The sequence below is a fragment of the Wyeomyia smithii genome, chromosome 3 (assembly GCF_029784165.1).
Source record: "Wyeomyia smithii strain HCP4-BCI-WySm-NY-G18 chromosome 3, ASM2978416v1, whole genome shotgun sequence".
Lineage (NCBI taxonomy): Eukaryota > Metazoa > Arthropoda > Insecta > Diptera > Culicidae > Wyeomyia > Wyeomyia smithii.
The window spans coordinates 169,068,560-169,140,648 of NC_073696.1; the positions used below are offsets into that span (position 1 = coordinate 169,068,560).

General features: G+C 40.1%; 2 protein-coding genes across 5 annotated transcripts in view; both read left to right on the forward strand.

The window, feature by feature from the left end:
* LOC129727297 (uncharacterized) overlaps positions 1-3,367 on the forward strand; it is a 5,359-nt gene extending 1,992 nt beyond the window's left edge. The window contains exons 1-2 of one of the 2 annotated variants that reach the window (XM_055684998.1): positions 1-3,074; positions 3,126-3,367. The exon at positions 1-3,074 is cut by the window's left edge and continues 1,992 nt beyond it. In XM_055684998.1, coding sequence (XP_055540973.1) covers positions 1-2,679 — 2,679 coding nt within the window. In that variant the 3' untranslated portion in view covers positions 2,680-3,074; positions 3,126-3,367. The remainder of the gene's footprint in view (positions 3,075-3,125) is intronic. The other variant, XM_055684999.1, reaches the window with a different exon arrangement.
* Positions 3,368-7,025: 3,658 nt separating this feature from the next.
* LOC129727299 (uncharacterized) lies at positions 7,026-58,546 on the forward strand. Of its 3 annotated transcripts, XM_055685000.1 has the most exons (8): positions 7,028-7,235; positions 7,451-7,569; positions 7,833-7,874; positions 8,070-8,289; positions 8,349-8,486; positions 9,362-10,537; positions 57,803-57,943; positions 57,996-58,546. In XM_055685000.1, the coding sequence occupies exons 2-8, from the start codon at positions 7,458-7,460 to the stop codon at positions 58,111-58,113; spliced, it is 1,947 nt and encodes a 648-aa protein (XP_055540975.1). In that variant the 5' UTR covers positions 7,028-7,235; positions 7,451-7,457; the 3' UTR covers positions 58,114-58,546. The 3 variants fall into 3 exon arrangements, with proteins under 3 accessions (XP_055540977.1, XP_055540975.1, XP_055540976.1); XM_055685002.1 differs by lacking the exons at positions 57,803-57,943; positions 57,996-58,546 and adding an exon at positions 10,607-10,787 and having other exon boundaries at positions 7,026-7,235; XM_055685001.1 differs by lacking the exon at positions 7,833-7,874 and having other exon boundaries at positions 7,029-7,235.
* Positions 58,547-72,089: the final 13,543 nt, after the last annotated feature.

A 72,089-nucleotide genomic window follows, 5' to 3' on the forward strand; every position in this document is an offset into this window, starting at 1 on the left:
CAGTATGTTAAGAACTACAATGCGCAGCGTTTCCAAGACCAATTCCCGAGGGCAGCAGAGGCGATAATGAAGGAGCATTATGTCGACGACATGCTCTCAAGCGTAGAGACGAAAGAGGAAGCGATACAGTTGGCGAAAGATGTGCGACACGTTCATTCGGAAGCAGGTTTCGAGATCCGGAACTGGCTGTCGAATTCGAGTCGAGTGCTGCTGGAGTTGAAGGCGAGTCCCGGTGAGAAAAGTTTGAACCTTTCGAGCGAGATGGCGACGGAGAAAGTTCTCGGCTTAAGGTGGTGTACAGCGACCGATACGTTCACCTTCAAGTTATCGCCGAGGATCAACGGTGAACTGCTGCGAGGTGACATCGTCCCAACGAAAAGGCAGATCCTCAGCACGCTTATGACGATCTACGATCCCCTGGGATTAATGGCGCATTTCCTAATGTTCCTGAAGATACTGCTGCAGGAAATTTGGCGGAGTGGTGTAGGCTGGGACGAGTCTGTCAAGAGCGAACAGCTAGTGAAATGGCAGACATGGTTACGGATACTCCCGCAAGTGGAATCGGTCAGTGTGCCAAGGTGTTACCGACTGAAGATGAGCACGGGAGAGCGGAATACGATTCAGCTGCACGTGTTCGTGGATGCGTCGGAGAACGGCTTCGCTGCAGTCGCCTATCTGCGGTTCGAAGAAAATGGAAAAGTGGAATGCGCACTCGTCCGTGCAAAGACAAGAGTAGCCCCGTTGCGTTTTGTGTCGATTCCCAGACTAGAACTACAAGCCGCAGTCATTGGAGCCCGCCTAGCGAACGACGTTATGGAGACTCACAAGATGAGGCCCACGCAAAGGGTTTTCTGGACGGATTCACGCAACGTTCTCTGTTGGTTGAACTCCGATCACCGAAAGTACCATCAGTTCGTAGCGGTGCGGATCAGCGAGATGCTAGAGTTGACGGAGACGACGGAGTGGAACTGGGTTCCGACGAAGCTGAACGTCGCTGACGACGCCACGAAATGGCAGACGCTGCCGGATCTATCTCCTACCAGCCGCTGGTTCCGTGGCCCTGAGTTCCTGTGGGGACCGAAAGAAGGATGGCCTGTCGTTGTGTCTAAGTTCGAACACACTGCAGAGGAGGAACGGTCACATGTACTGCATCACTTCGTCGAACGCGCTCTATTCCGCTGGGAAAACTTCTCTAGATGGCAGCGACTCCTGCGGCTAGCAGCCTTTGTCCGTCGATTTCCGTCGAATGTACGCCGGAAGCGGTCGAAAAATCCCCTCGTCATCGGACCCCTAACGCAAGAAGAACCAAAAAACGCGGAGTTATTAATCCTAAAGTCTGTGCAAGATGCTGAGTTCGCCGAAGAGAAAGCTTTGTTGCAGAAGCCGATGCCGGTACCGTGGAGGAACGCTTTACCGAAGCGTAGTCCGCTGTACAAGCTCAGTCCGTTCTTAGCGGAAGATGGACTGCTACGAATGCAAGGTCGCATAGATGAATGCGCTCATGTCGAGGAATGTACGAAGCATCCGATACTACTTCCCAAGCGACATTCAGTCACGGATCTCATCATAGCAAGTGTCCACGAAAAGTTCTGCCACATAAATCACCAGACGACGCTTAACGAAATCCGGCGTCGATTTCACGTTCCAGGATTGAGATCGGTCTACCGGCGTGTCCAAGGCCTTTGCCAGCTCTGCAAGATTCGCCGAGCGAAGCCAGAGCCCCCGGAGATGTCTGGTCTATCGTTCGGACGTTTACAACCCTTCTGTCGTCCTTTCTCCTATGTCGGCATCGATTATTTCGGACCAATGCACGTGGTTGTCGGCAGAAGGATCGAGAAACGATGGGGTGTACTAATAACATGTCTCACTGTCCGAGCGGTACACCTCGAAGTCGCTCACAGTCTTAACACGGACTCGTGCATCCTGGCCATTCGAAATTTCATCGCCAGAAGAGGTACCCCAGTTCAGATAGTTAGCGATCGTGGGACCAACTTCATAGGAGCAAGTCACGAGCTAAAAGAAGCCCTGCAGAAGGTGAACCAAGACAAGCTGATGGAACACTTTGTCACCGCTGATACGAAATGGACGTTCAACCCGCCCGCGTCGCCACACTTCGGCGGGGCTTGGGAACGTCTCGTTCAATCCGTGAAGAAAGCCCTGAAGCACCTCCAACTCACTCGCACACCCACTGACGAAATCCTTAGAAACACCCTGACAGAAGTCGAACTCATTGTTAACTCTCGGCCTCTGACTGAATTACCGCTAGACGATGAGCTTTCCCAAGCGCTCACCCCAAATCACTTCCTGATGGGGTCGTCAAACGGTTCTAAGCCCCCGATCGCGTACGACGATAGTAACTACGTACTGAAGCACACCTGGAAGACATCGCAGGTCTACGCCAATCGATTTTGGCGACGCTGGGTAGCCGAGTACCTGCCTACGCTCACCCGAAGGACGAAATGGTTCAGCCGAGCCAAACCGATTGCTGAAGGGGACATCGTAGACGAGACGTTGCCAAGGAACTGCTGGCCGAAAGGTCGGATAGTCCACGCGATCAGATCCAAGGACGGGCAAGTCCGTCGTGCACTGGTGCAGACGGCGACCGGAATTCTGGAGAGGCCAGCCGTGAAGATTGCGGTGTTGGATGTTGGCGCTAGCGTGAGTACTTCGGAGCAATGACCTCGAAGCACTGCGGGGGAGTGTCGCAACCGTATGTTGCGCCGCACCAACAAACCAACTACAGCGACCTTTACAACATTTACTTTGTCGATGCGAAGTACCCCCACCTGCCGTTGCGCTACGGACCGTGGCGAAACGTCAGCGAAACGGGACGGAGGAAGATCCTCTTGGCAGACGGAAAAGCGGAAACGTGTTCGCCAGTGAGCGTATATCAAGCTTATTAAACTAATTAAATAATCGAAGCTCCTGAATAAATAAATTAACTTACAAGTGCGTCAAAACTTACAACTAATAGTACGGTATTGTAAAAACTTAAATTACTAGTACGGTGCGAAAAATTGGTACGGTAAATTTAGTACGGAAAGTTAAAACATATATAGTACGGAAAAAAATAGGTTAGTAACACGTTATATATAAAACACTTATGCTATCACAGTAAAAATTAGTCCTAAAACTAAAACCATAGGTGCTGCAGACGCTATGTAGAAGAGAAACAAATTGCGCTGAACATCGAACGATTATAATAAGTTTCTACACATAAAACTCAGGGTTCCGATCCGATTTCTAAACATTTAAAGGACACTAAAACGTAAGTTGCTTAACCTATCTGCAATATATACAAAACTATATACAATTAAAATTAAATTGAAAGCAATGCAAACATTACCTTATATTATACATCTATTATACAAACACAACTTAAAATTACATTTTGTATACATCAATTTCTTCTAATAGGAATTTTTTAACGTTAAAACGTTGAACATTGAATCGTAAGTCGTAGTACGTAGTTAATAAACGTTATAAAATTGGAAATTAGTCCTTTCTTTTCGTTGCAATTCGCAACAATCAGGTTTACCTAAAAGTACCTTCCCGCACAGAAGGGCTGGTTTGCGTCAAAAATACGCATATTCACTTTTGTATTTCGATTTAAATTGGATTGTTTAGCTATTTCAGTTTTTTATATCATCTGAAAGATCTGCGTTTTCTAAGTAAAATGTGATTTAAAAAAATTCTATCGTTGTTCTTCGCTTTTAAATCACGATTTAAAACTGCTCGAAACCGCTACAATGACAGCTCGCCCATATACCAACTGTCATTGTAGCGATTTAGAGCGAATTTTCAATCTTCATTTAAAAATCGAAGGATAACGATATAAAATTTTAAAAAATCACGTTTTGCTCAGAAAAATACACCCTTTCAGATGATATATAAAAATCAAAAATCCGTGAATAGCTAAACAACCCAATTGTCAAAAAATGAGTAACATTGATTAACGAAACTGAGTAACTTTGACTCAGTTTTCATATTTTTCTGTTTTACTCACTTTTGGGTAACCTTTCATTAAATATCAGTTTGCTGTGAACAAAAGCTAGACATTATTTTCACTCATTCGCACATGGATTTGGTTTTGAAAATACTGAAACGAATAGTCACAATAAGCAAAATCAGCTCTTTGATTAAATGAATGTGTGCAGCAGTAGTGAAAGAACATAACGCGAAGAATGTGTAAGTGCATAAAAACATCGGACTGGTCGCGCTAGTTCGAATAAGCTTTGTGTTTGTTACATTCATTGATATGGAGTGGTCAGATCGTATTCTTAAATCATGGATGAGACGGTAATGCTTATTCTTCTTGTAATATCTAGATAAACATTTCAAAAGGTCCTATCTGCTTTTTTCGTTTTTCCGGAGCGTCTTTTCATTTTGGTAATAGTTTAGCTTTAGTAACTCTCCGAAGCGTGGTTTTTGTTCAGAAAGCTAGAATGGCCCCTCCGCTATCAACTTGTGCAAATAACTTGCCATAAAAAGTGTTTAATAAGTTGCTGTGATTGAAGAAAGCGATCGATCAAAACAGATAGGACACATACATAAGACATACGTAACACTGGCGTTTTTTTCTGGTACACATTGCCCCATAGTACTCCGTACCTCGTCCTGTCCAACTGCTCGACAAATAATGAACAAAATGAATTTTCTTTTTCTCGGCTTTATCGAGCCCTAAAGAAAATCCCAAAAGGAATTGTCAAGAAGTTATTTACAAAATCAATGAAGCATTTTTCGAGCAAGAACGAGACAAATGCAGGGCTGCGTAGGTATACTGCTTTCGAAAACAACTCAAACAGTGATTTTATTCAGAGTGTGGTACCATTCGAGTAGTTCATTTTGTACCAACTTTTTTGCAAAATTTCTTCCTGAGTGTTACGTATGTCTTATGTATGTGTGCATACTATGTTTTATCACGTAGCATCTACGTCAACTTGGCAACGTGAAACAGAATAAAGTATCGCGTGAACTCTCCGTGTGAAAATACACCAGTGATACCAAATGTGCAGATTTGTCTGCAGAACGCAGATTTTTGGAGTCCGTGTGCAGATATTTATTGATTTGCAGATATTTGCAGTTTTTCCACGTTTCTGCAGATTTTTGTCAGAATCTTCTTATATTTGCGCAGATTTTCTTTAAATGTGTGCAGATTTTTACAGACTTTTGCCTGCGCGAGCGAAATTCTTTCGGATCACGGATAGATTTTTTTCAGATTTCGAGCACATTTTTCTGGTTATTCGAGCAGTTGCAGACATTTTTCAAAAACATCTGGCATCTCTGAAATACACAGAAACCAAAATGGCGAAGCTGTTGTCTGATGTTGTCTTTGAACTTGAAAGGATTTCCTCGATGACTTCCCAATAAGTGAGCTTTAGAAAAAATCATAAGAATCCGGCATCGAGATTTCACACAGATTCAGTTCAAATTGCAAGGAATTTCCTGAACATAAACAGATGCAGCTAACAGTGATTATCGCCAGTGAATGTCGCAATATCATTTTTTCTTTTTATATGTCGTTCAATTCATTTACGAATACGCAACATATTTGGATAATTTCTGAAAACTATTCCTAGTCTCTCAAGAATTTGGAAAACCACAATTGAATATTATACGTTGTATAAAACGTAGAACCTATCAGACAATTAAATGCTTTTTACTTTACCGGTTGTTAAATTCTACGTGAAACTCACATGAAATGCATATGTCTACCGAATAAGATTCACAGAATAATCACCAGTTCATGATGAGCTTAAATGACAATCACGTAAATGTGCTCGTTATCGAGAATTACAGAAACATAGGATCTCTCTCATAGTTCTGGATCGTTATCCAGAACCAATTCTGATTAGTTAACGCTCCTAAATGTTAGGCTCAATTCCTAACCAAGTCCAGATAATTTTTGGGTTGGAAACGGATGGATGAGCCTTGGATCAATGTTATTGGAAATCGTTTTTTTTTTAATTTATTTTCAAATTATTGGTATTCTATTGAAGGGTTACTATGTCTGTATTAATAACCAGTCCGTTATTTATTTGTCAACTGGTTACATTGTATGACTCTATAGGCCCGAATACACACTCGGCGTGGCAACGGCTTCCTGACGAAAATTGTCAGTACCTTCTTGAAACCTTCTAATGTGCCTTCTAGCATCTGCCACCTTTCGCTCATCTACACGGAAGGCGCAATTACGCCGTCTCGAACCCCCGCCGTGAGCTAACCTTCTTGTTGTCATGCCACCCAATTCATGTTTGTTTATGTTTGTTGGAAGAAAAAATAAGGCAGCACACCTCTCGAATCACCAGCAAGCGGAAAATGATACAACACGGCGTTGCCAGCGCCTTCGCCAAAAGAAGGCGATACGAGACCGTGTGGAAGGCACAATGCGTCTACACGAAAGGCAGTCGAGTGCGCAGTAGAAAGCGACGAACGACCACCTTTTTTGCTAGAAGGTTTTGGTTGAAAGGCGTCCCAACGGAAGGCTAGATTACGCCTTCTAATTTGTATGGAAAAGGCATCATTACGCCGTGTGTGTATTCGGGCCTTATATAATATCTTACTTAGATAAATCGACCAGCTCAAACCAATGTAGGGGTATGAGGTGGGACCATCATCATTATCGATGTCGGATTCTTATAGTTTTTCTAAAGCTCACTTATTGGCAAGTTATCAAGAGATTCCTTTTTATGTTTAGAGACTGAATTACACAACAGATTCGCCATTTTGGTTTCTGTGTATTTTCGCACGGAGAGTTCACGCGGTACTTCATTCTGTTTGACGTTGCAGAATTGACGTAGATGCTACGTGATAAAACATGGTATGCATGTGATTTTCACGTAGGTGTTATGTTTGTCAAAATCATGCAAAATGACAGAAAATGAAGAAGTACAGGAAATTTCTCGTAACAATAATGTGAAAAATATTTTGAGTGTACCTCCACCTTTTTCAAAAATGGGTGATATATAACTCACTTTAGAGTAACAAAATATGAGCGTGATGTTATAGGGTCGGTCATGCATTTAAGTATCGATCAGAAAAAAATCGAAACGTCGTTTTGAGAGCATCAAATTATTTAATACTAACACAATATCGCCCAATGATAGTTTGTTTATATTGTGAGACCCCCTTTATTTTTTGGTTCGCGTAAATTTACGAAAAAAAATAAAAAACAGAAAATGATTAGAAAAATTGCCCGATGTTTCTAGTTATCTTTTTTCAAACAGTACTACACAGTAAGTCGATTGTTTGTGTATCTTAAATTGGTACAAATATTTTATTGTGGTGTTTTTGCTTCTTTTTAAAAATTCTTAATGTTTGGGTTAAATTTTGTTGGAACTAGTTATCTTCTAAATTTAGTATATTTCAGTGTATTTGATTCGGGTTAATTTTTTCGCAATTGTTTCACGCAGAGTCCAAGTTTTTGAAAGCTTCCATTGATTTTTTTTAGAATTGATATGGAACAGTTTTCACATGATTTGACACTAGCTCTTGAAGAGACTTCACGATTTGGTGACAACAGAAATAGGTGGGGATTGCGGAGGCGCACACGGTCCACTGGAAATCTTCGTAAGTAAACTTTCAAGTTTTCGAGTCATTAGTCCATATAAATAAAATTTGGTTTGTAAGAGAAAAATAACACAAATTAGTTCATTTATACCGCCGTTGGTAATGCATCGAAATTTTTCCAAAATAAAATTGAGCCTGATTTTGAATCTAACCAATATGTACTGATTTTAAATTTGGATACTCTCAATTGGTCTCAAGTTACTTTAGGTAGGTACTATGTTAGTAACTCAGACATCATGTTCAAAATTTCTTTTTATTTTTAGTTCCGAGTTCTGAGGCTTTTCAAATTTGTCTTTATAACCTAGGTGAGTTTCAAGGCCCCCTTGCCGGCTGCGGAACTGAGTTAGGAACTAGTGCGAATCAAAATTCCCGACAGTTCGTCTTTTATGCTTTTGCTAAATAAATCATTAACTTTTTCATCATCCTGTCATTCCGGCGCAAATTTGTGAAAGTACGATATCAATCTTAACATACTTTTTTATTCAAAACAAACATCACAGCATGTGCCCCGCAACCCACGGAAGACAGTTCAAGTAGTCCAGCTGATCAGCCTGAATTTAATACAAGTCAGAACTCACCACAGCTGAGTGGAACCAATAATATATTTCAGAGCGACTCCGATGATAAGCATTCGTTAGCATTTGCATTTCGCTCAAGACAAACTCCGTTGACAGGAAATTTTGAATCAGATTCGTTCAATGAAAATTTTAGTCCTGCGAGGTAAGTAATACTCAGTACCTAATAACACATAGAATGCTGATATTTGTTTACATACCTAGGCCAAACTTAAGACGAAAACGAAAGTTCAAACGAATGGCAGTAGGATATGAAGCTTCACTATCCTCATCATCCGTTGCAAACAGCTCTATCTTTCCTGCTATCCTAAAAAAGCGGGCATTCAATCATGAAAATTTGCGGTAAGCTTAACTTTTGTTAGTACCTAAGTCGCATCGAAACGAAAACTGTGTTGCAAAAAAATTATAAAAAAGTGTTTGGTAATCTTCTATTTCCATTAAATTATATTCAGCCAAATAGTTTTAACTGTGGGGCCATTCTAAGCAACAAAGGACGGCTTTTTCATTCGACCAATTTTAACTGAAACATTGTCGATCAAACAAATCGCCTCGACCCTTCAAATATTTTTCATGTTCAATAAACACTCGGCTCGGGAGATAATCCCAAAGTTTGAATCATGTCAGCACAAAGGGGTTTACTATGAACGGCTGAAACACAAAAGGCTAAAAGTTACATAAGGCTGAGAACCACCAAAAGCTGAAAATTCATAATGCTAAAAATTCACAAATTTCATTTCAATCGTTTAACACTTGCGACTCGATTGTCTGAGATGTATGCTGCCTTTACTCGCTATAGCTCTGATCTACGAGTCGGTAGACCTAAGAAAACGAACGAACCTATTGTCTCTTTATGAAGATTAGCAAATTATGTGTCCGAAGTTTTCAACGATTATGATTGAAGTTACAAAAGTTTCAGCCTTTCATCTTTAGCCCATAAGAACATCTATTGCAAAGGAACTGTGTCGAAGCCACAAAAGGTCGACATTGAGTTTTCAATGACTTAAGACTCGGAAATAGCTAATACGTCACCTGTGAAAACATAACTTCATGTTTGCATGACCAAAGTTAGCATGAGAATATTTTTTCACTATTGACGCATCAACCATGTAAACCACGTAATGGCTCCTACACACTTCCACTTAAAGAAAAAATGTCCTTTGTTGCTTGGAATTGGTCAGTGTTGTTGTTTATAATAATATATTGAAGTTATATTTTAGGGCAAATTTAATTTTCTGTGGAAAAAGGAAACGGAGCCATCGAGATCGCTATGTTGACTACGAATCATACAAACAACATTCTAATAGTGTGCCTAGACAGCGCGATTTATTTGCGCCAAAATCACTATCATATCTTGAATGCAAAGGGCGCAATAGAGCTGCATCATTTACTTCTGGAGTTTCATTTAACAAAAATATTATATCTAAAATTGAGAAAATGTCTCAAGAAAGAAATTTGAAGTTATGCTTTCAATTTTCTACACCTTTTAATAAAAAAACTGATTCACCAGATGGATCGATTGAGGAGTCCAGCAATAAGCAAGAAATGCTTCACCCTCCCATTTGCAATATTACTTGTACTAGTGAATTGCCTGCAGTGGAAGCTCATGTGCAAAATATATCTAAGCTTGAGGGAAACTCTCAAGCTAATCCGGTTTTAACTACTGATAACAGGAAATCTACCGGGTTTGAATCAACAAGCAGCTGCCTAATACGACAAGCCGGTAATAAGCATAATACGAAATCGAATAAAGTTAAACAAAGTCGTCGACAAGAACAAATGTTACTGCAATATGATGATCGAATGAGTTGTCCAAATATGAACGAATTGCTCAGTTCTAGTTCTCTGAGTTCGAGCGATTCTGAAGCAATAAACACCAACGAATCGGATCACGAAGGAGACGATGAACTTACAGATTGGCCAGGTAACGAAGGCATGATAACATTCACATCGAAAAATGACTTCAGAAAACTAAACAAAACACGAGTTATGAAACCATCCCTTCCGCAAATAAAACAGCAGGATGATGTACAGGATGACGATACCTTGATGTCCACTGATGACACTATTATTAGACCACTTAACTTCGAGATTACTGCTTTAGCAACAGCGCATAATAATCTAAATAATTCAAAATGTTCTCCAGGATCGTCCGAAGATCTACCGTTAAATAAATCACACTCGACTACCTTCTCTATCCAGCACGTGCCCGCTAGCAGTAGTACCTGCCAACCATGGCTTTTAAAAAAGGATGGTTCAGATGAAGTAGCGAGCACGTTTTTCTCGTCACCCAATATTTACACTGATATTAGAGAGATTAGAGCAGGATGCCGAAGGATAAGAGACGAGCGACCAGGGTTTTCTATCATCTCTAGTGCCAACGAGCTTCTTTCAAGGTATTTTTTTTTCATTTAATGCCATACATCTATATTTAATGCCATGTTCTATATATCACTATATACTAGTACTTACCGATTAAATATGCTGTGAAGGTGCGATTTTGCATACGATATAATTACGGGTAAAAAAGCTGAAGGATTTCGCGTCAACTTGACCAGATGTTGGCAGAACCCTCTAAGAATTCAATGGAACATTGTGGGTGTGCAATTTTTTTTTTTGAAAACTTATCTGTAGGTACTCACATTTGAAAAGGACTGAAGTTTTTTTTAAATAAATCGATATATCTGAATAATAACAAGAAACAGAGAAAAGTTGTCAAATGATGACTTCTAGAGAATTGTTTAAACTTTCATTTAAACATATCGAAAAAAATGAGTTTGGAATCAGAAACGGGAAGAAGTCATTTTAAAAACAACCAAGGCTGTCTTAATTTTTTTTCAAAATAAGTTTTTTAGATAGACAATTTAGTTGCCCAAAATTGTTTTGAACGATTGAAAGTGGGAAATCTTGAGGAAAAAACAACAAGAACAACTAGCAAATTTTTCAAGCGGCTCCATACATGGTCATTAAAAGCCGTTGGCCTTCAACCCGTTGTTGGAGTGTTAGCTCTACCCGTTGCTTAACGCCTCGTGTTATGGTCTACATCTGGAAGAGAGAAACTGATACAAAGCTGTGTGAGTGTAAAATAAACCAGGGTGAGCTATCACTATGAACCAGGCATCTTTTTAGTAATAAGTATTGTTATAAATGAAAAGTATCGCGTTGCTTAAAAATATTTAACACAAACATTTTTTGTATTCATTGTGGTTTCACAAAATATTTTGGTTTATTTTCACCCTTAAAACCCTCTCTCTACCATGGTTACTCTAGAGCACCACAGGTTTGGAAGTCTTTCGAAATATTTACCAATGCTACTCAAATTGCATAAATATATTCTTGAGCGATATACTGATTCTTCAAGAACAGATTTATGCATTTTGAGTAGCATTGGTAAATATTCCGAAAGACTTTTTGCATCCAAGCTTTAGGTGCTCTGGAGTAACCATGGTAAAGAAAGGGTTAAGATTTGGGCACCTTGGGACTCCTTGCAAACCCGCGACTTATGTTCTTCCTTGAAGAACCTGATGCAAACGTCCGGTTGCTGGGGGATACTTATGGGATATACTGACCAGACAACCTTAAGTTTGGTTTTCTCACGATATTGGTTTACATCGGCCAAAGATGGCCACTTGGGTCCCCGCTGGTCCCTTACGGAGGCGCATTGTCTCAGTGGCGTCTTCCACCTCGCACTTCTCCTTGAGGGCTTGTGCATCCCTTGGTGATTTCATCATCTCTTTTTAAGCACATCTTCCCCCAGGACTTTCTTGGCTACCATCTTGTAGGTAGCGCCCTCGTTTCTAGCATCCTTTCGGAGCTTAAGTTTCATCTAACCACTGCGAGATCGACGGATGCTCCGCACATCCGCCCCAAGTCCTTGAGCTGGGTTTTGCATCGCATTTTGTTGAAGACTTCGGAGTACCACCCTGCTCCGCAAGTTATCGACCTACTGTGGTTATTTTTTACCACCTCTAAGCGCTTACTACTTTCCGGCGCTCTTTCCCACTACGGTAACCAAAAGGTTTCCCGCCGTCGACACTTCTTCAGCGGACCTTGAAGCCGCTGGCGTGCTACCTCGCTATTTTGAAATTTTGCTTAGTGGGCAAAAATGCCGCTAGTGTCGCTATAAGGAAGCGTGTACATTCATTATCAAAAACAAAACCGTTAGTAATGCCGCTGGTGTTGATTTAAGCAAGCGTGCAACCCATTGGCAAAGACAAAAACTGAATTACGAGAATAAGTTAGTAGGTAGAGATGGTCGGGTTTGATGTTTTTCAAACCCGTACCCGACCCGAACCCGAATTTTTTTTTCGGTCGAAACCCGAGCCCGACCCGAACCCAAAATTTTTTTATTAATTCAAACCCGAACCCGACCCGAACCCGAAAATTTCATTTCTGTGAAACCCGACCCGAACCCGAGATTTCATAGATTTTATAGTCGGGTTTCGGGTTTTCATACCCAAACCCGACCTGAACCCGAACCCGAAATTTTTTTTTTTCATCAAACCCGAACCCGACCCGTACCCGACACTTTCAAACCCGAACCCGACCCGAACCCGTCGGGTGATCTTGAATCTATCAAAATCAAGTTGACAGGACCGCATTCAAGAGATTTTTAAGCGGAAATTCAGTAACCATTCACAATCAACATGAATAAAAAAAATTCAACTAAGAATCTCTTAACCATTCAAACATTGCTTAACAAATTTTCTTGGATCGTACACCCCGCGACTATTGAAACCATTTTAACCAGTAAGTTGAATTACTTAAATATTTTCGTTGGAGTTGGAATCCGAATTTCTCGACTAACGGCAATATTTTTTTCTCGTACCGTTTATTAGACCTAACATTGCGAGTAATGTATATAAGACACGCTATACACAACACTGCTTGCGACATTAGGTACTATGTAAAAAAACGATTGTCGTTAGTCAAGATATTTTGTTTTCAACTCGGGCAACAATGAAATTCCTTTTAAAAAAAATCATAAAAAACGATGCACGTATGCGGGTGCTACTGTACGATTATCATGAAAAGGCACTCTCGCTATACCAGTACCGGAGAGAACAAAGAATTTTCTGGACGAAAGTTCTCACAGTCTTTTCGCTTTTTGGTTTTGTATGAGAACAAGCGAGACAGAAATAATTCTTCACCACGAGCAGGTATGAATGGTCAGAATGGAATAAAATTTTGAGTGTAAAATGCGTTCTCTCCACCGCTAGATGTCGATACTTGAAATGACACAGAGTTTTGTCTCGTTTTTGGTTCTTTAGTTGAACAGATGTGGCCGAACGGACGGCCGAATATTAAACAGAACATGATGATTAAATGAGAAAAATTAAAAACCAAGTTACTCATGAATTAAAGTGGATCACCCTAGACAGGGTCTAGTTTAAATCATTATTCTATAATCCGAATATTGGGTAATTTTCAAAAATAACTTTTTCCCAGCTCTATTATTCGGTGCATCTCTACTCAAAATCACCAACGCAAAACCAAAACCACCAATATCAAAGAAATCTCTGCCACTTCCGCGAAATCAATTTCATCGCGCGGGTTATGAATTTTTCAACCAGTTTGATTTTCCATCCAATATTGGGTTCAAACTACCCAATGTTGAATTTTTGTCAAAACACCATCATTGAGTACAAGCATGATTTTAAATCAATTAAGTTTAAATGACTCAACTCAGTGTTCGCATTGCAAAACTACCCAACACGTAAGTTGTATAAGGTTTACATCATTTCAGGTAGTTTGTAGCCCCCGGTTGAGTAGATTTTGTTTCCCGTGTAGCCCACGCTTTCGCATTCGTTTTTCGCTGCTCTATCCCACATAGATTTTACAGTGCATCGTTAGACTAGTTCGCTGCAATAGTTTGAACATGCAACAAAAATCTATCCTTTTTTTGCTTCAATAATCAGACAAAAAGGCGATCTTAAATCTATCAAAATCAAGTTAAAGCAACAGTAATTCATCAACAATTCACAACCAACATGAATAGAAAAAAATAAACTAAAAATCTCTCAACCATTCGAACATCGCATAACAAATTTTCTTGGATCGTCCACCCCTCGACTGTTGAAACCATTATAACCAGTTAGTTCAGTTACTAAAATATTTTCGTTGGAGTTGGAAACCGAATTTCTCGTCTAACGACAATAATTTTTTTTTCGTATTGGTTATTATACCTAACATTGCGAGTAATGCATATCAGACGCGCTATACACAGCACTGCTTGCGACATTAGATACAATGTAAAAAACGATTGTCGTTTATTTTTCCTGTATGGACTTCCTCACTGCGACCAGAATTGTTGATCTATTGTGAGATATGCCCGGGTGTCTGCTGTATTCCTCACTTCTATTATTAGCAATACCGCTATTGAGAAGTGGCATGCTTATAATTTTTTTTGATCAGTGCCTTCCTTTTACACGCTTCTATATCGAGCCTCGTTCCTCTTGCCAAAAATCAAAGAATTCCCTCGACGAAAGAGTGACGAGAGGTCGCACAGTTATTTGCTTTTTGGTTTTGTATGAAAGTAAGTGAGACAGAAATAATTCTTCTCCACGAGCAGGTATGAATGGTATAAATGTAATAAAGTAGCAAATTTTCTCAGAAGATAATAATAATCTTACGCCACTGGACAACAAACAAACAAACAAATTTTGAGTGTTAAATGCGCTCTTTCCACCGCTAGATGTCGATACTTAAAAATCAAAGTTGCTGATTATCACCATCATTCATGATTCATCATCGTCGCTGCTCACTAGTGACTTAGTACTATAGCTGCAGGCTACCGCATCATCAAGTGCGAATAACAGTGCTCAATGAATTGTTTGGGTGTATTGTATTCTTTACTTCTTCTCCTGCTATTGTATCTCACTGAGTTACCACATGTGGTCACCCGAAAAAAAGTTACTCACCACACCAGCAATTCGACGAAGCAGAATGGAGCGAACGAATCTAACGAAGCGTCGGGAAAGACCAATGACGTTTACAAAGGATATTGGAAAAAACACCGTTGGTAGGCAAGCGAATTCTCTATTAATCGGATAGGGTGTTCGATACATCTGAGAAGGAATGTATTCTTGACAGATTAAATTTTGCGGGATATAGTTTAAGGAATTAGTTTAGATGTTCGCACGTATTGTTTGAGATGTTTGAAAAAGAAAAAAGTAGAAGGGTGGTATTCAAGACACGACCGCATGACGTTGGACTACGGTATTCTTTTATTCCATTAAAACAAATAGTAGAGGGAATTGCAACTTTAGTATTTGCTGCAATTTTATCTAACAGTGCATTTCTGAATGCTGAGACGTTGAAACGTTATAAATAATAATATATACTAAAAGAATGGATCTCTTTTATTTAATCGCTGTCATTTCATACATATTCGAATCAAAGTTTTGTTCGTAGCTGCACTACCAAGACAATCATTTAATTTTGCGATTTGGGTGAAATCTGAGCAAAATCAACGAAACTATCTGAAATTGGAGACCAGAACGAATCAATTTAAATTTAAAAATTTTTTGACATTAAATCGATAAAACTCATGCTAGGTTAGCTCCAGCCCAGCATATAACCTCACGCATTTAAAAAAAAACCTAAATTAATCCACCTAGCGGTCAGACCCAGCCTTTCTCATTCAAACTTTTGTTTGTAAAAATAAATTTACATAAACGCTTCAATCCAATAAATGTACATTCACTCTTTAGGTTCTAAAATATTGATGTTGTAATCTATACATATAAAAATGCAGTCCGGTCTGTCAGTCTGTCTGTCTGATCCATATAGGCTCGAAAACTACCGAACCGATCGACGTGAAAATTTGTATGTAGAGGTTTTTGGTCCCGATAAAAGTTCCTATGATAGTTTGAGACCCCTCCCTCTTCTGGAAAGGAGGGGTCCCATACAAATGAAACATAAATTTCTGCACAAATCAAGAATAAAACAAGCAAAGGAAACCGAATTTGGCATGTATATGTTTTAAGGGGTAGCAAATATGTCTTCTCTGGAAGGGAGGGGTTCCGTACAAATGCAACACAAATTTCTGCACATCTCGAGAGCTAACCAACTAAATGGAACCAAATTTGGAAGGTGAATGTTTTTAGAGGTAACATATATGTGCATAATGGTTTGACATCCCTCCCTCTTCTGCACAATATTTTGGATTGTAAGATGGCAACTTCCGGTTTCAGGAAAACAGCCAAAAATGGCCGATTTCGATCCAATATAATAATATCTAGAATGATACACAGAAGCTAAAATCGACCACAAATACCATTTTGAATTCTAAGATGGCGACTTCCGGTTTCTGAAAAACAGCTGAAAATGACCAAATTCCACCCAATATGAGTGTTTCTTCAACCAGTGTGACGTTCAAAATCCAGAAATTGTCTCCAAATGCCATTATGAAATCCAAAATGGCGACTTCCGGTTTCGGAAAAACAGCGGAAAGTATACCACCCACTATGGGTATTTCCGGAATCGTAATGATGCACTGGAGCCACAAATCGACTTCGGACAACATTTTGATTTGTAAGATGGCAACTTCCGGTTTCTGTGACTCAAAATTGGACTTTTGGTATAGACCATTTAAAACGTAGCCGTGGCCAACATTTGAATGAAATTATCTTTAAAAAGTAAATGGCATAAACCAATTTATCGGCTCAAATAAAGCTTTCATACAGTTTTGTAATTTTTATGCGTTTTTTTTTTAAAGAAAAACCAAATTCTTAAAAAAATCACCCTTTATTTTGGATATATGAAAATCTACTGTAACATATGCTCGCCGTACTCTAATATGGGTAGATTGGGACAAATGTAACCTTAAGGAGTTTATAGTACTTCAGCTTAACTTCAAGAAAAAGTATTGACATAATGATCCCACTTGCCCCTTTTTTAACCTATACGGTTTTGAAATTATCGAATAAAAAAAATAAACTAAAATATGATATAACTTTGTAAGGAAAAGTCCTGGAGATATAAAGCCTTTGGCAAAAATGTGTGTTTTGTGTGCCCTAACAATTCCTTTGAACAATACTTTCGTGTAAAATGCTACTAACAAAAGTTAAGTACAAAAAACCAACTTTTAAGTAAGTTCCATGTTATATATTTTAAAACTTTGTACCAAAAAAGATAGGGTTTTCATTTGGTCTGCAAAGTTTCATATTTTTGAATCTTCTATAACTTTGCTGAATAAACTATTCTTCTATCTCTTAACACAATAAGGTTAATTTTTTTTATTTTCAGCATAGTAAACTTTTCATACTTTTTGACAATTTGCGATTATGCGGGTCATTCATACAAACAATTGTTCCGAACTTTATTAAGCTAGGATGAAGGTAAAAGGCGCTATGGAATTAAGTTTCACTTTTTGCCATATTGGACCACTGTGCGTTGTTACTGCCAACCGCTGCCAATTATTCAGAACCGTTCTAGTGGCCTTCCACTTGTTAACTGATGCTGGTATGACTTTTTTTCAACTCAAAGCATATTTATTTAATTTTTTATATGGTTACATATGGTTTACAAAACAATTGTTTAGCCTTTTAAGGCTCTGCATCTTTGTTTTGAGGTTTGCTGCTTTTTTTTACCAATGTATGCTTGAAGGGCACTGGGTACTGAAATGCCACTACGACAGTCTTTCTGATTGTCTTTTGTGGCTGGCCCCGATTGCTGTGCACTGGTTACGGATTGCTCGTACTCATTGATGGAGTAGAACTGTTTTGTTGTAAACCTGTACCCCAATTAGGTACAACATAGTTGATGAAACTAATGACCTGCTTGGGATTAGAGCTCCATACTTGGTATGGAGTTAAAAGGTAACTTCTTATGAAGTAGTACCTAGAGGAAGCAAGAGCTCCGCAAGAGCAAAGCAAATGCTCTGAACTCTCTGGTTCAGATTTGCAGAATCGACAGGTGTCGTTCAACACTACACCGATTTGCTTTAAATGATAAAAAGCGGAACAGTGTCCGGTAAGAAGTCCCGTGATTATCCGTGGTTCATTACGATTTAGACTAAGTAACTTTCTGGCGGTTCCGGGGTTCGGATAGATTAACTTTTTAGCAGGAAAATGTTTCCCTGATACCGGGTCCGTATATACCGGATCCCGTTAGGGATCCCATTTTCGAGCCATCCATATAAAAACTGACGATGCCAGGTGGAAGATTAGGCCCTCCATTATTCCACATAGAGCGGTTTGTTTCCATCACTCTATACGGAATATCCATGTTGGTCCTAACGTCCATCCAGTCGGAGACTGCAGTTAATAGCAGAGTTAGTTTGAACTACCTAAGTATGCTAAGGTGGCCGATTTGGTCCCCTTCGAGTATAGTTATCCTCCCTTAGAGCGCCAAGCTCTGTATCCTTTTTTACATGAAGATGTAGAGGCAGTAGGCAAATCATTGCTTCCATGGCTGCAGTTCGAGTTGTTCGCATAGCACTGGTAACCGAGAGACATGCAAGTCTTTGAACTTTTTTGAGTTTGGCTTGCGCAGTCTTTTCGTTCACCTTGGGCCACCACACAAGGGCAGCATAGGTGATTCTTGGTCGGGCAATGGTCTTGTAAGACCAGAGTGCCAAGTCTGGTTTCAGTCCCCAGGTCTTACCGAACAGAGTTCTGCAGGCCCAGATCGCCGAGATCGCTTTCTTAGCGGCATGATCCAGTTGTGCAGACCAATTCAGTTTCTTATCCAGAATAATTCCGAGGTATTTGACTTCATTGCTGAAGCCCAGTCTGACTCCATTCAGTGTTGGAGGAGTGATGGAGATCTTCCTTCGTCTACTTAATGGAATTAGGACTGTTTTGAGGGGTTTATGTTTAGACCCTCCTGTAGACACCATAACGTGGTGGCATCCAGAGCCGCTTGCATTCGGCTCGACAGAGTTGCGTCATCTTTATCTTTGACGATGAGAACGATGTCATCAGCGTATCAAATGACCTCGTATCCAAGCTGTGAAAGCTTATTGAGAAGTGCGTCGACAACTAGTGACCATAACAAGGGCGAGAGGACTCCTCCTTGCGGGCATCCCTTGATCACTGACATTGTTACAGACGAATCTCCCAAGGTTGCTGTGATCACTCTGCTAGAGAGCATTACGTGTATCCAGCTCCTTGAAGTGTGATCGATTCCCTTATGAGAGAGAGCCGTATCAATTGATGCAAAGGACGTATTATCGAAGGCCCCTTCAATATCAAGAAAGTCACATAGGGCCGTCCCCTGATAACTCAGGGACTTTTCAATCAACGTCACTAAGCTGTGAAGAGCAGTTTCTGTTGACTTGCCGCCTTGATAGGCATGTTGGTTCCTATTCAGCGGGGAGTCTTTAAGAAACTCATCACGGATATATTTATGTATTATTTTCTCCATCAACTTGAAGAGTGATGAAGTCATACTTATGGGTCTGAAAGTCTTAGGTAGGGTTTTATCCTTTCTTCCAACTTTGGGGATAAACACTACCTTAACCTTCAGCCAGTTATCCGGAATATGGCTCAGGATAAAGCTGGCTCTGAAGAGTTTTATGAGTTCGGACAGGATAGCTGCGGCCGATTTTTGTAGAAAGATGGGTAGTATGCCGTCTGGACCTGGAGACTTCATAGGGTCGAGTAAGCTTAGAGCCCAATCTATTGAAGCCTCTGTGAACAGTCGGCGAGCCAGCAGGATGGACTTCCGAGACGCCATATGTCTCGAGTTGTCCCGCCGCGGCCCACCACTATTCTGTTCTTCAGTCTCTGTCGATCCGGGAAAGTGGGTGTTCATGAGAACCTCCAACGTTTCCTTGGTAGTGACAGTGAGGCATCCATCCTCTCTCCTTACTTGTCCTAAACCGTTAGTATGGTCTCTGGACATCGGCTTTTGGAGCCGCGTAGCTTCCGGCGGAGTTTGGATTCTTTCACAGAAACTAACTCTGGATTTCCGTTTAGCCTTGCGTAGCTCGGCGTTGTACTTAATGAGGGACGCTCTGTAGTCATCCCAGTTAGATGTGACTTTTGCCCTGTTGAACAACCGCCTAGTTTCCCGACGAAGGTCACTGAGTTGATCATTCCACCAGGGTACGTCATGGCATACTGACCGCTGTGTTAGTGGACAGTTTGCATTAAAAGCACCCATTATTCTGTTTTGTAGATCATTTGCTGCCGAATTCAGGTCAACTGAATTTCGAATGTTGCTGTAACTGAAGGTTCGTGAATCGATCAGGTGTTCCTTAAAGGATTCCCAATCAGTATTCTTAGGATTTCTGAGCATCTCTTTTCAGAGGGTTAGCCTCTATATATTAAAAACTATGTGTCTGTGGTCCGACAAACTAGGTTCATCGGAGACATGCCAATTTTTAATCCTTTCAGAAATAGAGGCGCTACACAGAGTGAGATCAAGGACCTTCTGTCTGATAGCGTTGATAAAGGTGGGGTTATTCTCTACATTACATACATTGACATCGTCAGAAGTAAGGTATTCAAAAGTGTAACAGCTATAAAAGGGTGCCCACAAGTAGGGGTGATATCTCCTCTGCTGTGGTCATTAATAGTTGATGATCTTCTAAAAAAATTGATGGAAGAAGGCTTTGAAGTAGTTGGATTTGCTGATGATATTGTTATTATTGTTCGTGGCAAGTATGATGATATCATCATAGACCGAATGCAAACTGCCTTAAACATTATTTCCTCGTGGTGCGATAGGGAAGGCTTAAATGTAAATCCTTCAAAAACCACTATCGTCCCATTTACACGTAGAAAAAAGACTAGGCTTAATGATATTATGCTAAAAGGTGAGCTTCTTAAACTCTCAAATAACGTCAAATACCTTGGAGTAACTCTTGACAAAAAACTTAACTGCTTACACATCTAGAGCAGGCAATAAAAAAAGCTACAAATACTCTATGGATATGTAATAAAACTTTTGGTAAACAATGGGGACTCAAACCGAAAATGATCCATTGGATATATTCGGCTATAGTGAGACCCAGAATTACCTATGCTTCACTAGTCTGGTGGACAAAAACAAGGGAGAAAGGTGCTCAAGATAAGTTGGAAAAACTTCAACGGCTAGCCGCTCTCTCAATAATGGGTGCAATGAGAAGCACACCCACCAAGGCATTGGAAGCTCTACTGTTTATGCTTCCACTGCATCAATTCATACAATTAGAAGCCAAAAAGAGTGCCTTACGGATCAAAAGATCATTAAGGCTCTTTGAGGGTGATTTAACGGGTCATCTAGGTATTCTAAAAACTATTCGTATCAATCCCCTAGTGATAAACAATGAAGACCGGATGGAGAAAAGATACAATTTTGAAAGACGATTTCGAATGTTTGAACCTGAGCGTGATGTTTGGGAACGCGGTGGTCCTGATCTCCGCCCAGGATCAATCATTTTCTACACAGATGGTTCAAAAATGAGCAATCGAGTGGGAGCAGGAGTAACTGGCCCAGGAATAGACCTGTCAGTTCCAATGGGCCAATGGCCAACTGTCTTCCAAGCTGAAGTCCAAGCAATACTAGAATGTTCTGAAATATGCCTACGCAGGAAATACAGACACTCAAACATTTGCATGATGTCCGACAGTCAAGCAGCGTTGAAGGCTTTGAAGTCTGCGACATGCACATCAAAACTAGTTTGGGAGTGTGTTCAATCACTCCAAACACTGGGTTGTAATAATCAAGTAGACTTATACTGGGTTCCTGGTCACTGTGGAATAGATGGGAACGAAAGAGCCGATGAATTGGCAAGACTTGGATCGTCTCATCAGTTCATAGGACCAGAACCCTTCTGTGGTCTATCCGCTTGTTCCCTTAGAATGGAACTAAAAGCATGGGAAACTCTGAAAGTGGAATCCAACTGGACAAACACCTTCATCGGTAGGCAGTCGAAACGGTTCATCACTCCGAACGTTTCTATGACTCGTAAAATAATGGATCTTTCAAAAAAAGATCTAAGCACGTATACTGGTTTAATAACAGGGCATTGTCCGAGCCGTTATCATTTGAAGGTTATGAAAAAACTTCAAGATGATACATGTCGAGTATGTGGCATGGAAAAAGAAGACTCGGAACATCTGTTATGCCGATGTCCGGCAATTTTTATCAAAAGATATAAGTTCTTCGAGAGAGGTCTTCTGGAACCCTCTGAAATCTGGAGAACAAATCCCAGTACGGTTGTGCGCTTCATACGAAGTATAATACCGGACTGGACTAATGCTATTGGCCAGACTATAACGACCACTTCCAATAGTGATACGTTATCCTGACTAAGCAAAATTAAAAAGGGGGAATATGTCACAAAATATCAAAATATTGGTCGCAGTGACGAAAATACCCAACACGGAAAAAAAAAGGTATTCAAGTAGGTACTCACCCCTAGTAATTTATTTATTTATTTCGTCAAGCAAATGTAGACTACAGTTATAATAATACAATGTTTTCTTATATTATATACATTATTTCCAGTAGTTAGTTGTTTTTTAATTTGATTTCTGCCCATGGTGATGTCGATATTTTCGCAGTGCTGATTATAGTGACGCATCATGCGATTTATTGGGCCATTTTTTGAGTAGTTTGTTCTGTGAGAATTTTCCGAAAATATTTTACGATTTCTAAATTGACGACTGGGTGCATAAAAATTTAGTAATGATAATAATTGAGTAGATTGCACGCGTTGAGAAATAATGTCATTGATAAAATAAAGCATTGAAAGATCGCGGCGTTCTTTAAGTGCTTGTATGTCTATAAGCATGCAGCGTGCTTCATATGATGGTAAGGGAAATGATGTCCAATTTAGCTTACGAAGCGCGTACAAAAGAAATTGATTTTGGACAGATTCAATGCGTTCTTCATGTGTGGCAATATAGGGATTCCATACAATGCTACAGTATTCCAGAATTGGTCGGACGTATGTAATATATAATAGTTTGATTGTATATGGGTCTTGATAATTGTGGCCGAAGTGTTTTATAAAGCCCAGCATACTATTTGCTTTGTTGATAATTGTATTATAATGTTCTATGAATGTAAGTTTGGAGTCTAAGATTACGCCTAGGTCCCTTACGATTTTGCATTTTTCTACTGGTTGGTTTCCTAAGAAAATGTTTGTAGGTGGTGTTACTGTTTTCCTGCTAAAGGCTATTGAATTACATTTTTCAATGTTGAGTTGTAATAGGCTTTCGTTGCACCAAGTGTAGAATACATTAATTTCATTCTGGAATATTTCGAAGTCTTCTGCATTGGTTATTTCTATAAAGAGCTTCATGTCATCAGCATATACAAGCACATGTATCGACTTAAGAAGAAAGGAAATGTCATTTACGTAAAATATAAAAAGAAGAGGGCCCAGGTGGGAACCTTGAGGAACCCCAGAAGTTACTTCTATTGGGTTTGAAAAGGAATTTTGAAAGCGGACTATTTGTGTTCGTTGTGTTAAGTATGACTGCAGCCATTCCAAAAATTTTGTTTCAGTTCCGTATTTTTCGAGCTTGAAGAGCAATAATGGTATGTCGATTCTGTCAAATGCCTTGCTAAAGTCCGTATAAAGAGCTTCTACGTGGTTACCGTTGTCCATTACAGTCAGAGTGAAAGTTATGAATTCCAAAAGATTTGTGGTAGTTGATCGGCCTTTGTAAAAGCCGTGCTGTTGAGTTGTAATTTGGTGTTTTACTTGTTGGAAGATTTTTTCATTAATTATTGATTCAAATAATTTTGGAATGCATGAAATAATGGCAATTCCACGATAATTACGAATGTCAGATTTAGCGCCAGATTTGAAAATTGGCACTAAATATGAAGTTTTCCAGAGTTCTGAGAAAATTCCATTCTTCAGGGACATGTTAAAAAGGTGTTGTAAGGGTGTAGATAGTTCTTCTGCCAAGTTTTTGAGAAAAATTGGAGCTATTCTCTCAGGTCCAGGACCTTTCGTAGCGTCCAGGACCTTTCGTAGCGTTTTTAAGTTCGTTTTGAATTTCGAATTCAGATATTTGATTGACAGATAAAGAATTCGAACATTCAGGAAAATACGAGAAGTATTCGCGGTCGCGATCTGTTTCTTCATATGTGGTGTAAATTTCTTGAAAAAAAGTGGCAAAAAGACTACATATTTCATTACTAGTTTGTCCTACATTACTGTCAAGATGCATTCGTGATGGAAAGTTGTTACTTTTTAGTTTGGTTTTTACGTAATTAAAGAAGTTCTTAGGGCAAGACTTGATTTGATGTTCGATTTTACGATTATGTTCATCATGTGTAATTTTAATGGCTGCGTCAAGCAAATTTCTTGGTGATTTTGAAGATTTTCGCTATTGTTGTCTTTTTTGTATATTTTATGTGCTTTTTGTTTTCTATTTTTTAGGTTCTTCAATTGTGGATTAAACCACACTGGATATTTGTTGGTGTTCGTTCGTCTTCTTTTTTTTTAGAGGTACATTTTCTGATATAATTTGATTAATTATTTCATAAAATTTTGTTACTTCTTCGTTGACATTTCCTTCTTTACAAATTATACTACGCCAATTTATTATGCGAAGTCTACGTTTGACTTGTTTGAAGTCAGTTTTGTGGTATTCCGGTACATCCTCGTACTCGCAGTCGCTAGGGTAGAAGTGTTATTCATTACTATTGAATATTCAATTGCTGTGTGAAATGCTTCATTATTCCAGATGGGAGTCAATGATGCATCTACACAGAAGTCTTCAGTGCAGTTTGTGAATAATAGGTCTAAATATGCATTTTGTTTGTTTTTGACATGATTGATTTGATATAGACCGAGTTCTGAGGATTTGCCAAAAAGATACTGCATTGTTTCGTTTTCGCCTACGACTGGGAGTAAGATAGATTCATTTTCAATGTCTACAATAAAGTCTGCATTACGTTGGTTGAAGTCGCCATAGACATGCAGTTTTACTTCTGGTTTCATGTTAGACATAATAGATTCTAGAGTTGTGAAAAATAATTCATACGAATGTTTATGAGCATGTTCCGGTGGAAAGTACACGGAACAGAAGATATGTTCTTCGCCAGCAATAAATGCTTTGGCCCATACGTGTTCAAATTCTTTATATTTGTCGGATATTATTTTTTCAGAAGTAAAGTCTACATTAATGGCAATGAGGACTCCACCGCCTGACTTTTTTTGACTGGTAGACAAATTCCGATCGTGCCGGAATACATTATAATTGTTTCCAAATACTTCTTCGCTTCTTACGCTTTCGTCCCAGCTACTTTCAGTTCCTAAAATTATTTTAAAATTTTGTTGAATTTCTTTCATTTTGCTTGGGCTTTGCATGCGATTGAAATTCTGACAATAGATAAGAATTTCAGTCGCATTCTGTCGAGGAAGCGAAGAAGTGTTAGTCAAGTTATTACTTATGTTAAAATATAATGGTTCTGCCTCAGAAGAGGGCGTCCTTACTTGCGAAAATTTGTACTAAATTCATTTACACTTTCGCGAAGTTGTTGAAGACGATGCGTGCGTTCATTTCATAAAAAATGACGATATGATTGAAGGTCGGCTACTGCTTCTGCTGGCGTGAGTCCATATTCCTGATGGACTTTAATAAAGACGCGTTGGAGTTGTTCTGGAGATGTCGGCAGTCCTTCGGATGCGAGAAGCATTCTTATACTGGTTGGTGTCATTCCTTCTACGCATACAGATGATGGTTGGTCCTTCATGTATGCGAGTTATAGGCGTGTAATATGCATTACTTTTGGGTCGCGGAGTCTAGCCTTCAAAAAGCGCTCGTCGCCATTCGATGATTGCTGCGTAAGTCGGACGATTGGTGGACGCATCGGGTCAAGTTCAAATTGGCTGTCTTGCGGTGCTAATTGTATGCTGGCGTTGCTGGCAGGAGCCGGTGCAGAATTTCCATTGTTAGTTGCATTTTTTTCTGTCCGATATGGGTTGATAGTTTCGCCTTTTTGGAAATTTATAAATTTTGATGTTATGTCTGAATTCGGCGGCCCAGCAAATTGAACGCGTGCAGCTGCCAGGAGGTCTTTGTCCGAGGGTAGTGGTTGTTTTGGCATTTCAGCAATTTGAGTTTTCTTTGAGTTGCAGGCGAAATGGTTTATTCCGTGTTTATAGGTGTTGTTACTTGTGCTGATAGGGTTTGAGTTTTCCTGCTGACGTTTGCGTTGCTGCATACGTTTACGAGCGGCCTTTTCTGCTTGCTTTTCCTGCATGCGTCTTTTACGCTGTCTGGCGTCATATTCAGTCCAGTCGCGTTTCCATACTTTTTATTGCCAATTAGGCGCCAGCCTGATGTGAAATTTGGAGTACGGTGTTCTTCTGAGTCCGATTCTGGAAGTGGCAATGAAAGGCGAAGTTCTTCAGCCAGACTGGAATGATTGTCTGTTTTTGGCTGGAGTGAATTCGATTCTTTGAGCGCTTTTAACTCATTGATTAGTTCCTGCGCCGTTGTACTGCAGTTTGTGTTGATATCCGAGCTGCCCCAGGTCGTGTGGTGGGCGTTGGCATCGCAGCCGATCAGAAACGGCTTGTTGATGGCCTGCAGTACCGCACGAGCGCAGCAACTTCGGGTGGCGGTATATCACCTTGGTCGCCTGGGAAGTAGGCCGACGCGACAACCATCTCCTGCTTTCCTCTGGTGGTCGGTACTTCAACCGTGACGGCAACGACATCGCGTTGGATGAATTCTGTAATAGGTAAAAATTTTAGGTCTCTATTTAGCAGAATTGCAGTCCTAAGTTTAGACTGCGTGTCGCAGTAGATTAACCTACCGTTAGGAGCGTTAAGTCCGAGAACTTTGGATTCGTTGATTCACGGCTCCTGGATGAATGCAGCCGCGAGCTGCTCTTTGGCGAATCTCCTGCAAAGAACGCCCGAGGCGCCTTTTGCGTGATGGTTATTCGCTTGCACGCAGCGAAGGCTGCTCACTTTGCAGTGATGTTGCCGTCTTTGTCCGGATCGGAAATTGATGCGGGTATTGGCTGACGGCTGCCAACAGCGGTTTGGCTGGTTGATGGAAGGTTTGCTGGTTACTTATTTCTATAGATTTACATTAATTGTGTAGAATTTTATAGTTCTTCCTTTATAGGACTTGTTTTTAATTGAAAAATAAATTTTTATAGCCTACTTAACTACGAATAACTAACTTAAAATTAACTTAAAACTAAGGTACCAGCTCACGAATGATCTGGTGAGGTGACCTGGCGCAGGACTCTCTGAACCTAGTCAACGATGTTGTTCTCCGTTCCTCCAGCACCTGAAGACCAGCCAGGCTATGGATCTCAGAGTTTCGTGTCCTCGGAGGGGTGTTTAGGATCATACGTAATATTTTATTCTGAACAATCTGGAGTTTAAGATGGTGGGTTTTAGCGCAGCCCTCCCAGACAGGCAAAGCGTACTCTATGACCGGTAAAATTATTTGCTTGTGAACGGCAAGCTTGTTGGTGAGGAAAAGGGTGGATTTTCTATTAATGAGAGGATAGAGGGATTTGGTCAGTAATGTTGCACTTGGTAACAGTTGTAATATCTTATTTGACCGGTAGGGAAGTGATAATAATTCCGTCTAGAACACTCGGTGGTTGAGGTAACAATGTCTTTATTCAGGGTAAATTTTAGCCTGGCTTGAAGCATGGCTTGAAGCATGGCTTGAAGCATGCTGACTAAGGTACATTTTTAATCGAACACATATGCAGTGGGAACGGTAGAAATGATCGTTCCCACGATGTCATAGTGCCGCGTGTGTTATATCATATTACTCGAGCTCGATGGAATAATGTAGGTATGCTACACCTTCCCCGTTTGGAAAGAATGACGCTATTGAATAAGTTATTCCTTGTCAGCACGCTTCTAAGCTTAATAAGATCTAATGTTATAATAATTGTATTAATAATTTTTGTTCTTTTGTGTACTTTGAAATTATATAACTTCTACCCCCTGATGGGAAGGTTTAGTTTCTGAATTTTATCAGTCTGCTTTTGTGAACTTCTAAACGCTTGTTTTTGTCGTTAACTATGGTAGCATTCGAAACGTTTGTATTTACCACTTTGTAGGGACCGTCGTTCACTTGGTCGAGTTTTGTTCTGTTTTCTAATGCTAGGTATACAATGTCTCCGATATTGATGTTTTCTGAATCTGTTTTTATCTTTTTATTGAGTTCTAGGGTTCTTCTTCCCTTTGTTTTTTGGATAGTGTCTAAAACTTGTGTATGCGCAACTTGAAGTCTGTACTTCATTTCCGAGTTGTAGGATTCGTGATTATAAAATGGATTAATTTCTGATGGCATAAATTCGAAAATGTTAGATTTACGAGCAAACAACAATTCGAACGGGGTGTAGTTGTGCTCGAGATTTGGGGTCGTATTATAACAGAAGCTATAATATGGCATCCAATTGTCCCAATCATTAGTTCGTTCATTACAGAAAATTCGCAGGTACTCATTCAAGCACCTATGATTTCTTTCCAGTGCGCCTATTGTTTGGGGGTGATAGGCAGCTGAACATGAATGTGTTATTTGTAGTGTTCTGCACACTTCATCAAAGACAGCCTTGAACTCTGTTCCTTGATCTGTTTTAATTTTTGCGATTTGTCCAAATGTTAGAATGCATTTTTCGACTACCGCTCTAGCCATAGTTAGTGCTGTTTTATCTGGTATCGGTACTAGAATAATAAATTTGGTAAAATCGCATTGCATTGATACTGCATAACGGTTTCCATTCTCTGATAGCGGAAATGGTCCGACAGTATCAATCGATACGACTTCGAAAGGTTTCACGGGTGTAGTCGTGACTACTGCTGGAGCTTGTAACTTGGTAAAGTGCTTATTTAGTTTGCATTGGGTACAATTTTTTACGTAATTAGTAATAATTTCCTTCATATTGTGCCAAAAATAGATTGGTCTCAGTTTTTTATAAAGTCGGTTAATTCCTATATGTCCTCCGACGGGTGTATTATGATATTGATAAAGGATGTTTCCAATGTCAATATCGTTTTTCACAAATTTAGGTTTTTCAAATATTATTACGGTAACATTCCTGAGAATTTTGTTACCTATTTCCTTAAGTAAGTTGGTGTCAATGTAATTGAAAATTAAATCATTATTTGCAATTGCGAATTGCTTGGCCATTTTCTTTATTTTTGAATAATTTGTAGTCATTCTTGTGTAAGGGATCCCTTTATCGATAACCTCGAATGCTTTCTGCAGCATGGGTTTCAATAATGTTTTATTATTCAATTCGAGATTTCGCACTAATGCAAAGCTCTTTTTATAGTTTTTATTAAATAAATGCAAATCTATCTTATTTGTATTTTGGTTATATAAGAAGCCTAATTTAGGTGAATCAAATGTTTCTAAGCCGTTGGTAGCATCAGCCACTCGGAGTTGATCAGATTCCTGTGGAGCTGGCTGAACAGTTGATTCTTTATTGTTATTTTTGGTCATTGACCTAGTAATAGCATATATGTTTTTAAGTTCGTGTATATCGAGGTTTACTCTAGAGAGAGCGTCTGATACTACGTTACTTTTACCCTTTATATATTGCACTGTGAAATCGTACTCCTCCAAATCTAGTCGCATTTGCGTTAGTTTGGATGATGGGTCTTTCATAGTGAATAAATAAACAAGTGGTCGATGGTCGGTTTTAATGATGAATTTTCTTCCATATACGTATGGTCGGAAAAATTTGATTGCCCAGTGGATTGCGGCAAGTTTTCGCTCTATAGTTGATTTATTACTTTCGCCTTTTCTGAATGTTCTACTAGCGAACGACAGAGGCAGTTCTGTATTATCGTACTCCTGAGCTAAGACGGCTCCGCACGCCACTTTTGAGGCGTCGGTTGTGATAATGAAGTCCTTTTTGAAGTTTGGGAATTTCAAAATTCTAGGTGACATTAGTTGTTGTTTTAGAGTGAGAAATGCTTCATGACATTTTTCGTTCCAGTTGAATTTGATGTCTTTTTTCGTTAGGTGGTTTAATGGGTGTGAAATTTCCGAAAAATTGGGGATGAAGCGCCTATAGTAGTTGCAAAATGCAACAAATCTGCGTACTTCATCGGAATTTTTCGGTATTGGATAATTTTTAATTATTGAGTACTCTGCTTTATCGGGTTGTACTCCTTCTTGGGATACGTGGTGTCCCAGAAATGTTACTTCTGTTTTAAAAAAACAACATTTGGCTGGGTTCAATTTTAAATTACAGTTTCTCATACGTTCGAAAACTTTTGATAAGTTTGTAAGCTGGTGTTTTGCTGAACATCCGATAACTATTATGTCATCCACGTATAAGAAGGCACATTCGGGGGTAAGCCACTCAGTGCCAGCGTCATCATGCGCTGGAAACTGTTGGGGCTTATATTTAGCCCGAATGGAAGTCTAGTGAATTCATAATGTCCGTTTCCTGCTGTAAATGCTGTGAATTTTTCACAATGGTCTTGTAATTGGATTTGGTGGAATCCGGACATAAGGTCGAGTGTGGAGAAATACCTTGCTCTGCCTAATTGGTCCAGTATTTCATCAATCCTGGGTAATGGAAATTTATCTGGTACGATTCGCTTATTAAGCTGTCGAAAATCGACGACCAGTCTCCATTTATTGTCTCCAGTGTTATTTTTCTTCGGGACTAATAAAATGGGCGAGTTGTATGGTGAGGTGGAATTTTGAATAATGTTTTGATCTAACATTTTTCTGACTTGTTGATCAATTTCGAGCTTTTGGGTTTCTGGTGTTCTGTAATTTTTGATATAGACGGGTGACTTATCGTTTAATAAGGTCTCTTGTTTATAAAAATTGTTGGTAGTTAAATAGTCATCTTGTATTGCAAATATGTCGTTATACTGTATACAAAGATGTTCGAGTTCCGTTTTAATTTTCGGGTCGATATGGGTTAGTTGCAGTTCTTGTAATAGTTGTTTGTTCCTTTTGTTTGTTGATGATGTTTGCTGAATGTGCTGATTTCGAACGTAAAAATTTTGTAATGGTACCATGGTCGGCAGGAAATTTGTCGGGATGAACATATTTTTTGTTGTTGTATTTATAAATTTAACGAATTTGTTTTCATTATTAATTATGCTGTTTGCATACATTAGCCCTAGTTTTATTTCTTTTGCTATTGTTACCATATCTTAATTTATGTTGGGTAATTCTAGTTTTTTGATTATCTCGCATCTTGGAGGTATAATCTGTTGAGTCAGTGATTTATCGTGAATAGGTAGCGAAATATAATTATTTTCGAAACTTATGGTTAGTATCCACGAGTTATAATCAGTACAGCATTTATAGGCTGCAAAGAAGTCCCTTCCCAAGATTCCATCTGTAGGAGTTGGGAAGTTATCATCAACGAGATGAAACTTAAGTCGTATGTGAAGCTCATCTGTCTGCAAGTTAGTGATGAAGCTCCCATATGTATTTATGGTACCTGTACCTATTCCTGAAATTGAACAATAATCGTTTGGGTTGTATTTTTGCTGTTGCTTGATTTTCGATGTCTTAATTACTGAAATGTCCGAGCCACAATCTACTATGAAGCTACATTGTTGCTCGGAGCACTCAATATTTATAAGTACGAAATTGCTTGCAGACAGGTTTATTGCGTAAGCTGCCCTTGCCGTGGACCTAAAAAATTCTGTTGTGGTCCGTGAAAATCGTTAGGGATAAGCTGATATCCCTGTACGTGTTGCTGTATTTGCGGGGTATTTTGTGGCTGTAATTGTTGTTGTGCCATCATGAACATTCCCTGATTGTTGGGGTGTCCACGATGTGGAAAGAATCCCCTGTTCTAGAATCCTCTTCCGTTTCTATAACTTCTGTACCCGCGGTAGTTGTTATAGTTACCACGAAAAAAATTGTTTCTGGTGAGGTTGTTTTGATTACCTCTATTTGGGTGTGCATATCCGCGTCCGTTTTCGCGAGGATTGTTTGATCCTCTTCCTCGATTTTGGTGATTAACTCGACCGGCCGTCAAGATTTGAGCAGTCGCTGGTTGACTTGGAGTGTCGAGCTCCATGAGTTTCACAATTGCGTCGCTCAATTTATTAAATGTTCCTGCCCTGAGGATTAATTTTGCTTCTTTATCACTCACCCCTTCGATAAGAGCGTCTATTCCACGTTTAGTGGACATTTTATTAGCGGTTTCTAGAGGGATTTCCTCCTTTAAGTACACAGCCTTAAGTTGGCTACATAATCTGTCTACTTTATCACAAAATTCCGTTAGGTCCCCGGTCTGCTTAACTATGTTTAGTTTAGCAGTCAAACTGTCGGCAGAAATTTTGGACTCGCAGTGTGCTCGTATTGCTACGAGCATCTCGTCCAGTGTGTGGTTTTCGTTGATTGTCTGCCTCGCTTTATCTGTCAAGCGAGTGCGCACCAGGCGAGCGACGGTTTGCGTCGCTGCGGTCTTTTGCGCTGGTGTGGCATTGGCGAACGTTTGGTCTACGGTGTCTTGAAAGAGGCGAACCGCGTCTATGAACGAATCTAAGTTTTCAGGTTTGCCGTCATACATTGGGATTAGGGTTGTTCCCATTTTCACGTCTACGACAAGTGCCATTTTTGTTTTACTTCGTTTGCGTCTGGATTTTATATAATATAGAAAAACTAAACCTATTGTTCTAACACTCGTTATTTTGTCTTCTGCATAAACAAGTTTTTCGCCTATAATAATCAATATATCGGTATATTTTTGTCTTGTTCCTTTTATGAGAAAATTTAATTCTTCTTTTGGAAATTTTCCTTCGTTTTCGGCCAATCTGTCGTTAAGAAGATTGTAAATTTTTTTTGCTTGGTCTTGCTTCCTAAATAGAAACTTTTTACTATAAACCCTATTTGGTGATTTTCGAAAATTCCCTATTATCGTATTTAGTTTGGCAATAGGCTCATCTATTAACAGCCTGATGTCGTCTATGTCCATTTAATTGGAATAAGCTGTATTGTTATTTTTAATTGCGGCAAACAGTGGTTGATTCGGTTAGTGTAACACATTTGGAATGTAAGAAAAACTTATTTATTTTTGTTCACGCATTAAATGTTCATTCGGAAGTAAAGCAAGTAAGATATTTAAATGTACTCAGCTTAGCGCCCCTCCGTTGCTGCATTGCTGCTGCTTGTTGTTATTATATCGCAATTGGTCCGATGGCGCTCGTTTCTGCGCACATATTCGCGATGCTGCTACTGCTGTTGAGTGGCTAGATGTTAATGTCCCTTAGATCGTGGGGCGTTCTTCTCTGCGCGAATCGCTGTTTTTCGGTTGCCATTTCATTGTGCTCCGTAAACTGCGCACTGTTGTTATTGATTTACACTACGCACGGTTGTTTCGCTAATTTCGCTATTCTTCGGTTGCTATCTCGTTGTGCTCCGTAAACTGCGCACTGTTGTTATTGATTTACACTACGCACGGTTGTTTCGCTTAATTTCGCTTTTCTTCGGTTGCTATCTCGTTGTGCTCCGTAAACTGCGCACTGTTGTTATTGATTTACACTACGCACGGTTGTTTCGCTTAATTTCGCTTTTATGCGTCGTTTAACGCGTTTTGAGACTTGCATCCCTTTGCGAATGCTCTTCTCGTTAGTCTCTTTTGATGACACTTGTATATTTTATATAGTATTTGTAGAACGTTTAGTGCTATTAGCACCCACAATTTTAGTTCATGATCGCTATGGCGATCGTTATTCACTGCTGCTAGTTCATTAATTACGTTCACATGGGCATCGCCCGTAATGTCTGTTGTTTTTTATTGTTGTTTTCCCATTATGGAGAAGGCTTATTGGTCCGGCCACTTGGCGCGGTCAGCCATGTAATATCTTCCTCGATTTTGGTCCTGTCACGGTCGCCATGTAATATCTTATTTGACCGGTAGGGAAGTGATAATAATTCCGTCTAGAACACTCGGTGGTTGAGGTAACAATGTCTTTATTCAGGGTAAATTTTAGCCTGGCTTGAAGCATGCTGACTAAGGTACATTTTTAATCGAACACATATGCAGTGGGAACGGTAGAAATGATCGTTCCCACGATGTCATAGTGCCGCGTGTGTTATATCATATTACTCGAGCTCGATGGAATAATGTAGGTATGCTACACAGTTTTATCTACGTGTGAACGAAATATAAGCTTTTTGTCCAGGGAGAGACCAAGATAGACAACCTCGACCAATCGATGAGAGTGTTACAGAGATGGATTCTGGATTCAGATGGAGATGGAGATTACAGATGGAGATGGATTCAGAGATGGCAGGTGGAACAAGTCGAGTTGATTATGAATGCGGGAATATATTAGCCTGGGTCTTAGCTGCATTGATGCAGATCTTCCAGCTGTTGAAATAGTCGGACAAAACATCCAGACTCTCTTGTAGTCTACGCGTCAAAGCTCTAATCACTCGACCTCTGTAGATAATGGCAGTGTCGTTTGCAAACATAGACAGGATGCCACCACCCGGAAGGAGCATCTGAGGTAAATATGTTGAACAGGATGGGACCAAGAAGGCTACCCTGTGGTACCCCAGCATCTACGTTAAACGAATCAGAGAGAATGTTGTTCAGGAAGACCTGGAATGATCTATTCGATAGATAATTCTTGATGATCTTCACGAGGAAGATCGGGAAGTTGAATCGCTACAGCTTAAACACCAGGCCATCATGCCAGACATTGTCGAACGCTTTTTCGATGTCCAACAATGCCATGGCAGATGTTTCACTAACGGACTTGTTCCGCCTTAGAATCTGAGTAACTCTAGTGAGTTGGTGAACGGTGGAGTGACCCTGCCTAAACCCGAACTGTTCTGGGAGGAAAATGTTATTCTGGTTTACGAATTCCAGTAAGCGACTAAGAATCAACTTTTCTAACAACTTCGAGATGCACGATAATAGGCTGATGGGACGGTAGGGTCCTTACCGGGCTTGTGGGTGGGGATCACTTTAGCTAGCTTCCAGCGAGACCGAAAATAGCTGAGCTCCAGACACTTATTGAAGATCGCTGCTAGTTGTTCAAAAAATTCTCGACTCAAGTTTTCAACTCAAGATTGAGGACCTCATCGACACCGGCGGCTTTCATGTTCTTGGTGCGCTTGATAGCAGCTAACACCTCATCAGCAGATGTTTTAGATTCGAGAATGATGGAAGATCGACGACTCTAGTAATTACTTCCTGGACGGCATGCTCGTGCGGGCTAACTATGCCATGACCCAAATTGTGAGAGTTGACAAAATGCTGACCAAGTGCATTTTTCAGATGCTGTTAAAAGGAAATGACCGGGGATTGTTGTTGGGGGTGATAGAGGGGGAATAGATCTCGGTTTGGGTTTCAAAATTTGGGTAAGTCTCCAGAACGGCTTTCCACGGACTGGGAGGGAGCGAAGATGTTGAGAAAAATGTTTGTTTCTCAAATCCACCAACTTGGCTTTGATAATTTTGTTGAGACGATTGATATTGGTCTTCAGGTGGAGCAGGCCAGAGCGCTGGTACTGTCGTCTTATAGTGTTACGGAATTGGATATATCGTTTGGTTGTGTTGTCTAGGTTCAGAGAGTTACTCACCAGACTGGAAGCTGGCACATGTAGATCCCAAGCCTGGGATAAGGCCTCATCGGTGGAGTGAAGACACTGCTCGATGTTTTCTGAGGATTCAAGCTGAACGCTGTAGTCTATTGCGTTGCCCACACATCGTTGGAGCCGCGTCCAATCGACTCGATGGTAGTTACGCCGAGAGACTTGGATTCGGCTAGCAGAGGATCCAACTTCGACTACCACTGGGAAGTGGTCAGAGCTGAGTTCTTGGTGAACAACCGGGTCAGTGATATTGACCATATTGGAAATGAACAGGTCGATGGTTGCGTGTACTACGGATCTCACCGGGTGGGAGCGGCCGATCCTAGGATGTTGTAGTGGCCTACTTGAAGGTCGTTGAAGAGGATCAGGCCGTTTTGGTTGCGTCGACTGTTGCCCCAGGTTTGGTGTTTTGCGTTGAGGTCACCCGCAATGATGAACTGCCCCTGCCTCCGAGTCAGTTTGATGATGTCGCTTCTTAGGTTCGTTGCCGACCCGTCCTTTACGTTGACTTGCTTGGGACAGAAGGCTGCGATGATGGTAATGGGACCGACTCCAGTGGTTACTTCCAATCCCACGGCCTCGATGACCTTGAGCTGAAAACTCGGTAGCAGATGACAGCTTTTTTCACACCGAAGAGCAATAGCCACATCTCCTCCAGAAGAATATGCTCGATCCAGCCGTACGAATCGGAAATCAGGAAGGAGGGTGTTCACCTCAGGTTTGAGATGCGTTTCCGTGATGATAGCAATGTCTATTTTGTGTACGTTGAGGAAGTCAACAAGCTCGTAATTCTTGTTCCTGATGGAGCAAGCGTTCCAGTTAGCAATCTTGACGGTTTCACGGTCCATACTTGGAAGCGATCATCACCGCAGATTACAGTTGTTCAGCTTTACTTTTGCAAGTGCGAAAAGTGTTGATGCATTCCACGACCAGTGAAACGTATTGCTCCATGGTGAGCATGGGTTCGTTGTCAGTTGCAATTTGGGAGAAAGTCATTGCGGACGAGTTCCCTTGAAGACCTGGTGGGGGTGAGCGGCTACCGGATCTCGTTGCTTCAGCATACGTAGAGGCAGCTGTGACTGGTTTGGTGGTTGGATTCAGCGATAGCGGGGCGAGCAAAGGTATGGGGTGCCGGGAGCCAATGGCAGGGAGCTCCTTTGTGTTGTTTGGGGGCACCTTTCGCGACCTGGTTGATTGTTGGTGGAAGCCCGCTTACGAATCTCGATGAACTCTGCGCGATTCGGGCACGTTCTACTGGTTGCTTTGTGGGCAGCCCCACAGTTGGCGCACACCGGATCGGCGATCTCCATCAGCTGGCAGGCATCGAGGGCGTGCGTTTGGCCACACTTGATGCAACGGTACGCGATATGGCAATTTTTAGTCCCGGTCCAAACAGCAGGCAGTTAGAGCATTGGGTGAAGTCACGATGCACTGGTTTGTAGCGCTCCCATGCTACGATGATGTGAAAAAGTGCTCGGATGGACTGCAGGTCCGCCAGGCACGTTGAATTTTTCTCCAGGTTTACGAGATATAATTGATCACGTTACTTCCGAGTTTTGTTGTGCCGCGTCATCTTGTTGATCTGGATTGGTTTGAGTCCTTTTGCCTTTAGTTCCTCCAACAGGGTGTCAACTTCCATGTCAGGAGGATCGCGAAGGACAACCTTGAGGGTTTTTTTCGCTTCGATATCGTGGGAGAAATAGTCCACCTCATGTTTCTGCAGTATCACTTGCACCGCCTTGTAATGATTCAACGACGGAACCATCAGTTTGTATCCCTCAGTGCACTTGCGGATGGTGCATTTCAGTCCTAAAAATAAAACACTATTGCATCACGTAGGCCTTCCGGGAAGCGTAATTTTCTCCTTCACTACTTCGGGGTCTGTGGCGTTTTCCAGGACAGCGAATCTGTTGTTGGCCAAAAGCTTTTTAGCCGCGGGATCAGGCGTATTGTCACGCCGAGGTCGTTTCCCCGTACTGGAACTGGTTTTTGATTAACCCATATCAGGGTTCACCGTAGCGTCGGTTTCCAACGCGAACATACAAACTTACGAACAAACGTACAAAACGAACGGAGCGAAAATAAACTACTGTACTGCTCAACAAGCTAGCAGAGAATAATCTGGTCTATGCTGCTGGTATGAGCTGACGCAGGTTCTTATATAGTCCAAATCAAAAAGCCATCAGCCAGCTTGTGATTGGTTGAAAAAAGAATTAATTTTTATTACTATATAACAATCTTGCGCAATATTTTACCTACCAATCAAGCTATGGTGTTTAAAATCTGTTCAGTGGTAGTAATAAAAGAAGCACTTTAAAACGGTGCTGAAACACCTGTTGCAGCTACCGAAAGCAAACTCGTTATTGGTTGAAGGCTGCGAGACTGAACTGAAAATAGTAATTCTCAACTCAACATTTTACTGGTTTACTATCGGAAAGATATGCCAATTATCAAATCACAAGTTTACCGTTAACCGTGAAAGAATTTTTGATCGGTTGATGCCAAAACCTCGAAATTCTGGAATGAAATGACTGATATATAAGCGCTCAAAACCTGACTACTTTTCCCTGGTTTTCTCAGGTTCAATTACTAGATTATCAAATTCAGGCGCCTAACTTCGATATAGACGTTAGTCCAACGTCAAAACTGAAAAAATGTCAAAAATGACATTTATTTAATGCATGTTTTTATATTTATGTTTCTTAGAGTGAACTGATTATAGGTTCCTGAAATTTAAAATGCATTTAACAAAACTATCGGCAAGGCCCCGATATTTTATTGCCCCTGTGGCATCAGCTATTTCATCCATATCCTTCAATTTTTTTTACCGCGCCGCGGTTCATCACTGCTAGACTCTTTTTATTTTTAAAAACTACAACTACTACACAGCACTGTTGGCTAAAAACTAAAACTACTACACAGCCCTGTTGGCTAAAGAAGGGTAATCGCTTCGGTTCACATAAAAAAAGACCCGAAGAATATGACTGATGCGAATCGTATGAAAGGTGCGAACGATGCAAATAAAGTGAATGATACGAATCATCTGAATATTCTGAGTGATGAGATAGTCAGTCACCGTGGTACAGGACAATCAACACGTTCGTTTCATTTATGAGTGCATGCTCTGTAGCCACTGTACTGAGTACTTCTGGTTGCAGATTACGTATTTGAGTGTAATGAAGCGATCATCAGCAACACTGCTTAAAATAGAGATTTGGTCCCGTACGACTTGAACTGCCTTGCAGAACAGTCGCATTTTACCAACAGCTCGAGGCTTGTCTTGAACTACCGAGAGATATTGGAAATTTTCCGCTTTCAACAGGTAATCTTTTTAAAGTGTATCTGTTTAATCGCAAAGTATTGATTTTATTTTTAACGTTTAACGAGTGATTAATGTGTAAATATGTGTTGACAAAATTTGTGTAAAGTGAAAGTGTATTGAAATTTGTCCTGAAATGCCAGGACGAACCAAAAAAGCTCGCTTTGATGCGTTCACGAGGAAACTTGAGGCTTCTCCTCCGATTTATTCAGAAAACAATAGGTATGAAATTCTTTCTACTATAGGGGATCAAGAATTTGAGACTTCTCATTCTGAGCAAAATGCCGGTATGAAGCAAGTTAAAGTTCCATCTATTGTGGTAATCGTTGCAAATTTTAAAGCTTTTCGTTCAGAACTTTCATCATTTCTTTCTGATGTGAAAGTTAATTTTCAAATTGGCCGCCGAGGCGAAAGATGTACAAATATCATACCTATGATGCCAAAAACGAGAGACCGTTCAAGGTTGTTTTGAAAGGTCTTTCAAATGACCAAACTATTGATGAAATTAAAGATTGTTTGACGGAATAATTTGGTTTTTTCCCCACCAAGTGATTTTGATGAAACGTAAATCAAACGCGAAATTTAATAATACTGGAATACACAAGGAAAATTACTTAGTACATTTTGATCGTACCAAAGTAAGTAATTTAAAATTTTTAGAAAAATCACGTGTTTTGTTCAATGTGCGAATGAAGTGGGAAAACTTTAAGAGACATGGAGGCATCCATAATATCACGCAATGCCGGATTTGTCAAGCTTATGGTCATGGAACTCGTAACTGCCATATGACAACAAAATGCATGATTTGTGGTGACTCTTCCCACACAAAGGACATCTGTCCTGTGAAAGAGACCACTAATAATTTCAAATGTGTAAATTGTGGGGGTAAACACAAATCAAATTTGTTTGATTGTCCTGTTAGGTCGAAAATTATTTTCTCAAGACAATGTAGGTATTTAAAACAACCTGTTGTCAATAATATTAATGTGGGTAATTAAAAGACTTTCAATACTGTTCAGGCATCGCCAGCATTTCCTGTAGCTAGTGTGTCTGTAGGTAAAAGTTCAAATTTAGAAAACAACAAATTGAAAACAATTAACCCTGCTCAGGCACCACCAGGCATTTCATATGCTAGTGTCCTTTCAGGTAATATTTCGAATTCACACAGCAACAAGCCTTTCGTGTTTGGTGCTGAAAAGTCAGCCAGTATTGATTTAGGTAGTCCAACTCCCGAGAAGATTGAATACCTACAACAATCCATGCTGCAGCTAATGTCCGTTTTGTTGAATTGTAACTCGATGTACGAGGCTGTTCAAGAAGGTATAAAATTTACAACTAATATTGTTATAGTATTGAAATTCAGCAATGAGTTTAAATAATGCTGTAAATTTTCTAAATTGGAATGCTCGCTCTTTAAAAGCGAAAGGAGATGAAATTTTTTAACAGTTCATGGTGTGCATATTGCAGTTGTGACTGAAACGCTTTTAAAGCCTAACATTAAACTAAAAAGAAAACCCAACTATATAGTTCACAGGTTCGATAGAATTGATGTTGCCGGAGGTGGAGTTGCAATAGTTATCCACCGTCGAATAAAACATCGTGTTTTATCCCATCTTGAAACGAAGGTTATTGCAAGTTTGGGAACTGAAATCGAAACAGATATTGGTGTTTTGTTTATAGCCGCAGTGTATTTACCTTTTCAATGCACTGGTGAGCAGAAAAATCATTTAAAGGGAGATTTACAAAAACTCACGAGAAATAAGTCTAAGTTTTTTTATCATCGGTAATTTTAATGCAAAACATCGATCGTGGAATAATGCACTAAGCAATTCCAATGAAAAAATATTGTTTAACGATTGCTCGGCTGGATTTTATTCAGTTTTATTTCCAAATGGTCCTACATGTTTTTCAACTGTTAGGAATCCATCCACAATTGCTTTGGTATTAACAAATCAAAGTCATTCATGCAGTGATTTGTTAACTCTGAATTTTGATCATCTTCCTATAACTTTTTCCATATCCCGTGAAACTGTTAAAAAAAACCACCAGGTCTGTGTTTAATTATCACAAGGCCAATTGGGATCGATATCGTACCAAGATCGAAGAAAGTTTCAATTTGTGTTATTGTTTAACAAAACAGTGCTGACATTGACGGAGCATTGGATGATTTGTGCAGTTTAATACTCGATGCCCGAAACTTATCAGTTCCTAAGGCTAGAGTAAAATTTAATACACCAATCACTGACACTGAGCTTCAACTTCATATACGTTTGAAGAACATACGGAGACGTCAATATCAAAGAACTCGTGATCCTGCTTTGAAAGTTATTTTTGAAGATTTACAAACGAAAATCAAACATAGATGCACTTTCTTGCGAAATGAAAATTTCATGAGAGAAGTTGAACAACTAAAACCATATTCCAAACCGTTCTGGAAGCTTTCGAAGGTTCTTAAGAAACCTTTAAAGCCTATTCCAGTCCTCAAAAATGGGGACCACATATTTCTTACGAATGAACAAAAAGCTCAAAAACTTGCTCAGCAGTTCGAGAGTGTTCATAATTTCAATTTGAACGTAATGAGTCCTATTGAAAATGAAGTATCACAAAAGTATGATCAGATCACCACTCAAGAATTTCTTCCTGAAGAGGTACTAGAAACAAACTTGATTGAAATACGAACTATTATCAAGAACTTTAAAAACATGAAAGCACCAGGAGATGATGGGATTTTTTATATCCTACTCGAAAGCCTTCCCGAAAGCTCTTTAAATTTCTTGGTGAGAATTTTTAACAAATGCTTTGAATTAGCATATTTTCCCTCAAAATGGAAAAATGCCAAAGTCACTCCAATTTTAAAACCTGAGAAAAATCTAGCTGAAGCATCAAGTTATCGTCGAATCAGTTTACTCTCTTCTATAAGCAAACTTTTTGAAAGAATGATTCTTAATAAATGAGCAGTTTGGATTTCGCCATGGGCATTCGACTACTCATCAGTTACTTAGAGTAACTAATATGATTCGTACTAATAAATCTGAAGGTTGTTCCACTGGAGCTGCTCTTCTAGACATAGAAAAATCATTCAACAGTGTTTGACATAAAGGTTTGATAGCTAAAATGTCCAATTTTCGTTTTCCACTTTACATCACAAAAATGATACAAAGTTACTTGACAGACCGCACTCTTTAGGTCAACTATCTAAATAGTTGTGCTATACACGACACTCACCCTAAGAAGCATAAATAAAATGCAATGCTCTATATCACCCGCGAGCCGATATGGATCACCACGCGAAGGACGACAAAGAGAACTGGGTCAGTTGTACACATGCGATATGACTGCATCGAAGCGATCGTACCGCCTTGTGTTATGCTGATGTTTACTTTTTGATCCACTGCGTACGTTCTTTCTCGGCTCGAGATTAACCAAAACAATAACGTTTAATGATTCCGGTACCAAGTTAGCAATTGCCAAAATACAGAAACCGTCACAGCCGTCCCAGGCGTCTGCTTTAATACTTCACTTATGTGTAATTAGTATTGATTCATAAAATGCAAACGTTGCATTTAACACCCTATATAAAGAGCTAAGATAATCCTAAATAAATTAGTCTTGAAGTGCTCATTGAGCTCCTTCGGGATACCTCAAACCTCCCTACTAACTAAGTGCACTCTGGAATAAAATCCAGATACTGCACGAACTGGTCGAATGTCCACTTCCGTTTAGATCCTCCGACGGCTTACAAAATAGTATATAGTAAATCTGATAGATTGCCTGTTAGAGCTGGTGTGCCTCAAGGAAGTATCAGTCTTATATAATATTTTTACTTCTGATCTTTTTGATTTACCACCAGGATGTGAGAAATTTCTGTTTTGTGACGATACAAGCATTTCCGTAAAAGTAAAAAGCCTTCGTGTCATATGCAGTAGGCTGAAAAAAAGTCAAGATATATTTTCTTCATATTTGCACAAATGGAAGATTTCTTCTAATGCATCAAAAACACAAATAATTATTTTTCCTCATAAACCAAGAGTTTCTTTTCTCAAATCCACCAATAATCATGTTGTTAAGATGAACGGTGCAATCTTAAGTTGGTCTGACCAAGTTAAATATTTAGGGCTAATTTATGATAAAAATCTTAGCTGCAAGGAGCACATTGAAAATATCCAAATCCATAAATATATAAAATGTTTGTATCCTCTTATCAACAGAAATTCTAGACTATGTCTCAAGAATAAACTGTTAATTTACAAACAAATATTTAGACCAGCAATGTTATATGCAGTCTCCATCTGGACAACATTTATTTGACACGGCACAATACAAACTAATGTTTTACGGAGCCAATTAAATCTAATGCCTTATGGTTCAAAATATCTTATAAGCTAAAGGCAAATTTTTTTTCCTCGCTGCCGACTACGAACTGAAGCTAAATCCAATACTAGAACTAACATGTTTTTTTTTTATCCGAGATTCGTTTCGCTGTTAAATGGGCACCTTGATGCTCTTCAAATAGCTATAAATATGTAGCATGTATGGCAAGTTTCACTGAGCGAGGATATCACGAACCGGCACATAGGGCTCTGAGGGTATCCAAAAGTAGAGATCTGACGCCGCGGAATTCAGCACACACCCAAACCACGTGTTCAATGTCTTGATACCCCAATCCACAAACGCAATGATTACTGCTTGCCAGCCCAATACGCAGGAGATGTGCATCTAACCCGTAGTGGTTGGACATAACGCGAATGATGTCTCGTCCTACATCCAACCCCCGGAACCAAGGTTTGGTGGAAACCTTGGGGATGATGCTGTGTAGTCACCTCTCCAGTTCTCCCTTATCCCACGAGGCCTGCCAGTTGATAAGTGTACTCTGACGTGATTTATTTAAAAATTCATTGTAGGCAATTGGTCTGTTGTCAATATCACCGTTTGTTGCGCCTACCTTAGCCAAAGTGTCCGCTTTCTCATTGCCCGGAATGGAACAATGAGAAGGAACCCACACTAAGGTAATCTGAGAAGATTTTTCGGATAAAGCACTCAGATGTTCCCGTATTTTCCCCTGGAAATACGGAGAGTGCCTTACATCCTTCATCGATCGGAGAGCCTCAGTAGAACTGAGACTGTCCGTGAAGATGAAGTAATGGTCCGTGGGCATTTTTTCAATAATCCCTAAGGTATACTGAATTGCAGCCAATTCTGCGACGTAAACAGAAGCAGGATTATCGAGCTTGTAGGAGGCTGTAAAATTATTGTTGAAGATACCGAAGCCAGTGGACCCGTTGAGAAGTGATCCATCAGTATAAAACGCATTGTCGCAGTTGATGTTTTTATATTTGTTATAAAATATTTTAGGGATCTGCTGCACGCGTAAGTGATCCGGGATTCCACGAGTTTTTTCCATCATGGCTGTATCTAAAAACACAGTAGAAACAGAAGTATCTAACAAGTTGACACGATTGGAGGTGTATGAGGAAGGGTTTATACTTTGAGACATGTGATTGAAATACACAGTCATGAAATGGGTTTGAGAATTAAGTTCTACTAGCCTATCGAAATTTTCAATTACCAAGGGGTTCCAAACCTCACATTTGATGAGAATACGAGTAGTCAGATCCTAAAAGCGGTGTTTTAATGGGAGAACGCCCGCCAAAACTTCCAAACTCATCGTATGGGTGAAATGCATGCAACCTAAGGCAATACGCAAACAATGATACTGCAATCGTTCCAGCTTGAATACATGGGTGTTAGCAGCGGAGCGGAAGCAGAAACACCCGTACTCAAGCACCGACAATATCTTTGTTTGGTAAAGCCTTATAAGGTCTCCTGGTTGGGCGCCCCACCATGATCCAGTAATTGACCGGTGAAAATTTACTCGCTGTTGACATTTTTTCATCAAATACCGAACGTGACTAGACCTGTGGGCCGACCATATCATCGGCGGCGGCGGCGTAGAAAACATTTCACCTCGGCGGCGATCGGCGCGCCGGCGTCACGCCGTTGGTATTTATCGGCGGCGGCGGCGTGTACCGGCGTGACATTAATTACCACTTCTAAAATATTGCGTGTAAAGTGTACACTCTCATGTTCGGTTTTTTAATTCAACATAAATAAATAAAAATATGTTCATCCGGGTTGACAGGATGTCAAAAAAAGAAAAAAGAATGAGTAGGAATCAAGTAAACAAACAATTTAACAACCAGCAGAGAAACGACTATCGGCGCGATAAAAGTTGTGATCAGAAGCTGGTTTTCCCGGTTTTTGGATGGCGATCACCCAGTCAACCACAAATCGTATATAAATGTGTGAAAATTGTCGCAAATATACCTTAACGAAGCCGAAATCGTATACCACGCTTATTATCATGCGCAGAAATTCAGTTTTAATTGTATATCATGGTGGAGTCTAACCCATTTACGATTGTTGGCTTAGAATTGTAAGATAGTGTGAAACAAATCTTTAATCGGGAATTATCGTATATAAATACGTATATCAATAAATTGCATACCATTATTCCTCTGCACGTATATCGCCTCCGAAATAGTACGCATATGCTGTTTTTGTGCATCGAATGCGAGCTTGTATGAAATATATGAGTGCGGATATTGGAATCGAAACATTATTATACGTATGAAAATGTTGACTGGGCACCTCCACTTGCCTCCAATCCTGTGGTACAATATTCTGCTCCAGGAACTTATTGAATAAATTCAATAAGCGCCTCTTGGCAGTGCCGGGTCTTCAACAAGTGGATTTTGATTCTATCTAACCCAGGTGCGTTATTGTTACAGGACAGGAGGACAACTGAAAATTCTGCCATCGTGAAAGGTGATTCCATCGCGTCGTGGCCCGGAGACGTATCGCGAACAAAGTTTCGCGCAGAAACAGAGTCCGGACATACTTTCTTGGCTAAATCAAATATCCACCGACTTGAAGACTCCTCGCTTCCGTTGATCGTTATACGATTTCGCATTCTCCGGGCTGTGTTCCAAAAAGTGCTCATCGATGTCTCCTCCGACGTTTCTTTTACGAACCAACGCCAATATCTGAGTTTCTTTGCTCGGACCAAGCTTTTGAACTTGGTCTCAAGCTCCAAATACCGCTTAAAATCGTCGGGTTTATCTTTCACCCGAAAGAAGGCCTTAAACGCGTCGGATTTTCCCGTGTAGACATCGGAGCACTCTTTGTCCCACCACGGAGTGGGAGGCCGTTCTTTGATCGTCACGCCGGGATATTTCTTCGTTTGGGCTTGCAACGCGGCGTCGAGAATCAAGCCCGCGACGAGGTTGTATTCTCCAAGTAGTGGGTGATGTTGAATCGTCGAGTCGATTCTGCTTCTGAAATCATTTCCTTGTATAACTTCCAATCGCTATTCCGTGTGAGGTCAAACGGAATATCAACGGATCGCGTGCGAGTTAAACCATTATCAATTGAAATTTGAATAGGCAAATGATCGCTAACATGGGGATCAAGGACTACCTTCCATATGCAATCCAACCGTAGCGATGTTGAACATAAAGATAAATCTAAAGCACTGGGGCGCGCTGGAGGTTTCGGAACGTGTGTCATGTCCCCGTTGTTTAATATTGTCATGTCGAAGTCGTCGCAGAGGAACAGTTGGGTTCATGATGTTCCTGGAAGTGCCGGAAATTCCTTACTTAAATTCAATTTTGCCAATCCCGGAGGAATTTGCTTCGGATTTTCTACAGCACTTTTTTGTTTCTTAGTATAAGCCACTTCAGATGGAGACCTTCTCTGTCCCTTCTGAGGAAGTCTAGGGGAAGAGAGGTTTTTTATCTTCCTTGACATCCCGGGTTCAACAAAAGAAGATTTCCCAACTGAATCGTCAGAATCAGACTCATCATGACAAGACCTCAAAAAGATTCGGGGAAACCAGTTCAAGGGCAGCGGCCTCTTCGAGCATTTCTGCGAAAGTGCGCTTAGAGCGCTCTCTCAGAGACCGCTTTATCTTCTCTTGGCGCTGTTTGTACGCGGGACATGCAGACAGCTCATGCGGAGTCTGCCCACAATAGAGGCACTTTTCATTGCAACAGTGGGAGGCCATATGACCTAACTGTTTGCACTTTTTTTTGTAAGATCTGGACCACTGCGACCATTATTTTGATCTTTTGTGGTATACCTCTTCTTTAGTTCTCATTACACTCAAAATATTTTCACATTATTGTTACGTGAAATTACTTGTACTTCTTCATTTTCTGTCATTTTGCATGATTTATGTGATAAACATAACATCTACGTGAAAATCACATGTATACTATGTTTTATCACGTAGCATCTACGTCAAATTTGCAACGTCAAACAGAATGAAGTACCGCGTGAACTCTCCGTGCGAAAATACACAGAAATCAAAATGGCGAAGCTGTTGTATAATTCAGTCTCTGAACACATAAAGGAATTTCTCGATGACTTGCCAATAAGTGAGCTTTAGAAAAACCATAAGAATCCGACATCGAGTCTTGAGCTTACAGATTTCACACAGATTCAGTTGAAATGAGGAGGAATTACCTTAACATAAACAGTTGCAGTTAACAGTAATTATCGCCGGCAAATGTCGCAATATCATTTTGTCATTTTGCGTGTCGTTAAATTCATTTACGAATTGGCGATTTTGCATGCCCGTGCGACTTATCATACAAAATATTTGGATAATTTCTGAAAATTATTTCCAGTCTATCAAAAATTTGGGAAACCACAATAGAAAATTTTATGTTGCATAAAACGTAGTAGCTATCAGACAATCAAATACTTTTCAATTCACCGGTAGTTGAATTCTACGTGAAACTCACATGAAATGCATATGTCTACTGAATAAGATTTACATGATAAATCATCTCAACAGTTCATGATGAACTCAAATGACAACCACGTAAGATCTACGTGAAGATGACAGTGGAAAATATTCACATAACTTTTCCGGTAATTTTAACGTGAAAAATATTTTGAGTGTAGGATTCGCAGTTTGCACTTTAGACAATTCATTACCCGCGGCACAAACAAGCGCACGGGTAGACGCACCTTGTCCACTCGCACATAGCTCGGCAGAGCAAACCCGACGAAAATCACGCGAAAAGAGTCTGATGGGGTGTAAGTTGTTACACCCTTGTCGAGCGATACTGAATGTAATTGCTTACATTCAAGTATCTTGGCTGGTTCAAGGCTAGAATCCTCGAAAAAGCCTTTTCCAGCCTTCAACAGGTCCTCGACGGTCAGACTCGATTCGCTGACCACACCGTCAATCCCAACCACGCGAGCTGGACACGTGGTACTCCCGCGTGAAGAGTTCATAAGCAGCAATCTCGTTTGCTTGCTTGAAGTCGGACACCAAAACACGCAGTTTATTCGGGCGTATTTTTGTTATTTCAGTCACAGCTGTAAACCGTGCCAGATCTCTACAAATTTGCATTGTGTTCAATGCTTTTACTTTCGGCCGGAAAAATACAGCCCCAATAGCAGCTTTGCCCTCCGGATACTGTTTCAGCCGATGGGTAGATTCCTGAGGGGCTCCAATTTTAACCCTTGGAACTTTGTATCCAGGAGGGCTAGGCGGTGGAACGAGCGGGTTTTCATCCCCGCTTTTGGTCATGCCACCATCGTCGTCCATGTTGGACGAGTGAGTCACACACGCAAAATGCCAATCAGCAAATAATAATATAGAAAAAAAAACAAGAAAAAAAACTACCTAGCTTCACCAACCGCTCGCTCTCCTCCACAATCTGCGCACGGGCGATGTCAATCTCTCTTTACTTCTTCCTTCCAGCAGAATTGGTTGTTGGTTGTACACAGCACCAGCCACCAGCAGCGAGCCGGGTGTGAGATCACTCTACACAGCGACACAACTCAAATGTCGAATGGCCTTGAACACGAAATATCTATTCACTGTGCACAGATCAAAGCTGCAGCCGGTATCTCTGCAACAATACAGCCACTGTAGCGAGCCGGGTACAGAATCGTAGCGACACAACTCACTATCTTGATGGCCTTGAGCGTGGATTATATACTCTTTTGTTTGGCTATTCGTACACACGGACCGGATTATATTGGAACGACCACTTTGCACGTCCGTTTCTGTCGAGTCTTCGACGCTGAATGGACAAGTTGTTGTACAACTAGAAAGAAGATGCTTCAAAGGATTCAGAACAAATTTCTGAAAATGATATTAAAGCGTCCTCGCTGGTTTAGCACGAAAGAACTACACAGGCTTACTAATGTGGAAACATGAGACAATATGTCAAACCAAATTATCAATAAGTTCTTTTAAAAATCGTTGCAATCCTCAATTACAACGATTAGCTCACTTTATAGTCAGTAAGATTAGATTAAGGTTTAATTTTAAATTCCCTTTTTTTCACTTAACTGCGGAAGCAATTACAATCTTTTAATGAAATAAAGCTTAAAATATACTTAATAGTGTCATTCGTTGTTTTGCTTTCGTCTCGATTAGACGCAAATTGTTCATCTCCGTTTGAGTTTGCAAAATAACAATACACGAGTTATCGTACGGGTGTTTTTTTGTCGATTATTTCTTGTGCTGCGCGATAACAATAGCCGGTAGTTTATCGGCAGAAACATCTTCTGCACACTGGTAGGGGCAGGCTACCCCGCCAGTGATCCGATACGCAGCTGATATATCAGCAAGAATAATTCTCCCGCACCGCTGTTACCCCGCTAGCAGCACGGACCACCATACGATCGAGCGAGTGGAAGTCAACTACAAGTGGCATCTACAAGGTCGCGTGTAGGATACGGCCACTGTGTCACAACACGAAGCTGGATCGTCATTGTTTGTTCTGCGGAGACGCTCGATTAATCCTACTATCAGCCGTGAGGTCGTGACTTAGACGTTCGGTGAAGTATTCACTTTAGAATTTTTATCATTATTATTAATAGTATTATTATTGTTATTATTATAATTATTATTACTATTATTATTATTATTATTATTATTACTATTATTATTATTATTATTATTATTATTATTATTACTATTGTTATAAGTATTAGTATTACTGCCTTTTTTTTAATTTTGATCCATTGTAGTTTGAAAAATTGTTTTTAAAATTTAATAGCAACTATTTGACCCCCCCCCCCACATTCGAATATTTATCGTTTGTGTGCGGTAGAGCGTAACGCTCCCGCAAAATGGACGACATGCAGGTGCAACTATTCCTGGATGTGGAAACAACTGGGGAAGAGATTGAGATCTCCCCCATCAATTCCCCTCTACCTTCCCCGCTACCTAGCCCCGTACCAAGGGTACCGGCAACACGGGTGAAAGCTTACCCAGATGCTTCGAAAGGTCCGTTCGTAGTTTACTTCAGGCCCATAAAGAAGCCTCTAAATATAATTCAAATCGGCAAGGACCTGGCAAAACAGTTTTCGGACGTAACCGAAATTACAAAGGTTAGACCGAACAAACTGCGAGTTGTTGTGAGTAGCTTGAAGCAAGCAAACGCAATTGCTAGCTACGAGCTCTTCACGAGAGAGTACCGCGTGTACATCCCTGCCAAGGACGTGGAGATCGACGGTGTGGTTACCGAAGGAAGCCTCACGGTCGATGACATTTTGCGTCACGGGGTTGGCTGCTTCAAAAACCCCCTGATTCAAGATGTAAAGATACTGGATGTCAAGCAATTGCATTCAGTATCCATCGAAGAAGGGAAGAAGAAATTCTTCCCTTCGGATTCCTTCCGTGTAACATTCGCCGGATCCGCACTGCCGAACTACATCTCTTTGGACAGGGTTCGTCTGCCTGTACGCCTGTTCGTACCGCGGGTCATGCATTGCCAAAACTGCAAGCAGTTAGGTCATACAGCCACCTACTGCTGCAACAAGGCACGCTGCAGCAAGTGCGGAGGCAATCATGCTGAGACCGCTTGCAGTGAGGATACTGAAAAGTGTCTTTACTGCGAGGGAACTCGGCATGACCTTTCGGCGTGTCCCGCGTACAAACAGCGCGAGGAAAAAATAAAGCGTTCCCTCAAGGAACGATCAAAGCGCTCTTTCGCAGAAATGCTGAAGAGTGCTGAGCCACCCTCGACAGGAAACATCTTTTCCTTTTTGCCAACCGATGAGGGTACATCTGACGATCCCGTCGAAGGGTGTTCTTATGCCATGCCAGAAGGATCTAGGAAGAGGAGAATGATCAACTCTCCTAATCTTTCTCGCAAAGGTCGCAAGATAACCCCTAGCGGAATGACCAATAAGCCAACACAAAAAGGAAGCGGTGAAGAAAAACCGAAGCAAGTACCTCCCGGTTTTAATTTTAAATCAAACCAGGAGTACCCACCGCTTCCTGGGGCACCAAAAACCCCTCGGGCACCCATTTCTCGATCAGAAGATAAAATAGAAACAGGGTTCATAAAATTTTCTGATATTGTGGACTGGATATTTAAAACATTCAACATACCAGATCCCCTACAAAATATTCTTCTTGCCCTTCTTCCTACAGTGAAAACCTTTTTGATGCAACTAGCAGCAACTTGGCCCCTCATTTCAGCTATCATATCTTTCGATGACTAATACGGCGAAAGAGGTTAGGAATTTTATCACTGTATTACAGTGGAATTGCAGAAGTATCATCCCCAAATTCGATCTATTTTCTCATTTAATAAATACATACAATTGTGACGCATTTGCGCTCTGTGAAACCTTTCTCAATTCAAACGATCAACTCAATTTCCACGATTTTAACATTATTCGTCGAGATCGAGACTCACACGGTGGAGGGGTACTTTTAGGGATTAAAAAGTGCTATTCCTTCTTTCGAATCGACCTCCCCTCGATCTCGAATATTGAAGTCGTTGCCATTCAAACGAATATGGATGGAAAAGACCTATGCCTTGTTTCGTTATATATGCCTCCATCCGCGCGGATTGAACAGAAGCATCTCACTGATATAGCAGAGTTGCTTCCCGCGCCTTTTTTGATATTGGGAGATTTTAATTCTCACTGTTCGCTATGGGGGTCGCTGTACGACGACAACCGATCTTCTTTAATCTGTAACTTGATCGACGACTTCAATATGACAGTTTTGAATACTGGGGAAGCGACACGTGTACCTAATCCTCCAGCACGTGAAAGCGTGCTTGACCTATCCCTCTGCTCGACATCACTAGCGCTAGATTGCCGGTGGAAAGTAATCAACGATCCCCACGGTAGTGATCATCTTCCAATCGTTATATCAATTGCTAATGGTTCAACTCCCCCGAACCCAATCAATATTTCCTACGACCTTACACGTAATATTGATTGGAAGTGTTATGAGTCTATTATAGCGCAATCTATCGAGACTCACGAGGAACTTCCTCCGGAGGAAGAATACGCGTTCTTAGCTGGCTTGATAATCGACGCCGCGACTCAAGCTCAGACGAAACCGATACCCGGGGTAACGATTAGACAGCGCCCTCCCAACAAATGGTGGGACAAAGAGTGCTCTGAGCTGTACGCGCGAAGGTCCGCGGCGTATAAGGACTACCGGGAGTACGGCACTGTCAACCTGCTTCGAAAGTACGAGGCACTGGGCAGGCAGATGAAGAGCTTAGTAAAGGCGAAAAAACGCGGGTACTGGCGGCGGTTCGTAAACGCGTTGTCCAGGGAAACAGCGATGAGCACTCTTTGGGATACCGCCAGGCGCATGCGGAACCGTGACGTTTCGAATGAAAGCGAGGAGTATTCAGATCGCTGGATACTCGATTTTGCCAAAAAGGTCTGTCCAGACTCTGTACCGGAACAGAAAACCTTTCGCGACGCGTTATTAGTAACTACGGAAGAGCCTCCATTTTCGATGTTGGAATTTTCAATGGCTCTCCTGTCGTGCAACAATAAGGCTCCAGGGTTAGATAGAATAAAATTCAACCTGTTGAAGAACCTACCCGACTCTGCAAAAAGACGCTTGTTGAATTTATTCAACAAGTTTCTTGAGCTAAATATTGTTCCGCATGACTGGAGGGAGGTAAAAGTCATTGCTATTCGGAAACCCGGGAAACCTGCCTCTGATCACAATTCATATAGGCCGATTGCGATGCTCTCTTGCCTCCGGAAATTAATGGAGAAAATGATCCTCTTACGGTTAGACAAATGGGTCGAAACAAACGGGTTACTTTCAGATACTCAATTTGGCTTTCGCCGGGGCAAAGGGACGAACGATTGCCTAGCGTTGCTTTCTACTGAAATTCAACTAGCCTTTGCTCGAAAAGAGCAAATGGCTTCTGCGTTCATGGATATTAAGGGGGCTTTTGACTCTGTCTCTGTAGAAGTTTTAAGCGCGAAACTTCATTCGCAGGGACTTTCACCATATTTGAATAACTTTTTGCTCAATTTGTTGTCAGAAAAGCATATGTATTTCTCACATGGCGATTCGACAACTTCCCGAATTAGTTACATGGGCCTCCCCCAGGGCTCATGTTTAAGTCCTCTCTTATATAATTTTTACGTCAATGACATCGATGAATGTCTTGCAAATTCATGCACGCTAAGGCAACTTGCAGACGATAGCGTTGTATCCATTACTGGTGGCAAGGCTAGCGACCTGCAAGGACCATTGCAAGATACCTTAGACAATTTGTCTGAATGGGCTCTTAAGCTGGGTATCGAATTCTCTCCGGAGAAAACTGAGCTGGTCGTTTTTTCTAGGAAGCATAACCCAGCTCAGCTGCAGCTCCTACTAACGGGTAAAACGATCTCTCAGGTTTTAGTCGCTAAATATCTCGGGGTCTGGTTCGACTCCAAATGCACCTGGGCTTGTCATATTAGATATCTGACACAAAAATGCCAACAGAGGATTAATTTTCTTCGTACGATTACCGGAACTTGGTGGGGAGCTCACCCAGGAGACCTTCTAAGGTTATACCAAACAACGATATTGTCAGTTCTTGAGTACGGCTGTTTCTGCTTTCGCTCCGCCGCGAACACGCACATTATAAAATTAGAGAGAATACAATATCGTTGTTTGCGTATTGCCTTGGGTTGCATGCAGTCGACCCATACGATGAGTCTTGAAGTGCTAGCGGGTATTCTTCCGTTGAAACATCGTTTTTGGAATCTCTCTTACCGGTTGCTAATTCGATGCACAGTTATGAACCCATTAGTAATTGAAAATTTCGAGAGGTTGGTCGACCTTCAATCTCAATCCAGATTTATGACTTTATATTTTGACTATATGGCTCAAGATATTAATCCTTCTTCATACGATTCCTCCAATGTCGCACTTTTAGCTACTTCTAATAATGCTATATTCTTCGACACCACCATGAAACAAGACATTTCTGGTATCCCGGATCAATTGCGACCCCAAGAGATCCCTAAGATTTTTTCCAATAAGTTTAAACATGTTAGTTACGATAAAAGCTTTTACACTGACGGATCTAATCTAGATGAGTCCACTGGCTTCGGTGTTTTCCACGTAAATTTTACCGCCTCCTACAAACTCGATGCTCCTGCTTCCGTGTACGTCGCAGAACTCGCTGCTATTCAGTACTCTCTTGGAATCATCGAAACCCTACCCATAGACCACTACTTCATCTTCACAGATAGTCTCAGTGCCATTGAGGCTCTGCGATCAATGAAGCCTGTGAAGCACACCCCGTATTTCCTGGGGAAAATACGGCGGTTTTTAAGTGCTTTAACAGATAAAAATTACCGGGTTACCTTAGCGTGGGTCCCTTCTCATTGCTCGATTCCGGGTAACGAAAAGGCTGACTCTTTAGCTAAGGTGGGTGCTATTGACGGCGATATTTATGAAAGACCAATTGCTTTTGATGAATTTTATAGCATTTTGCGTCAGAGAACACTCAACAGTTGGCAATCATCATGGAACTCAGATGAACTGGGACGGTGGCTACATTCCATTTTTCCTAAGGTATCGACGAAAGCTTGGTTCAAGGGGTTGGATGTAGGTCGGGACTTCATTCGCGTGATGTCCAGACTTATGTCCAATCACTATACGTTAAACACGCATCTCTTTCGTATAGGGCTTGTAGACAGTAATCACTGCGTTTGTGGCGATGGCTACCATGACATCGAGCATGTTGTTTGGTCGTGTACCGAATACTGTGGTGTTAGGTCTGAGCTTATAGATTCCCTTCGGGCCCGAGGAAAACAACCGAACGTACCCGTTAGAGACATTCTGGGAAGCGGTGATCTCCAGTACATGACACAGCTATACGTGTTCATAAAACACGCTGGTATTAAAATATGAAACTCTTCTATCTATTTGTTAGATTACCATTCCCGCTACACGCTGAAAGAAGATGATACACTAAGCTGGAGACACCCAAACGAAGACTCGGCATCTTCATGTTCACGCAGACACCTCAGTCCAAACTGCTCAAATAGAACATCACTGCTTAGCCATGTACAAATAAATAAATCGTATAACTCAATATAGTTGAAATCAAAATTGTAACTCCCCTCCTCTCACCTTAAATCCCCACTAGCTCGTAGTCGGCCGCGAGAATAAAGAAAAGGCCTCCCTCTTTTCCCTGCTAATTTAGAATTTAAAAAAAATGTACTTGGCTCAGTTAAACATAAATTGTATCGTGCCGTGTCAAATAAACTATTTAAAAACTTAATAGTGTCGACATTTCACCGTTTGTGGCAGCACACACAATAAAAATTCTAAATAAATATTAGTAAATAATTAATTAATCACAAAACATTCCCACTATTAAAAAAATAGAGATTTGGTCCCGTTTTTGGTTCTTTAATTGTATATCTGTTCTGTGCCACAGTGCAAACCAAGACTATGCTATCGCTGTCACATCTCATATATTTGCTTCGTACCAAACATCTCAATGGTCCGCGATTCCCCTGACAGATATAAAAAAAACCTGGTAAAAATTACATTCAATTACAAACTGTTGTAGAAAGGACTCTGCACTCTCACATTAGAAAGTGATAGCATGATGTCATTCGCTTGGTGCAAACACTGCCGACAACTGTCAGAATACCTATTTTTGTGTGTTACACTGTATAAGCTCCTGAAGCTTTTTCTAGCACTTACTTTTTCTAGCACTTTTATGGCAATTTCACTTTGATCGGGTAATAAAATATTCTGAGCTCCAATAGCCAGTGAGCACCAATAGCCAGTGGCAGATTTTTGGACTACTACTCGTTTCACCCACTCCATCACAAAATTAACATGGCTAAAAATTTCATCAGACGAGTCGACTAGTTATCCTCAAATCTACAGAACGATGATAAAGCTCGCATCATTCACAAACAATTGAGCCTAAACAACTACCCAAAAGCACTAAGGAACAGATTAATAAGCCGAATGCAGGAAAACATCACCGACCCGCGAGAAACACCTGAGGAAAACCTGGAATATACTTACCGTTCAATACCATACATACCATACCTGTCGAACCGAATCGACAAGCACCTGAAAAACGAGTGCAGAAAATGGTAAAAGGTGTCAGAAAATAGAGTGAGCTCGAGTAGTTACTGATAAAACGAGGTCCAGAAGGAAGTTCTTATTCTACTGAAATTGGATTACATTAAAAATTATACTTACATCTAATAATTCCATCGTTATTATAGCTACATCTAACTTAAACTATAGTACGGCTTTTCTTATAAGCTAATAGTCTGGTGAAAGGTAAAGTTAAAATTAAATTTAATAACTTAACCTAAATGTCACAATTGCAGGAATACTCTGTTATAGTTAGTACTACAGACGGTGTTATAAACAAATACGCAGAGAGTGAGGTCGAAAACTCCAAGTGAACCGTCAAATCGACGCTCCAAGTGTGCAAAGTAAACAAACTCATGCGTGTTACTTTTCGTACAGAATGTGTGTTGTAATCAGTATAAATTCTGTGTATCACGTGCAATTATGGTTTTACGAAAAATATGTTCGTCATGCTGATCATGATGAGTAGAACATGGTGCAACGGTTTGATCAAACAGTAGGCGCGGGGTGAGGAAGCATTTTTTCACTTTGGAGGGTTGGAGACGAAGCATCACTATGCAACAGCGAATAACTTTTTCGTGTTTGTTGATATATCCTGACTAACTAGGCAATTGAATACCGCAAATTCAGGTGTTTTAAGTTGGAAATTGTTTCTTAAATTAATGAATATTGGTAGCAAGGTATGTAGCATTGCCATATTTTTTAATTTAAATGCATCCAAATGATATATTATGAGATGCGATAATTTTTATTCCCCAGTTGTTTATAAACAAACCTACTCGCTGGCATTTTTTTTCCAATATGGCCGATTCTGCTTTTGACATATCGTTACACCATGTCTTTATACATCATGATGCTGATATGAATGATGCATTGTAAATTGAATAACTGTATGAACAAGCATTGATACTCAGTATTATATCCTTACAAAGTTTCGAAATTTAATTACATTTTCTAGTGCGTATGAAAAGACATGCGAAAATTAGAAAAAGGTTGCCATATGTACTGCTTTTCTCTTAGCGTATCTCTTTATAACACAGTCTCTAGTTAGTACAAATTGTTAAAGTACGGGCCGTTGTAGTACAGGTTGTTATAGTACGGATAAAGTAACAGAAGGAGATTAAACGTGGATAAAAATATAATTTGCTAACTATAATGATAAAAGATATAAAACTGTTACATACATAAGGCAATAATAATTGTATTTTTTATAATGTTCCCCAAAGGGATTTACAACTCTGTTTCTGAACAAATACACGAGTAAAAAACCGGAAAACTTTCTGTCTGTCCGTTGCTATCGCAACAACCACCTTTACTCAATTCGTTTTTTGTTAAATCGATTTCAAAGATTCCTTTGTTAGTATTAAAAAAGATGTAATTATATTCTCATTTAATTAAATAAACCATATTTAAATCGAATATTCTCATTTAATTCCCAGGTTTCTTCAAAACGATCAACAGCAAGTGTTAACATTGTTTGATATTAACGCCACCGAGTACGACAAGTTGTATGGGCTGTCAAAACTATACTCTCTCACGATGCAAGTCGAAAATGGATGTGTCATTTTAAACAAAACCAGGTTGGTGCTACTATTTGAAAGATTTTTCAATTCTAAAATTTTAAATTTACAGTAATACAATGCAATCAATAAGGATTGATCAGACCAAACTTCCGAAAAGTTTTTGTGACTTCAAAAGGAGATGTTACGGAGAATCCGTGGATGTTGATTTCAATGATTTACCCAACTGATAAGTATGACTAATAAGCGATCGGTTTAATTCTTTGTGTTTTATTTATTTTGAAATTAGATTATCCTACGGGAGCAGCAAAATATATTGCTGATGAATTGGAAAGTATAGATCGCTTGTGCTTTCATACTATGATTCATAACCTGAACGAACCCATCCTAACAGAACATTAAAAGTTTGAATCTATCTTTTGGAGTAGAACTATGTATTACAGGAAGATATCAACGTAAAATCAAAATTGCTAAATTTCTATCATCATAAATTGGTTGGCATTTTGATACTTATTACTTAGCTACTGGGTCAAACTCAAATAGCTTCTGCATTATTTCCTTGAAGATGTTTCTAAAAATGAATTATATACAGAAAGTGATTTTTAAAAATAAACTAATAATAAATGTGTAAATTGATAAACGGCTTGAACATAAGATATTCTATGTATTTTGTTTATTTATTTACCAAGATGACAACTAAAGGCTTCAAAAAAAAAAACACCAATTTAAATGTTTTAAAAAACATGATACAGAAAAAACAATGTTTACACTTTGGATCTAGGTTTAGGAGTTAGTAGTACAGACAATATCTTTCATAACTTCAGTTCTGGGCGACATCGTTCAGGCTTCAAGGAACGAAAATACTGGTTAATCTGCAGCGCCTGTTGATACAGATTCAAACAAACTAATCTTGCTAAGCAACCGTAGTTAAGAATGGTTGACTTAATGTTGCACACACTAAAGATTATCAGACTATACAATATTCTTTTCATATCTAAACTCGAATAGATCAACAACGATTAAAGTGCGGAGCCTACCAGACTCCGCCAGGACTTGTGATAATTCATGAAAAAACATCAAAGTCCTGTACGCACGGTCATTCTACCATGCAGAACGCTTGATCAAACAAGTTCAAATGTATTAAAATAATTCAATGTAATTGTTAATTCTACCCCATCGAAAGAATCGGAAAGAAACAATTCTCTTGTCCGATTTCTCGTCCTGCCCTTGTCTAATCCTAACCCTGTTTATTACGTAGCTATTTACTTGTATTTTTCTGTCTCGCTCAATTTTCTCGCGGGCACACACTCGTTATTTACTTAATACATTATTACATGCATTCGGTGTGTATTTTTTCGGTTTTTGCCATTTGGCCGTCATCGTTTCATTCCCAGCTGAAATAAAGCGTTTCAAATTCGAATGCTGAAGCAAAAATACAGTAGTATTCCCATGAAATAACTAGAAATTGCTAAGTGCATTGAAAACGCTTATTAATCATACACGCGCGGCTACTATTTTAGAACCTGTCTGTGAGAACGGATTGTCTCAGTTTATTCCTAATTCGAGGAAAGAAGCCGTGCATCAAGTGCATAACAAGAATTTTCATTGTGGAATGCAAAAAGCCTTTGGAAGTCAAATGTCTCCTAATTCTTGGAAGGCCTGTACACAAGATAGGATATTTATTTCTTTTAGGAAGTTTTTCTTCAAAAAATTCCCATCTTTCTGTGGTATAGGATGGTTTGTAGCATAAAGTTTAGCACGTTTTCAAAGTTTTATTCTAAGAAAACACCAAAATTAGGAATTTTCAGAATAGCTAAAAAAATTGTTACGAAGAAATTTGAGCCACAACAAGCCTTAGCATTTTTTTCTCTTAGTTTGGACTCCGAGGGATGCGTGAAAATATGTTTGGGCTCAGATTTATATGATTTTTGAGTGTTAAATGAAATTTGAAATGGAAACACGAAAACAAAAATGAAATTTTTCATAAAACTCAAATTAGCACGTCGCACAGTGGTCGAAAATGACTGAAATCAGGGCGAAATTAATAACTACTGAGGGTTGCCTCCTAGATGAGCCGTGTCTTCTCGAATGTTGATCCTGAAACTATTGGTCAACTTTTGGCAATGGATATGTAGTTCAAAATTTTACCGCTAGGACGGCACTGTCGCTAACTTCTCAAGGAAGCAAAATAGAAGGATGATGTCCAAAGGAAGTTTGTAGAGAATTTGAGTGTTTTGAGAAACTCTTTCTTGGATATAAAGTTAGTACGTGATGTATTCTTGAGAAATTTAGCAATTAATTTAAAAAAAACATGATTTACGGCTGCTTATAGCATGTCAAAGGAGAAAGATAGAGAAAAATTTCGAATTTTACGATCCAGATATATCAAACAAAGTTAAGGTATGCGTAACAGCTATTAATATTTAGGTAGTTCGGATTTAAATTTAATGAGTGGCGCTCCAAACTAACATTGCTTGCTAAAAAATGGCCGCTTGCGCGTCGCACGGTCGTTTTTGTTTTTGATATTGTGAACGTTTAGCCGAAAATTGCCCAGACAACTTTTTTGCTCCTGTCTGTATGAACACGAGGGAACATTTTAGTTTTTGAATAAGCGCGGGTAACGGCGGGGATATCATTTTAAACTCTACATAAAGTTGGAGTGCCAAGTATTTTATTATACTTATTTTATGGAGGGCTTGTTGCCATGAAACAACTCTAAAAAAGATATCCTAAGTTGTTAGAATGCTAGAATAAGGTCATTTAAGCAATTCGAAACTATTGTAACATTCATTACTACTTCTGCATTCTGTAATAAATCACTTGGGTAAACAACGTGAAAATAGAGAAGTCGTGAGTGTACAAGAAGCCTACTTTCTCAACTATGTTAAATGTATGACAATAATAATAATCAGCGATAGAAAAAAATCACCTCTAGCGATTTTGAATACATATAAAGGAAGCCTAAGATTCGTTGACATCGTTGTCAGTATGCGAATAACAGAGTATCGGTGTTGGTTCACTCTCTTTGCTTTCCTTTTTACGATATATTGCTTGTCGTTAGTGTACACCACAACATATGGTTCTCAATGTGCACAACTCGGTATATGAAGTTATTCGTCTCTGTTACACAGAGCGATCAGATCTTGTTATGTTCTTACCCATGAATATGATTTTTTGTCAGAAAAAGAAAGAAAATGACAATGTATGCTCTCCTACTCTCGCTCAAGTCAACCGCTGCCGAAGTAGTCCCTTCCCCCACACTTTCCCTCTCACCGCACCCCACCTCTGCTGCTGCTCAGGCGACATGATATTCTTCTGCTGCTATTCTTTGTTCCCCTAACGACCGGCATATGGGGAGACAAACGCAACGAGCGAATCGCTTCTCAGAGCAGATGTAGTCTAGTCATGTGTTTATTTTCTCCCAGAAACCTACGCACCATATCATCATTTCATTATGTGTTGAGAGGATTCAAGTTTAGTCGCGGTCTGTACACTTCATGATGTGTACATGTGGAGATTAAACGATGATTGCATCATATTCGTTTCGTTTCCATCACTGATAATAATCCGAACATTCTGATGAATTTTCACTAGCTTAAACCCTGCAGAATTGATTCCCGAAGAGAGTATGCTTAATGCATTAAGTTGAAAAATTGACTTTTCTCCGACTATATGCAGTTCCGGACCACTGTGCGTCGCATAAATATTTTCCTGAGCTGTAGCCATAATAAAAGATTTTTGTTACACCTAACCAATCACTTTCCGGTTGGGCTCTCAGACTATCTGACAAAACGTTATTTTGATACACCCTAATCCACAGGTATTAGCTTTTATTAAGCCCTTTTTAGTAGTACGACTTGAACTGCCTTGCCACAATCCACAGGTATTAGCTTTTATTAAGCCCTTTTTAGTAGTACGACTTGAACTGCCTTGCAGAACGGTCGCATTTTACCAACAGCTCGAGGCTTGTCTTAGTTTACCGAGAGATATTGGAAATTTTTCGCTTGTTTTTAACTATTAACAAGTGATTAACGTGTAAGTTTGTGTTGACAAAATTTGTGAAAAGTGAAAGTGAAGTGAAATTTGTCCTGAAATGCCAGGACGATTCAAAAAAGCTCGCTTTGATGTGGCTACGAGGAAACGTGAGGCTTCTCCTCCGAGTGATTCAGAAAGCAATAGGTATGAAATTCTTTCTACTATAGGGGATCAAGATTTTGAAGCTTCTCATTCTGAGCAAAATGCCGGTATGAAGATAGCTAAAGTTCCACCTATCGTGGTAATAGTTGCAAATTTTAAAGCTTTTCGTTCAGAACTTTCATCATTTCTTTCTGATGTGAAAGTTAATTTTCAAATTGGCCGCCGAGGCGAAATTCGTATTTTGGCCGGATCTTTTGAAGGCCATAAAAATCTATTACAGTATTTGACTGAAAAGATGTACAAATTTTATACATATGACGCCAAAAACGAGAGACCGTTCAAGGCTGTTTTGAAAGGTCTTTCAAATTACCAAACTATTGATAAAACTAAAGATTGTTTGACGGAATTACTTGGTTTTTCCCCCAACGAAGTAATTTTGATGAAACGTAAATCAAACGCAAGATCTAATAATACTGGAATACACCAGGAAAATTACTTGGTACATTTTGATCGTACCAAAGTAAGTAATTTAAAATTATTAGAAAAATCACGTGTTTTATTCAATGTGCGAGTAAAGTGGGAGAACTTCAAGAGACATGGAGGTATCCATAATATCACGCAATGCCGGAATTGTCAAGCTTATGATCATATAACTCGTAACTGCCATATGACAACAAAATGCATGATTTGTGGTGACTCTTCCCACACAAAGGACATCTGTCCTGTGAAAGAAACCACTAAGAATTTCAAATGTGTAAATTGTGGGGGTAAACACAAATCAAATTTCTTTGATGGTCCTGTTAGGTCGAAAATTATTTCCTCAAGACAACGTAGGTATTTAAAACAACCTGTTGTCAATAATATTAATGTGGGTAATCAAAAGACTTTCAATACTGTTCAGGCAACACCAGCCTTTCCTGTAGCTAGTATGTCTGTAGGTAAAAGTTCAAATTAAGAAAACAACAAATTGAAAACAAATAATCCTGTTCAGGCACCACCAGGCATTTCATATGCTAGTATCCTTTCACGTAAAATTTCGAATTCAAACAGCAAGAAGCCTTTCGTGTTTGGTGCTGAAAAGTCAGCCAGTATTGATTTAGGTAGTCCAACTCCCGAGAAGATTGAATACCTACAACAATCCATGCTGCAGCTAATGTCCGTTTTGTTGAACTGTAACTCGATGTACGAGGCTGTTCAAGAAATAAAAATTGCAAAATCCATCCACAATTGATTTGGTATTAACAATTTAAAGTCATTCATGCAGTGATTTGTTAACTCATGCTGATTTTGATTCTGATCATCTTCCTATATCTTTTTCCATATTCCGTGAAACTGTTAAAAAAATCCACTAGGTCTGTGTTTAATTAACACAAGGCCAATCAGGATCGATATCGTACCCCGATCGAAGAAAGCTTGAATTGTGATATTGTTTACAAAACAGGGCTGACATTGACGGAGCATTGGATGTTTTGTGCAGTTTAATGCTCAATGCCCGAAACTTATCAGTTTCTAAGGCTAGAGTTAAATTCAATACACCAATCATTGACAATGAACTTCAACTTTTTATACGTTTAACGAACATACGGAGACGTCAATATCAAAGAACTCGTGATCCTACTTTGAAAATTATTTTTAAAGATTTATAAACGAAAATCAAACATAGATTCACTTTCTTGCGAAATGAAAATTTCATAAGAGAAGTTGAACAACTAGAACCATATTCAAAACCTTTCGAAGGTTCTTAAGAAACCTTCAAAGCCCATTCCAGTCCTCAAAAATTTAATAGCTAAAATGTCAAATTTCAGTTTTCCGCTTTATCTCACAAAAATGATACAAAGTTATTTAACTGACCGCACTCTTCAGCAGGCATGGGGAAACCACAGCACTCTAAAGCGCATGTGGCCCATCTGATAACAAACACACCACGCAGGGCATTTCGTATCACCCTTCGTCGCGAGCTCAAGACAAAACACTGGAGAGCCATTCGTAAACACGCCAATCGAGGATTTTTAACTTCGGCACATGAGACAAACGAGGGCTTGCAGTTAGGGGAACACACAAGCAATAACCGCCACGAAAGGATTGACAATGGAATAATAATGGATAGTTGGATGTTAGCCATCGCATACAATTACCTGCAATATTTTTTTATATGTACTTTTGAAAAAATGAAGCGTTTGAGAAAACACGTGTAGGCATGCGGGCTCCCGAGGGCTCACGAAGTTAAGAACACTCGGGTTTGTGTTTGCCGAACCTTTCGAAGGGCTGTTTTAACTAGAACACTGCGGGTTTTTCGTTTTGTATACGCACTAAAGGGCAATCTAAATACCCTCCGTGGCATCGCTTGAAACACACACGCGGTAGGTGTGGTGAATTTAGACATGCCTGCTCTTCAGGTTAAATATCTAAATGGTAAATCTAATAGATTGCCTGTTAGAGCTGGTGTGCCTCAAGGGAGTATTTTGGGCCCAATCTTATATAACATTTTACTTCTGATCTTCCTGATTTACCACCAGGTTGTGAGAAATCTCTGTTTTGTGACGATACAAGCATTTCCAAAAACGGAAAAAGCCTTCGTGTTATATGCAGCCGGCTACAAAAAAGTTTAGATATATTTTCTTCATATTTGCAGAAATGGAAGATTTCCCCTAATGCTTCTAAAACACAGTTAATTATTTTTCCTCATAAGCCAAAAGTTTCATTTCTCAAACCTACCAATAACCACGTTATTAATATGAACGGTGTGGTCTTAAATTGGTCTGATCAAGTTAAATACTTAGGGCTAATTTATGATAAGAATCTTACTTTCAAGGAGCACATTGGAAATATCCAGTCAAAGTGCAATAAGTATATCAAATGTTTATATCCTCTTATCAACAGGAATTCAGGAACACAGGAATAAACTGTTGATTTACAAACAAATTGTTAGGCCAGCAATGTTATATGCAGTTCTCATCTGGACAAGTTGTTGTGCAACCAGGAAGAAGACACTTCAAAGAATTCAGAATAAACTTCTGAAAATGATTTTGAAGCGTCCTTTCTGGTTTAGCACGAATGAGCTACATAGGCTCACTAATGTAGAAACATTAGAAAATAAGTCAAGCCAAATTATCAACAAATTCCGACAAAAATCGTTGCAAACCTCAATTGCAACGATTAGCTCACTTTATACTCAGTAAGATAATTTTAAGTTTGTTTTAAGTTTTGTTTTATTTCTTTTTATATATATAAAGCAAAGCCTTGGTGCTACATTCCGATTCGGAACTTGACCTTCTGTTTACTATACACAGACTTCGCAGCCAACTGTTGAGTGTACAGAACAATTGCGGGGCTAGCGCTACGATCCTACTGACACTAACAGTCTCTCCCGAGCCGAGACTCGAACCTACGACAACTGGCTTGTTGGGCCAGCATCGTACCTCGAGACCAGGTGGGTAATGATTTATTTATGTACTTTATATATATATATATATATATATATATATATATATATATATATATATATATATATATATATATATATATATATATATATATATATATATATATATATATATATATATATATATATATATATATATATATATCTTTTTTTTTTTTTTTTTGTTTCAGGTGGAGGGGAAATTTGCATCCAAACCCCTGAGGTGACCAACCTCAGGGAGTGTGGGGTTGGTTTGAATCAGTGACCGGACCCACTAAAACCCCTCCAGTCTCCAGCCCATAATACTCCCCGGGACCACCGCTAGGTATTGCTTCGGGGAGCGGCTTTTGTGCTCTGTGCACCCTCTTGGTTCTATAGATCTCTTTGCTAACTTAGCTAACTAACCTGGAGACTGGCCGTTAGCTAACACTGGTGTGTCGGTGGTCAACCTGTCGCCTGTTTTGCAATTCTAAAACTATTTGAGAGGCGGCTGTACAAACCGCCCTCCAAATGTTTGGGTCTTTACACATCCTCCGAACTAGGTTGTCCGGAGTGGTGTCTGGCCCGCTCACTACCATCATGTCGCTCCGCGCATGCACAAAACGAGGGCACACGAAGAAGACATGCTCAGCAGTTTCTTCCGCATCCGCGCACTCGGGACACATGGGGGACCCCGCATGCCCGAATCTGTGTAGATACTGCCTGAAGCAACCATGACCTGACAGAATCTGTGTCAAGTGGAAGTTAACTTCTCCATGGCGCCTCCCGACCCATCCGGATACGTCCGGAATAAGTCGATGCGTCCATCTACCCTTTGCGGAATTGGACCATTCCTGCTGCCATCTGATCATCGAGAATGACCTTCTGGTGCCTCGTATACCCCTTGTGTCACGTTGATCGAAGCATTCTACGTCCTCCTTAATGGCTATGCTGATAGGCATCATGCCGGACAGGGCGCAGATTGCGTCGTATGACACTGTACGGTACGCGCTCACAACCCTCAGGCACATGAGCCTGTAGGTACTTTCCAGTTTTCGACGATGACTGTTGGTACCTAACGCTTTGGACCACGCTGGCCCACCATACCTAAGTATGGACGAAACCACGCTGGCAAGAAGTTTACGCTTGCTGCCATATACCGCTGAGCTATTGGACATCATTCGAGATAGTCCTGCAGCGGCCGTTGAAGCCCTCTTACAGGCATAGTCGACGTGACTCTTAAATGTGAGCTTATCGTCAACCATAACCCCCAAGAGCTTCAAGGAACGCCTTGAGGTAATGGTGCAGTCACCGACTCTGACCACCGCCTGTTGCTCTAATTTGCGGTTGTTCACAACCGTAATCTCCGTTTTATGGTGCGCTAACTCCAGTTTCCTAGAGTGCATCCAGTCTTCGACCTTGCGTATGCAGTGCGCGGCCGTCAACTCGACCTCTTCGATCGACTCGCCGTAGACCTCTAGCGTGATGTCGTCTGCGAAACCGACGATCACAACCCCTACAGGGAACTTTAGTTTCAACACCCCGTCATACATGACATTCCACAACACCGGGCCCAGGATGGAACCTTGCGGTACCCCTGCGGTGATTGGGACGCACTTCTGACCCTCCTCCGTGTTGTAAACTAGTACCCGATTCTGGAAATAATTTTCCAAAATCTTGTACAACGACACCGGTACGTGGATGCTCCTAAGCGCGAGCGCTATGGAGTCCCAACTGGCGCTATTGAATGCATTCTTCACGTCAAGCGTGACGATTGCGCAATAGCGAATGCCCCAACTCTTACGCTGGAGTGCTACCTCTGCCGTCTTGGTGACAGAGAGAATAGCATCCAGCGTGGATCTACCTTTCCGGAAGCCGAACTGGTTACTTGCCAGACCGTTTACACCCTCTGTGTACTTCACCAGTCTGTTGAGGATAGTCCTCTCAAGCACCTTGCCCGTAGTGTCCATATATATATATATATATATATATATATATATATATATATATATATATATATATATATATATATATATATATATATATATATATATATATATATATATATATATATATATATATATATATATATATATATATATATATATATATATATATATATATATATATCGCCGAAAAGTCAAGGTGCTCAGCCCTAAATTAAAAGATAATGTTATTTATAGCATTTTTGTAGAACATTTCGACTTTCTAAAAAATCGTTTTCAGGTTGCCCAAACGTGATTTATGAAAAAATGACTTTTTCAAGCTACAATACCACTCTTTTGCACTTTTTTCAAATCTGTTGCATTCCTAAATTTTTCCATATATTTTTTTGTTTTTGTGCGGTTGTTTTTGAATATTTTGCATGGTTTGGTTCAGCATCGCATTCAATTATTTGACTCACAGAGCCCATTGAACATTTCAAATAAGTGAATTTTTCTCATAATTTTAAGATAAAACCCTTCAAAACACATATAAAAAATTTTTTTGATCGAGAACTGAAATTTTTATTGCAAAGCGGGATTCAAGACGAAAATTTACGTGAGAAAAGATTCTTGATATCTTTTCGGGGGGCTGAGATATTGGCGTTTCCGCATGTGATGGAAAATTATGCATTTTATCAAAAATGCCAGTAAAGCTCAATATCTCCATTGCACAGTGTTTTATTTTGCCGTTTGTGTGTATAGTTTCCTAAATAGTGATTCAAATGTTGATTATAGCCATAAGATATGTTCGGAGAAGTTTCAGGATATCCAAAAATGCATCTTTTAATGTAGAGAGATGGGTGATCAATCCACCTATGAGTGAGATAGAAAATTTACTTGTTAATAAGAATAAGATAGATGCAAGATGTCTTCGACAAAGTTTTAGGTTATCTCAAAACAAGAAACTTTGCCGAAGACACCATGTTTCTACCTCTTACATATTACGAGTAACATTGAGTTTTCTATTAGAAGGTACTAAAAATCACATTTTCCGTTCTAACTTTTTTCGCAGATTTTTCCGAATTTTCGAACCTTCTTCTAAGTTATCAGCCATAAAATGCATTTGTTTTCTGATCATTGTTATATTTTATCTCCTAAAATCAAACAGTCATTTAACATATTTGTTAAAATGCATAGTTTTCCATCACATAGAAAAATGGCAATATCTCAGCTCCCCGATAAGATATCAAGTATCTTTTTTCATGTGAATTTTCGTAGTAAGTCCCGCTTGCAATGAAAGTTTCAATTCTTGATCAAAAATTTTTTTATTTGTGTTTTGAAGGGTTTTATCTTAAAATTATGAGAAAAAAATTTTTTTTGTGATGTTTAATGGGCTCTGTGAGTCAAATAATTGAATGCGATGCTGAACCAAACCATGCAAAATATTCAAAAACAACCGCACAAAAATAAAAAATATATGGAAAAATTAAGGAATCGAACAGATTTGGAAAAAGGGCAAAAGAGTGGTATTGTAGCTTGAAAAAGTAATTTTTTCATAAATCACGTTTGGGCAACCTGAAAACAATTTTTTTGAAAGTCGAAATGTTCTACAAAAATAATATATATATATATATATATATATATATATATATATATATATATATATATATATATATATATATATATATATATATATATATATATATATATATATATATATATATATATATATACAAAGTACATAAATAAATCATTACAAACATTCCCCCCCCCATTGAAAAAAAATAGATGAAATTAGGCAGCTTACTAAAGAAGGATGACAGTTTTACATGACAAACGACATAGACTGACGAGAATTGGTAATTTACCCTATTAAAATCAAAATACTTTTACAAATTTATTTTGTCAATGAATAAACGTGGATGAACTCATATATATATTTCGACAGTACAGTATCGGAGAGAATGCAGTTAGCTCTAAACTATACTTTAGAATGGTGCAGACAAGAGGGGCTGACCATTAACCCCTCTAAAACAACCATTATTCCCTTCACCCGGGAAAGAAGGTACAACTTGGAGAGCCTGAAGCTGGGCGAGACTACACTGCAGCTTTCCACTGAGACTAAACATCTTGGAGTAGTTTTAGATCAGAAACTCAGCTGGAATGCACATATTGAATATGTCATCGGTAAAGCTACGAGTGCCCTCTGGGCATGTAGCAAAGCTATTGGCAGAACATGGGGTCTAAGGCCAAGTATGATCTATTGGTTGTACCAGGCAATAATAAGACCAAGAATAACGTATGCCTCGCTAGTGTGGTGGCCTATAACAAAAGAAAGGTTAACGCAGAACAAGCTTGGCAAGTTGCAAAGGCTAATTTGTAATGCAATTACAGGAGTAATGAAAAGTGCTCCGTCGAAAGCCTTAGATGCAATTCTGCATCTATTACCACTCCACCAGGGATGACACCCCGTTAAGCATACAGACGCGAGGCATACGGACGCGAGGCATAGTACCCTAGGCATAATGGACGGCAGGCATACGGACACGAGGCATATGGACGCGAGGCCGAATGGATGCGAGGCCGAATGGACGCGAGGCCGAATGGACGCGAGGCCGAATGGACGCGAGGCCGAATGAACGCGAGGCCGAATGGACGCGAGGCCGAATGGACGCGAGGCCGAATGGACACGAGGCCGAATGGACACGAGGCCGAATGGACACGAGGCCGAATGGACACGAGGCCGAATGGACGCGAGGCCGAATGGATGCGAGGCCGAATGGATACATGGCCGAATGGATACAAGGCCGAATGGACACAAGGCTAAGGGGAAGACATGCGAAATATTTTATTATCGTCATCATCATCACAGACCTCTTTCAATAACATGTATTTCGTTTTAAAGTGACATTTGGAAAGCAATACACTCGCGGCCTTCGGCCGACTCGCTGTTCGAGCGAATGCTGTCCTTACTCGCTACCGCTCGTTCGGACTTAACTAAGGGAAGAAAACTCTGTTTGAGTAGACCTAGCAAACCAGTAGATCAGTCGTTTGGGTGCGAGAGGCCGCCGCTTCCGACGGCGGGTCGGCGGCCGGCTCGGACTGCGGAAACCACGGCGGCTTAGTGCCGCCTTGTTTCCTTGCCCTCGATTATGCGTCTTCGCCGCATGATTTCAAGAAAAGTATTATACCCAACTTAAACTCTTTAGGAATATATTTACACCTGAACTACATAATTGGATCTCATGCGATCGTACAACATCGCATTCGGCCTCGCGTTCATTCGGCCTTTCGTCCATTCGGCCTCGCGTCCATTCGGCCTCGCGTCCATTCGGCCTCGCGTCCATTCGGCCTCGCGTCCATTCGGCCTTGTGTCCATTCGGCCTCGCGTCCGTTATGCCTTGTGGCAATATGCCTCGTATCCATTATGCCTCACATCCATTATGCCTCGCGTCTGTATGCCTAGCATACTATGCCTAACATCCATATGCCTAGCGTCCATATGCCTCGTGTCCCGTCCCCCCACCAGGTAGTACAACTAGAGGCGGAAAAAAGTGCATTGAGACTAACACGCCTTAAAAAAGTACCTGATGGAGATCAGACAGGCCAGCTGGCAATCCTCAAACATTTTCAGCTGAGCAAACATATACCAGGTATCGAAGATTGGATGAATACAGAAGCAAACTTCGAAATACTTTTCAAAATCATAGAGACCGAACGGGAAGTTTGGGAACAAGGTGGCCCGAACATCCGACAAGGCTCTGTCGTCTTTTACACAGATGGCTCAAAAATGAATGATTCAACCGGAGCAGGTATAAATGGTCCTGGGATAAGTATCTCGATACCAATGGGCCGTTGGCCTACAGTGTTCCAGGCCGAAATATTTGCAATTTATGAATGTGCACAAGTCTGTTTGGCTAGGAAATACAGGCATGCTAACATACGCATTTTTTCTGATAGCCAAGCAGCACTTAAAGCACTAAAAGCCTTCACATGTACCTCTAAGCTAGTATGGGAGTGCATCCTTTCACTGAAACAACTGGCAGAAAGGAACCAAGTATGTTTATACTGGGTTCCTGGTCACTGCGGAGTGGAAGGCAATGAAAAAGCCGATACGTTAGCTAGACAGGGGTCATGTACCGATTTCATTGGCCCAGAACCGTTCTGTGGGGTGTCATCAAGCGCCTTGAAAACAGAATTGAAAACCTGGGAACATAGGACAATACAAGAGAACTGGAGATGCTCAGTAGGGCTACGCCAGTCTAAACGCTTTATAAAACCAAGCGTCAAGAAAAGCCAGCAATTGCTTAGTTCAAATAAAAAGGGACTAAGGACAATTACCGGACTGTTTACAGGACACTGTCCAAGTAAGCATCACCTGAAACAAATTGGTCAGTCAGATGACGAAATTTGTCGTCTCTGCGGGTTCGAATGTGAAACCGCAGAACATTTGCTCTGCCACTGCAGTGCACTAATACAGCGCAGAATAAGAGCCTTTGGAAAAGGAACTTTGGAGCCTTTTGAGGTCTGGTCTGCGAATCCTAATGAGGTAATACATTTCATACGAAATACAGTGCCTAATTGGGAGAAAGGGTGCGATAGGAAAACGACGATCACTTCCATCAATAGTGATATGTCTGCCACGAGTACCTAGACTAAAGAAGAGGTATACCACAAAAGATCAAAATAATGGTCGCAGTGGTCCAAATCTTACAAAAAAAAAACTCATATGTTTATGCGTTTC

Coding starts and splice junctions, on each gene's coding strand:
- LOC129727299 (XM_055685000.1), top strand. CDS start 7,458: ATGGAACAGTTTTCACATGATTTGACACTAGCTCTTGAAGAGACTTCA. Junction 8,487..9,361: donor TTCAATCATGAAAATTTGCG/GTAAGCTTAACT, acceptor GTTATATTTTAG/GGCAAATTTAATTTTCTGTG. Junction 10,538..57,802: donor GCCAACGAGCTTCTTTCAAG/GTATTTTTTTTT, acceptor TTTAATTCCCAG/GTTTCTTCAAAACGATCAAC.